Source organism: Lepidothrix coronata, unplaced genomic scaffold (genome assembly GCF_001604755.1).
Source record: "Lepidothrix coronata isolate B3197 unplaced genomic scaffold, Lepidothrix_coronata-1.0 Scaffold6, whole genome shotgun sequence".
Taxonomy (NCBI): Eukaryota; Metazoa; Chordata; class Aves; order Passeriformes; family Pipridae; genus Lepidothrix; species Lepidothrix coronata.
The window spans coordinates 6471244-6543332 of record NW_016690186.1 but is presented as its reverse complement, the minus strand read 5'-3'; positions in this window follow the sequence as shown (position 1 = coordinate 6543332).

Below are 72089 nucleotides of genomic sequence, written 5' to 3'. Positions count from 1 at the left end.
TGCCATTGTGTCTCTCAGTCTGCTGTAAATCAAACTAGGATGAATGGAACTGTTTCACTGGTCCTCAGTTCACAAAATGCAATCGTTAGCCCATATGCAATATCTTGGGCATGCTGGAAATGTTCTGTGGTCCATTGCATCTGCTTTGTACCCCAATACAGAAGTTCCTGAACAGGGTACTGCTGTTAAGAGCAGGTTTCCAGCAGAGAGAAGCCAGTCTGTAGCTGTGAAATAAGGACACAATACAATGTGAAGTTGGGCTACTCGAGTTGAATTAACCCTTTAAGTAGATATGAACTGGTATGAATCCCACAGGAAGTATGTGTATCTCAGGGACTAGCAGTGAAAAGCATAACAGTGCTGCTCACATCCTTCTGGTGTGTATTGAGGGATGCTCTGCAGCCACTGTTAAGTTCAGATTGTCAGTCTGAACAGGAGGTCTGCAAGTGAGGTTTTCAGCTGAAGAGGCTTCCTTCACAAAATTCAGTCAGCTTGAGCCTGCTGGTTTGTCTAGTGAGCTGCCCAGGGGTTTAGGACACACACCACCAGGCATATCCAACCAGCAGGTCTCTTAGACTACTGCATGCTCAGATAATGGAAGAGAAGATTGGAGGGAAGCTGAAAAGACCAGTTGGTTTTAGCTCATCTCCTTGATCCAAAGTTGGATTAACCATCTTCATACTGAATATTAGACATCTGTCCTGACTAACTTTTACTGTCAAATAATGCAAAACTGGGGGTGTTATACTTACCACTGAGTGATCTCTTTCTAACTGCCTAGTCTGCCATCAATCATGCACTGCAGCATCTGCTGCAGTAATTTTGATGGAAGAACTGAAAATGCAGAAACAACGCAACACATACAGTCATGTTTCACTTGTTTTTTTCTTCATTACTGAGAGCAAGGGAGAACTAGCTAATTTGCTAATTGTTAATTTGCCTTTTTCAGATATTGCTCTCTGCGTCTGAAGATAGGAGGGTATATCTTCTGCTAATCCAACCCTCTAGAGGCATTTTAGCAGCTAATCTGGTTGAATCAAATAATTTCTGCTGCATATGATTAATTTTGGGCCAATTTAATTTTTATTAGTCATGGGTTTGAGTCACCTACAGTTGCATGACTATAATTGCCCTTGAGCACATGGAATTCCTTTGTAAATTTGATTTGAAAATACATTGGGGTAGCCCCGCCTCTGCTTCACCTATTTGTGCACTGCTAATCTTACCGTACCTAGATTCGTGTCCTCTTAAATATAGGTTGGCAAAATAAAACCTTTACAGGCAAAATTGGTGAGTCAATTTGCTTTCTAATTCTGGGATTTCTCAAGTGAATTTAGTGCTTTAGAATGTGGTGCCTATGGCACCCATGAAAGGATTAGTTTATGAAGGCCAGCTCTTAGAAACAGCCCAACAATAGTGCCTTATCCTCAGGATCACTTATCAGTCAATGGGAGTTTGTTCTCAGGAGGGCCAGAGCCAATGGGTAAACTCCTGTTTACGCTAGCTGAGGAACTCTGACTTCAATGTTTGGATAAATTATGACTTTGTATCCTGTGGAGGTAGAGTAGTATGGGGAGCTCAGAGGAGCCTTCAGCTTTTCCTCATGCACCTTTGAGTCAGTTTGGTCCTGCATGTGCAACAGAATAAATCTACTTTCACATGGAGACTCATCTTATGCTTCCCCTTTGTTACCGTTAAATCCCCTTCAGTTGCATCCGTGAAGTTAGGGCATTCCCAGGAACTGCATGGGTCTTACAGGTCCTGGACAACCTGGGACTTCACAATGAGGAAGGTAATAATGCCTCTAATGACTGCCAGAAAGGATAATGATTTTTCTGCTGGGGACAGTGGAGAGGAAGCGCCAACTCACCAAATAGCAGCAATAGTGTTGGTTTTGTTGGTTTTGGTCAGCCCCAGCCAGGGCTGATTTGGAACTAATGACATGAAAAGATTCCTGGTACCATTACACTGCTCCCAGGCACCCATCTGACTTTGTAGGGACTGAATTTCTGCATCTTATGGTGAACATTAGGTCCTAGATACCTGTGCTTGATTTGTGTGACTTGAAAAACTGCTTCTTGTTTATCGAGTACAGTGTAAGAACAAATGAAGGGAAAGCCACAGTATCTCTTCTAATAACATTTGCTCTTTACTAAAAACCCATAGAGATGTAGCAGACATCAGTGGTATTAATATTATGTGACTTAGCTGATGCTAAGAAGCATTTGGGAAAACTTTGACTGACTGGCTCGGGCAGTTGCTAATGAGGATATCCCACTTACAGGGATATGGCAGAGTAAAGAGGTTTATTTCTCAGTATGCTATTGCCCTGTCTGGGAGACGAGGGAAATAATAAAGCAAACAGGAGACATGAGGAGTTGTAAACCTCTGGCCTGCCTCAGCCCTGGCAACATGAAGAAGCTAACAATGGCTTCCTCTCTACCTAATCATGGCATATAGACACAGTGATGCTGTGAGCTGTGGAAGGAACCATTTTACATGGAGATTAACACCCAGGAGCAACAGCCCAGAGAAAATACAGCCCAGAGCTGCTATCCTAGGCACAGCTTGATGAGAAATGGCTTGAGGCACCCAGGGGGACCTCTCTGTGCAAAACACTCCCCCTAGGTGAAAAAATAGAAGAGTTGCTCATTTTAGAGACACTGAAAATTTCAGGATGTAGCTCTGCCTACCATTGAGGAAACAACTCATCACCCCTGCTACCCTTGGGACTTCTGGCTGATGTACCCTTCCTCCATTAGCCACCTAAGTTTCTGAGGCTTCTCTGGGAGGAAATCATTCTGCTTTTCTCAAAGGACAGGAAAAAGGATTTATTTATTTGTTTAGATGTATTTCTGAGCTGTGCTTTTCCCTCTAACAATGAAGTCTGGTTGGAATGTGTGAATAGAGACAGTGCGGACAGATTGATCTGTACCAAATGAATCTCGTCACAGTTTCTGTGAGAAACCTATTTAAAATGTCTTTATTATTTTAAAAGAGAAAACGTCATCTCCAAGATTTTACCAAGGCTACAGTGACTTACTGCGTTGTGGACTCCAATAAACTTTGGTTTCCAAAATAGATACGGTCACTATGAAATGATTTGCATGAATATTTCTGATTTATTCCCAACCTTGGAGAGTATTTGCAAGTATACAATTTTTAATAGTATGTTTCACTTAATACAACTAAATTCTCATATTGCGATTGTGAGAAGTAATGTAACACCAGGTTTAGTCCCAGTAAAGCTCTTTGTGGACTACTCAACGTAGTCAAAATTTTTTTCGCCCTAGTGTAATGCTGAATGACAATAATTGTTCAGAATATACTCTTTTCACTGTACACTTTTCATTATACAACTACTTCAGTTGTTTCAAAAGAACAGTAGTAAATATTGTCTTTAGGTATCTACATTTTTCCATCCAGAGAGGAAAAAAAAACAGCTAACAGAAACCCACCTGTAAACTTCAGAGTTAAAACATTTCTGCAGTTCTGGTCATGCCCTTCATGGTATCTTTCAGAAGGAGAGTCAGCATAACTGGAAACATGTAAGTATAGTTTATATGCATTTTAAATGGGCTGAGCTAACATTCAGTTTAATTGGAAAGAGTCCTGAATGCAAAGCAAAGCCTTCCCACGCTGTAGAAATCCATATGTTAAAATGTTTCCTTTTTTTTTTAGAATTTCACAGTGCTATAGCCAAGAGTTGCAAGAACAAAGTCCCTGTGCTGTCCTGTTTTGAAAATAAACAAATTGACAAATCTGTTCTTTGTGCCACAGCCACCATTTCCTTGGTATATTTGCAAATGCAGAAACATGAAGCTGAATAATCTGCCTCTCTCAAGACTGCACATTAGGCAATTAAGGGGATATGTTTGAAGGCAGGCACACTGGGCATTAGGCACACGACTAGTAGTAATAAGAAGAATTGGGCATTTAATTCTTTCATAGGGATGAAAACATATCTCTGCTGTTTAATGCAAGCCAGCGTAGTATTATGTGATAAACACGGATCAATAGGAAAGGATTTTTAAATTTAGAATGCCGTTCCTCTACCACAGAATTGGCAATAGAGACTGTTTCCCAGTAATAGAACCAGTCTACCTTTGCTGAGACAGAAGCAAAGTTATCTGAGGAAGTAGCAACAATGTCATTTATTTTAATGAGGCTTGTTCTCCAACAAATACTGTTTCCGCACTCTCGGGAAGGTTCCAGTAATGCTATAAAAAATGAAAAAGAGCCCTGACAAATGCTCGAGCATGTCTGTGTTTATATAACCTCAGACCATAGCAATAGCAGGGCCCTGTGTTCATGCAGTAGCAGAGTTATTTGAATGAGTATGTCTGCTCTTGTAGGATATTCAGCTTTTTAGTCTAGCTGATAAACTGATTGTCATGTATGCTTAGGTGATTCATCTGTTTGTTGAACACTAAAAACTGTAGGTTCAAACCTCTCCAGATGGATATTAAAAAAACCTGTTGCTTTTAAAACATTAGGGATCCATTATCCTTGTCCCTTTGCATGGTATTGTTATAGAACCTTTTGGCTTGCCAGTCCCATCACAGTTGGGGTGTGCTGGGAGGGGGTGGGGGGGTTGTGGGGAGGAACCCAACAAATTGGCTTTGCTGTGGGGTTTGAGGCCAGGGAGAAAACCAAGCTAAAACTGCCACATAGGCTGCATTTACTTTTGTAAGTTTGAATTTCAGCAGTCTAGCAAACCCAATGGGAAACCTAATTTCTAAACATTAACATTATTGAATTGCAGAAGCTATATTTAGATCAATCTCTTCATGCCAAAATTATTAGACTTCACTAGGAGAAAATTCATTACCGACTAACATCAGCACTACTTTTCTAAAATGTACTAACTGTATTTTAATGAGCTGTTACCTAATTCTGAAGACCCAGTGTCTACTTCTGACATTATGAAAAACCTGAGAAGCTTGTACATGGATGTTTTACAAGTGTTTTCTTTGTCAGGTAATCACTCAATCTGGGTTAGACAGATATTTCTGTTAGGGGAGTGTGCTTGTCCATTTTTTACCTGCCTGTGCTACTTTCTTCATGCTAGTACAAGTGTTATGGTAAAGGAGATCTTGTTCAAGAAACCAATCTGGGAAAAATATGATGTAGAAAAAGATGGGGGAAATTTAGAGAATTTAAACAGAAGAAGAAGCAGAAGAAAAATTGTGCAATGTTATAGAACCAGTATAAGCATGTGGTGAAAATGTAATGTTCTTTTAGCAGGCATGTTTTTTTGAGCATACTAGTTAGAGTTTCATTTACACCAATGAGTTGTCATGCCTTGTCAGATACAAAGCTGTGGGTTTATTATAGATTAACTTGTGACATTTCTAACTTTCCTGAAGCAATTTTGAAATGTAAGTTAGAGCAAAAGCCCAGACAATGTTTGTTTCATGAAGCAGTAATTGATGAAGTGTTTGATGACTAAAAGAAATTATGGACCTCTCACTGGCAATTAAACCCTATTCATGGAGAAACTCCATACTGGGTAATTGGGATTGTCGTGCTTTATGATTCAGAAAGAGTGGGCAATGCTTGTAGCAGTGTGAAATGGAACTTGAGCTCAGCAACAAAATCTTTTCTTCCCATAGACCAGCAACTCCTGATGCCTCTAAGCAAAAAGCAACTTAAACTGGAAAAAAAATCAGAAAGGCACAGACTTTTCCTGCAAAGTATAGCAAATGAAACTTGTTAACACTTGTATTTAAAGTAGCAGTCAGTTTAATGTAGTCCACAGTAAGGTTTATAATCTGCACAGTACTTTTCTATACTTCTCTTTTAGAAGAAAACATCAAAGATAAAGCATCATTGAAAAATTCTGTGGTAAAGATGGCTATCATTTGGCCTTTCACCTTATCACTTCTCTATTCCAGCTTCAGGAGAAGCTGATAAAATGTCTTGCTGGTAAAAAAATGTTACATTATGTGTTCTTTTTCACAATTTAACTCTATTTTATTATGAAAGCCTTGTTACATATTAAGTCCCAATTCCACTTGCTGACATGTGATGAGGTCTTTTTATTCTGTTGTGATAGATGTTTGTAAAAGGTTAAGCTAAAGTGTTCTGAGTTGAGATTCAATGTATATTCTATGAAGAAAGAGGAGAAAAAATATTAATAACATTTTTTTAATAAGAGCATATCTTTATTTGGCAATCTCAGCCTGTAAAATTCTATGAGATACAATGTCATCCGAAGTTAAGCCAAGGTTATCTGCATAGTATTGGCAGTTTTATGCCATGTACCCAGTATGCGATGAGTATGCGATGCATGATTTTAAATATATAGAATAAAATACCAGTCTGTTTGAAGTCAGCAAAAGGTTTCTCAGAGAAAATACCAGGCAGTAAAGATGCTGCAAGGGATAGGCAAAACCCATTTGATTGTTTAGATACCTATTAGGTGTCAATGGCTTAATGCAGAAGCTACTCCTATTTCCCGTAGCAGCACAAGAGAGTTTTTTTCTATCAGAGACATGGCTACCAGGGTGAGGTGTCTGCTCAGGTGTATCAGGAGACACAGAGTGTAAAACATGGATGCGGCTGAAATCAGATACCTGTGGGTCATTACTGGTGATGCATCTGCTGCTATGATATTACTCAGAGAAATTAAGGAGCCGAGGCTATTGTCCTGAGGAACTGTTTGACACTGAGGAACTGATTGGTATAAGCTAGTTAATGCCGCAAAATGAAGGGAATTATCCTTCAAAAATAAAGAAGTGATCAAATTCTTCAAATGCTGTGAGTCTAAAAATGAATCTCTTACCCAATCTTAGAAATAGTCCTGCCTAATATTATAATTCCTCTAAATTAGACTAACCACATGCTTACTGCTAAGCTCAAATCTGTCTGCAGGATCTAACATATGTTCAATCATGTGTCTGATTCTCTGCAACCTATTCTGTAACTCAAAAACACACCAAAAAGCTATCCTGTAATTTCCACTTATCTACCGACAATTGAAAACAAATTGCAACCGTGTTGCTGAAATTTTCATGAGCCAGGAACATTTTGCAGTAAATGTGTTTGCACAAAACCCCACCAAACCCAAAAAGGGGGAGAAATCTGTGTTTTCAGAGAACATCTTATTTTTCTGCAAAAAACAGAAACTGTAATGGAAATCACTTCACTCACCACAGAACTACAGTCACCTCTGAATAACTATTCTTGGTAGTTTCTTGTTATAGTTATAATTGACAGACCGTGAAGAGTTGCTTTTTTTGTACATGTTGAACCTTAGTAATTCCTTTTTTGATTTTGTAAAAATGCAAAATTAAGTGTGATTATTTAAGTGTGGTACTCTGTTTGGAAGAGAAGTAGTTTATAGCACATTGAAACTAAGAAATAAAATTCAGGTCATACTTGTGAAGGACTGTCCTGATTTCTTTACAGATAACAGATTTCAGCATGTAATATTGGGCACTTGGTTAGTTTGCAACTTGAATTTTTACTCATAGCTACTTGACTTAAACAGCTTTGTTTCTCCTGGATACAGTCACATGATGCTTGGTTTCTAACAAATGAGTGGGGGAGGCTCTCTTATAAAGCTGATGCAGAAACCCAAGTGAAATTATATATGAACTATCTAGTGTGGGCAGGCTTACCAGCTACCCCTTTACTATCTGCATCAGGCTAAAATGACTGGTAACTCAGAAAAACCTCAGACTCTGATTAATTTCAAAGTTAGTCATTGTGCAGCCCTTGACTTGATGAGTGTTACTTCCCATGCTGCCCTTTAATTGATCTCAACACTGGACTTGTGGAGTGAGTACTGATAAGGGGTGAATGACAGTTCAGCTGCATGCAAGCTCTGAGCTAGGTGACTGAGTCACCTGGACCTTGTGTATCACCTTCTCTGCTTGGGTGATGCTGCAGGCTCTGACCTTTATGCTGAGGGTGCTGAGCTAAAAGCACCGAGCCTGTCTCTTTCAGTGCTCGGGTTTGCTTCCAAATGTCAGTGCTTTTATAAGAATGGGTAGCAGAATCACTCTTTTGACAGGTTCAACAGGAACAAGAGTAAAAAATACCCACAAAAACCCAATCAACCAACCAAAAAAAAACCTGGGAAAAAAACCTGCTGCTTTTTAAAACAGAGAAAAGTTCCACCGAGTGTACTCCACTTCAGAGTCACTCAGTGTCAATGCTTACCCTCCCATAATCAGTTAGCTATCATGTCCCTACTTTGATAGTTACCTCTCACCTTAATCAAATTGTCATAAATAGGTAAGGAATCCTTGCTACTGGTTTCATTCAGTAACACTTCTTTATCTCTTACTTGTCCTAAGTCCTATCCAATTTTCTCTTACTTTTCCATGTGCTCTGTTCTCATGACAATCACTTCTGTTTGATTACTGCTATAAGGCCCCGATTGCAATTCTTCACTGATGAGAGAGCACCAGGACTCAGGGATTAAGGCTGTATTCCAAATTCTGCCAAAAACATCCAGACCTCAGGCAGTGCATTCTGGATACATGTCCGGTTACACAGAATATTTGTTTACTCCAGAAGGAAAGAATAAACAGGAATCAGGAAAATGAATCCCCAAATGATTTTCTGTGTTTTCTGGCAGAATTCACAGGTTTGGGCCTAAAAGTATTTTTAATCCATTTTACCTATGATAAGATAGTACTTCTCTTGTGGGGCACTGGAGGTATATCTCTGCTAACGATTGTGAGATGGTCCCTAACAAGCTTGCTGAGAATGTGGCTGCTGTCTGACACCAGTCTGATAAGTGCGAATAGACTATTAACAATCTTAGATCGTTAACAATGGACTATGTTGATTTGGCTTCCGTATTTCATCATGGCTTCCTTTTTGCAGATTGTGTGTATTACAATAGGATTTATCTTAGTAAACCTAATGGTTTATAATTGTAGGATTATACACAGTAATTCCCCATTTCCCCATGGGAATTCAGCTGTTTTTCCCCACTGAATAAAAGGGGATGAGTTTTCTACTGGTTAATGCACAAGCCTGGGAACTGGGGAGTCCAGCTTTTATTCCCAGCTGTGTCAGTGATTTACTTGGGGATTTCTCAGTGCTTCAGTTTTACTAGAATAATGGTGTTACTTACATTTGATAGGAGTGCTAGGAAAATCCCTGGATTGTTTGCTGCTTCACTGAACATGAGGTTGCTCCACACTTACTGAGGGCAGATTAGTCATTTAACTAATTCAAGCAATAGCTGGAGACATCGTGATTCTACAGAAGGTTACAGCCTGTGCCTTGGTGTGTAACATTGTGCATAAGCTGAGTATCGCTATTGTCCCAGCTCTTCTGGGTGCTCGCTCAGTGGTTTAAATGGGCATTTTGGAGGCTGCTGTGGCAGTCTGAACAACTGAGTCTTATGGGGCTCTGTGCACCATCTGAACGTCTTGAATATTTCTTAATTAAATTTCCGATCTGTTTAAAATATTCACATTGTTTTTATCTACCCCTCACCCCACTTATATGTGTAAATATCCAAACATACACTCACACACACTCTTAAGAATGTCAACTTCTCTGTCCTCTTTGTCCAGATTGGAAAAAAAACTACCAAAAAAACAAACTCAAAAAAATCTCAACAATTGAGAAACAAGGGGAAATCACTGTTCCCTTCATACATAAATTTTTCTAAAGGATTAGAAATGAAAAAACACATTTGTTTTTATTCAGGAGTGATCTGGTGAAGCTAATTAGTTATTAATTTTTGTTCAACACCCTCCTCTGTATTATCATTATGTCAAGAGTAGGTGTACAAAGCTTCCTACTCTATAGTGAGATCGCTTAGGTATAAAATCATATTAAGATGACTAAGGAGAGAAGAGAGCTTCCAAAAGTGTTTGGAAAATACCTTTAGATTTTTGGAGCTTTTAGCCCTGCATATGAATATACATACATAATAAGCATGCATACATATTTTTTGCATATAAATATATAAGCATGCATATAACTATAGCCCCTTAACCTCTCCACTGTACACCAAAAGACATTCCAGAATGTCCCTTTCACAAGGTATTTTATTTCACAAAACTTTCTCATCTCTAAATGACCAGTCTTAATCATTGTAATCCAGGCCTCTTACAAGGTACAATGAAAGTATCAGAAATCAATTAGTTAATCAAGTCAGTAGCAGGTTCCACTGTGTATATTCACAGTACCAGCAGAGGCTTCTGCTGTTCCATCTTTGTTATTTTATTTTTTGCTTTCTACCCTGCAGCAGCAGCAGCTCTGATTGCAGCAACCAATAGACATGGTTGGCAGGATGAAACGTAAAATAACTAAAACTGCAGTCTGTCTAGCTTTGTGGATATTATGCTGCAACAACCAGCCATTTCCTGCCTGTGGCTGTGTCAGCTGAGCCATCCACAGTCCATTTTTTCATTGGTGTTATTCTTTTCAGTGTCTATGAAATCTGGAATGGGACACAGCATGCTTGGAATGTGGCCAGTATCCTGTTGAGTTAGTAGAATGGAAAGAAAATAAAAAGTACACTGACCCAATTTCTTTGACTGAATATACTGGGCCATAACAGCAAAAGCTAGGAACGTGTTTATTCTTTGAATCATTTTTCAGATGAAGTGTCTTAGGGCAATGCATTACAAATGGAGATGGAGATCGGGGCATGAAGCCTACTCATCAGGCTCTCCATTAGCTTCAAATGTCTCTTTATGTCCCAGGTCTCAAAAATTTAAAAGTAGGCTTTATTTTTTCTTTCTATTGTTTTTCTACCTAATTTAATTTACCTGAAATTTTCTTTCCACTTTTTTTTTTTTTTTTTGGTACCTGTTTTAATTAAAGGAGTTAAACAAAACAAAGCAAACAAACAATCAAAACAACACCACAAATCAATCAGTCAGTGTATTTTTCCTTTATATGACAAGTACCGATATTTGGGATTTGGGGAGACTGCGTCTCTTGCTCTCTGGTGCTAGTAGAAATTAATCTGGCTGCATCTGGAAGTGAGGAGAAACATAATAGCACAATCAGTTAGTTTTTCAAATGCAAAGTGAAGGATGCACTTAAAACGTCTAAATGGAACAGCTTGTACCTACCTTTGGCTCCCCTGTACACCTGTACCATTCACCCTGCTATCCCAGAGAACAGTGCTGTTCCAGTGAGGAGTGTGCCAAGGGGGTGGCTGCTCTGTTCTTGGATCTGTGTCCCAAGAAGGACCAAGCAAACCCTGTGATCTCTCTCTCAGTTTCCTCATTCATAAAATGGGGACAATGATCTGCCTCCATCTTTTCAGAACACCTGGGTATATCTGAATGCAAAGTGGAAGGACACAATGGGAGCCAAACAGAACTGTTCTCCAGTGCCATATGGCCAGCCAGGTTGCCAGCATTCAGAGATAAAGAAGACAGAGTAAATTTTAACTCCTCCCTCAAAAAAGCCCAGAAACAAGAACAACAACAACAAAAACCAAACAAACCTCCCCCCCCCCCGGAAAAAAAATACCAAACCAAAAAACAAGAAACCCCAAGACCAAACAACAAATAAAGGCTTAATTTAGTGCTAATAAACAACATACATTGCAGAAATGCCTGGCCAAATAAATATTCCCTTGCAGCACCCCACCTACTGGTATTGGCAGAATAATAATAATATCTGCAGCATGGTGCACAGCTTCTCTTCCAGTAAGTCCCTGTTTTCATTGTCTTCTTCAGACCTACAACGTAAGGCACCTATCTTACTACCCTCCTGCTTTTCAACTTTTCTTTCTGGTGGTCCTTCCAGAGCACTTAAAAACTGTAGAAAGAATTATGTACTAGGAGGGAATGAGAGAAAAATGTAGCTAACCATGAGAATTGGGATTTGACTTGGTTCTGAGCTTTTGTCTAATTCAGAGATAATTCAAGCTGAACCCCAAGTTTGTTTTTGGCAGCCTCTCTCCTCAACACTGAAACCCTCTGTCAGAGAGGACAAGACCTGAAGAAAGAGAGGGGAAGGATTGAACACTAAAGTGAGGGCAAAAAGGACATTTTGATGAAACTTGTAGATGTTTCTGTTCAGGAGAGTTTTTCTGTCCCTTATGACTGCAGATAAGCATCAGACAAGCTGCTTTAAAGTATCCTGCTTGATTTGGCAGAGAAGTGAGGAAGAGTGGTCTGTCCAAGATGATGACTTGGGGAGTTCTGAGGACAAATGCCCAGGCTGAGCCATGCACTGATATTACTTCAAGCATCCTGAAAGCACCAAAGAAGGAATCCCACCAATTTATGGGTTGGACTCTAGCTGTCTTTCAGGGCAATGGTTGTCCGTTCCACAGTTTCACAGGCAACATCTTCTTTATGGAACATTTCTGTTGGAAGAGATTGGGTGAGCAGAGATAACAGTATGGTGGTACAAGGTCTGGGCACTGATTTCAGGAAAACAGTGATATTTGGTACTTTTTTATTTTAAACAAGAGGTTTCTTTGCATGTGAACTCCCAGCTAAAGTCTATTCATTGTAAGAACTAACAGAAATGAAATGAGGTGAAGGAAAGCAGATGGCTGAAACACGTAGGAAAAAAAATCAATAGCCCCACTTCTGATGCATCGATATTTTGGTGTAGACACATTCAGAATTGATGTTTAAATGTCAGCTGGGCCCAATTTGCAGCATTTCAAAGCTGCCTTTGTGTTTTCAATTCAGCAGGACTGAAGGTCAGAAGTTTTACTAAGTATTTGAATCCAATGGTACATTTTGCAAACATACATTTTTATTTGAAAAGATCTTTTATCTTGTTCAGCTGGTAGTAGCCAAGGTGGAAGAACACAGAGCAGGCATAAGTTCAAAGATTGGTCAAAGGACAACAGTTGTTTATGCTATCTTGACCCTAATGCTCCTGTTGTTGCTCCTGAAAAACCATAGCTTCAAGTTTGCTTTTTTTCCAGCATAGAATTATATTATATCAATAAGTTCTTTTTTGTCCAAATGAGTAAAGATACTGTGGCTAATAAAACTCTTCACTGAGTTTGTTGGTTTTGATGTCTGCATCTTTTGTAGTAGAAAGAAGACTGTGGGGCTATTTAATAGAAAGTGTTGATAGCGGAGAAAAGAAGAACATGAAAGAAATGTATTTCCTTTTTAATGCTATATATTTAAATTACCAGAACTTCAGTTAGTACGGTGTAGCAAAGCCGCTTTAGAACTAACAGAAATATGCATTTAAACCATCCTGAGAGTTAGTTACGAACAATGAAACCCAGTAGAAACAAGAGATACATGAAATTAAATAAAAAATGATCAGTGTTTCAACACTGATACCACTAGGATAGTTTGGTTTTTAAATTGATTTAAATATGTTATTTTGTTGCCGTGACATGGTTACTGAACAATATTTTGGACATGCAGACGTAATAGTTTAGTTGTCTATTTCACAAATGTGAGCAAAATCCTCCCTTCTTTACATGTAGTGGGGACTTTAGGAAATAGTAACTGAATTTTAAGCAAAAAGGACATTATAAGCAGGATTTTGCTAAGTAAATTCAAAGGGACAGTTTTAAACCCACTTTAACTGAAGCAGATGTCACTTGTGCTGTGGTGGCATTCACTATGTGCTTTGCAAAGGAGCAAAAGACTGCATGAACAAGACTAGTCAGGATGGGGAAGTCAGGCTTTAGAGCTGTTAACAGGCTACAATTCCCTTGAAATTAGTAGGGCTGGAGGGTGTTCAGGGTTTTTAAAGAGAATTGCGTTTTTTTTTGTCTCATCTACATTACGTTCTATGAGTGACAGATGTGTGGCAAAATAGAGTACTGAAATTTTACTTTCAGTTCTGAACTGTGAAGATAGAACAATGCTTGTCACATTTCAAAAAGGCTACAAAGGAATATCCTAAATAGTTAACGGAGACACTAGAAAGAAACAAAATAGAAGAGCTTTGTAAAAAAAGAAAAAAGAAAAAACCCCCTATATTTATAGCTGTAAAACAAGGAATCTTCAGATCTTTCTGAGTAATAGAGGACAAGAATTATCTCAAAATCCCAGGCAGAAAAATGAACTTGAAATTGTGCTTTATTTTGAAGAAAATCTTGGATGTACTTCTGTTGAGCAGAAGATTCTGTATGTAAGGAGGAGGCTAGGAAACACATTGGAGGGAAACATTCCCAGCTTGCATGACACAGCATGGGTTGTCTGGAGGATCAGAATAGGATACAATCATGAAATCATCTGGACATGAAGGTCAGCTTGTCCAAAAGTCATGTAAACAGGATTGTGGTTAGGAATCAAGCAGGCAGGCAGTTAAAAAATACCAAACCCAAACCTAAACCCAACCCAAACTTTAAATCCCCTTCTAATAGGAAAAAAAACAACCAAAAAACAACCAAACAAACAAAAAGCCACAAAAAAAGGGCAGAATTTGAAAGTCATTGTAAGGTCTGGTAGCTTGATATTTGAATATTAGAGTAAAAGTTGGAGATTCATCATGCTCTGAATAATATTTAATTAAATCAAAGATTCGGAGATGGAAATATACCATGAGATACCCTCTCTGGAAGAGAACTGGGTCCTTCGAAGAGGTCCTCCCCTTTGGTGTTACTGTGAATCCTTTTGTAGGGAAGATGTACTTTATTTAGGAGTTTTCAAGACTTGAAAGAAATTACATACCATGTTTTCCTTGTCTATTTTACAATTACTTGCCAAATACAAAGAGCTTTCTTGTCCTCATTTAATCTGTGCAAGAGGAAAGAATAATTAAAAGAGCCCTGAAAAAAACAAAACAAAACAGGATCAACTGTATGACCATGTGCCCCATTCAGACCTTAGAGGTATGTTATGTCTTTAATATTGCTAAAGAAAACTTAAGTCACAAAGATCCTTTCGACTTTCTTGGAATGACATTTTACTTGCAGAGAATTTTAGTGTTTGGTTGGCTGGCTTGTTTGTTTGTTTTCATTAGAGGAGTTTGCTAAAGCATATTGACTTAACACAATGTCACCTTGGTATCAATTGCAATAGCCCCCAAAGCAGTGCTTGGATTTGCAGCTCTAACCAGCATTGTGTTCTACTGGTATTTGAAGGCTTTTGAAAGTTAGTCTGTTCTTAACACCACTAACCAGGCACCTGCTTCTTGATCTTAAGTATTTGAAATATAATGTTCTCTTTGATTTCTCTCCCAGTGTTTAAAAAAAAAAAATCTCATTCCCTACCCACATATTCCTGTTAGATTTTGTTATTAACAGTCCCTAGCTTTGAGTTTATGACTGTAGAGGCCCCTTACAGCATGGGAGTCTCAATAATGCCACTTGCTCCATGTGTGCTTGCTGCACTGTGTGTGAAGGGGAGACTACATCCCTCAGGGTTTTCTCAGCAGTATCTTCCACAAACACATCCCTTCTCTAAAGGAGGAAAGAATCTCCCCTTTCAGCCAACTTAACTTTGTCTAGACAACAAATGCAGCCAGGTTTCATGCAGCTGATTCAGCTTCCCCACCTGACTAAGTTAGACTGAGTGTGATTCACAAAGATTTTCTTTCTATCCTGTGTTTGTCGTTCTAACTTCTCTGGCTGCTTGTCTATGCTTGTACCTAGGAAACCTGGGAAACTCTAAGCAGCTATCCCACACTGCAAGCTGCATGCCAATCACCTCAGCAGGGATACACTAGTGGTAAAATGACACTTTGCAGAGTTTTATGGGTAACCTGCAGTGAAGATGATGTAGATTTCTTCATTTTCCATTTCAGAAGTTCTTATTGTTTCTTCATGTGATATGGTTTTATCTGTAGTTTGCCAGTGTCTTATAAAACATAAGTGTCTTTACAGCTCATGATAGGTATTTTTCTGCCTTCTTATTAATTTAAAGAAATAAATATCTTGATGAGAGTGACCTTCATTATACTTCAGACTTGATCATTGCTCCCTGTGGGCTCCATTACCTCAGTGAAAGCCATAGAGAGAGTTCACTCAATAATTAGAGGGACTGGAGTTGTTCTGGTCTGAGAACCTGACACCCCTGCTGTGCTGAATGGCGGTGTACAGATGAGGGATTTGAGAGCTAAAAGACCAAACCAAATTAAGGCTGCCTAAGGTCTGCCTCGTGCATTAACTTGCAAATAAGGTGGGAGCACAACAAAAGATGAGTGATCCTTTTCCTAAGTAGTAGTAAATCATTCCCAGTCAGGATATGTTCAAACAGGTTGATGTGAGCTTTCATGTGTATTCAAACCTACAGTAACATGAGATGAATACATAATAAAAAGTATTGGTTTGTGTCAATTGAGAGGTCTAGTACTTATCCAACAAAACTTGGTGTATTTTTCTGTGCAACCATCTGTTTAGAAAAGACATTATACACAAGAAACTAATGTAATAAAAATATATATATAAATATATATTTGCATACAGATGTGCACATATATATATGTGCACATATCTGAACTAATCAGTGCATAGCAAGAGTACTTATTACAAGGATCAAATCTTTTACTGATAAATTAATGGACAAAATTCATGTGTTCAACAGAACTGCCCTTCTACATTACCACCTATACCTGCCCTGAAGGACTATTTGGAAGATGACCTACAGGCAGCTTGTCCTACAGCTGTCACTATGCACCAGGTCAAGGCCCAGGACAGCTCCCATGACAGGGAGTGGGCATCCACAGGGTTTGTATGAGTACCTTTCAGAAAGACTACATCCAACTTGGATTTTATGAGAAACTTAAAGCCATATATAGATATAACTGAGAACGGGGGGGCAATGAGTGAAGATACTTAAAAGGGGACTTTGGTGAACTTTGTGCAACACTGACATGCTAGTGCTAATGCAGCACATCTCTAGCTGTGATGGGCTGTCCTGGTTTCATTTCAGCTGGGATAGAGTTGATTTTCTTCCTAGTAGCTGGTAAAATGTTATGTTTTGGGTTTCGTATTCGAATAATGCTGATTACACACTGATGTTTCACTTGTTGCTAAGCAGTGCTTACTCTAAGTCAAGGACTTTTTGATTTCCCATGCTCTGCAAGAGAGCAGGTGCACGAGAAGCAGAGAGGGAGCATAGCCAGGACAGCTGACATGAACTGACCAAGGGGATATTCCACACCATAGAACATCATGCTCAGTACATGAATTGGGAGAGTTGGCTGGGACAGACCTATCGCTGTTCAGGAATGAGCTGGGCATCAGTCAGTAGGTGGTGAGCAATTGTATTGTGCATCACTTGTTTCTCTTGGATTTTTTTCTCTCTCTCTCCTTTTCATAGCTATTATTATTAGTCTTGTATTAATTTGTTATTATTATTATTGCTGTTGTTGTTATGTTTTATTTTGTTTCACATATTAAACTGTTCCTATCTCAACCCACAAGGTTTACCTTTTCTTTCTGATTCTCCTCCCCACCAGGAGGTGGGAGTGAGTGAGTGGCTGAGTGGTACTTAGTTGAGAGCTGGGGTTAAACCACGACATGTGCACAGGGTGATAGTGGTGAACTTTGTGGCTTCTGTGGTCTTTCACAACATGTTAGTTCTCTGGAACAACTGTTCACTTTTCGACTTTCAGCATCTGTTGTTGTTAGCATCCAGTTATGGCATCTGGCCCACCCGCAATCTCAAAACCAGGAAGACCTACTGTATTTTATGTGAAAGTGCTCTTGACACACACCAATCTGTATCGGCTGTAGAGGGCACTTTCCAAAATGTGATTCAGGCCATTTCATTTTTAATATGTGTTTTTAACCATCCCACTTTCCCAGAGAGTATATTGACCCCCTTGGTTAAGTCACCCTGGGGAGAGGATCAGGAAGTTGAGGCTGCCTTTCATCTCTGCTTTTGAAGCAGTGTGGCTGTGTAGAGGGGAATGTCAGGCTATTCCATCGACCTTTCTAGCTTGTCCTTTCGAATCAGATTTCTGACTGAGGGGAAGCAACCAGCAGAGTCAGTCTCAGATGCCTAAGTGGTGGGTGTCTGTCTCTCCAGGCTCCCTGAGGAGCCCAACTTGCCCTCATCTGAGGGCACAGGGGTCCCAGGCAGGCGAGAAGGACAAGTCATTTGATTACACCTATTCTTTCAGCTTTGCAAGGGATTAGAGCAGAGCATAGTGGTATGGAAGGAGATGTAACTGTGAAGTCACACGAGACAGAATGGCAAAGTTCACATTCCAATAGTAGTGCTGTTTTGAGCATTCCTCACCTTTTAATTTATTTTCTTCCACAACAGCCCTTCTTTTCACTTTTATTTATGCTGGTTCAGTTTTCAAGTGTGAGCAATTCCTCTGTCCAGGTTGCAAGAAGCAACAGTGCCTGGAGAAGTGAAGGTGTGGTGGGGAAAAAAGAGCAGTAGGAAAAGAAGGTAGGTGAAAACTCCCAAAACCATCCTAAACCCCACTGTTGCTGAATGAATGGCTATTACCAGGGGGTGGCATTATTTTTTGATGCCATGACATCAAATATCTTCTTGATTCTCTACCTATTTTTTCCATCTTTCCTTTTTTTGGATGCTGCTCCTTGGCTTTTTTCCCTTCTTTGTCATTTTTACAGCCTCTTTTTGGATCCTCTGCTCACAGATGTGTTTCATGCTATGGTCACGAAGGCCATGGGATTATTGCTGCTGTTATATGTCTCCTTGGTGTATTATACTAGCTGAAGGAGTTCTCTCCTGCATTTGTTTCTTTCTGGTGGAGGTTACCCCTCTGTTGTGGTCTGTTTGATGTGGTCTCTGACACACTCACTGTTGTTGGGTGTTTAAGGGCCACCTGTTGGTCCTGTCTGGTGACCAAGCTGTCACCAGCCTCCACTTACTCCTGTTTGTGTGACTGTGAATGAGGCAAGAGAAACAGAATGTACAATGTGTTAAGAGGAAATTTATACCGTATTTGACAGCATTACCCTATTGATGACTGCCAAGAATATGACTGGCATAATTTTCTTGGGTCTTTCTCTGATCTCAAATGTAAATTTGATATGTGTTCAGGCAAACACATATTTTAGAAAAAATTTTAAGAAGAATTTATTCTACATATAGCTGTATTACAAGTATTTACTCTGCTGAATTGAATTCTAGCCATCTTCATAATTTCTCTTTGTTTAATGAGAGTAATCATTGTGCCATCTATAACAGTACAACTGTTTATCAGAATTGGAAATTTTAAAATCCTAACTGCAAACATTCAAGAAATTTACTCCCATGTTCCTGTTTAGGAAATTAAAAACAAACCAGATAAGAGACATCTATATAACTGTAGGTGAAAATAACCCCACCTCTGCTATAATCTATGGTTAGTAATAGGGATATTAGAGTGATTTTTTTATTTTTTTTATATTTCTAACAAATGAGACTGAGATCCTACTGCAATGTACAATTTGAACCAAGCATCTCCCCCACAGCCGTCTTTTATAAAGAACCTTGTGCCTTCTAAGTGTTAAACTTTAGAAATGTTGCCTTGTAGGCATGTTACACCCCACGTGCAGCTAATTCCTAAATATAGTGTGTGTTAATACTGCTGTAAAGTGCTTTCAGCTTTACAGGAGGAAATTTTGAAAAGAAGCAAATGTGGCTAGGTAGGTTGATAGACATAACATATCTTTTTGCTTTTATAAACTCGTTACTCTAACATATTGTGGCGTTGATATGCACACATTCTCTATTTGTAGGTTTTCATACTTCATGTATGCTTTGTCTAGGCAAATTTCTATACTCCCTCTTGACGGACAAAGTACTGATTTGGTTTAGGTAAATATGTGTTATATTAATGTCCATCATTGCTCTTACAACTGAAGGAGGTATAAAGTGCCTTGGTTCTGTGTGTTCTGCAGGCAACATAGAAACATTAAAAAAACCCCGAAACTTTAAGAGTAGAGAACAAAAGTCACAAAAATTTTAACTTTGGATTAAAAAAAAGTATATTTTAGAAGTTTTCTTCTTTGCAGAGAATGTGCGACAATAAAAAAAGAGAGCAAAAGAGCAGTGCCAAGGTGAAATGGAGTCCTGAGCCCCTTTGCTACCATGTGTCCAGGTAAAAGACTGCTTTGTTTTCTGAGATGAGGTCAGCTTCGTTATTTGTTTGCTCTGAGTCAGAGATCAGCTGCAGAAATACTAGCCTGCTTCACAGAAAGGAGTCAAAGGAATACAAAGCAGAAGGGTGACAAAGTGGCATACTGGCTCCTGGACTGAGTTAATGTCACATAGGGCTGCATGGCAGCATGTAAAAAGGAAATGCAAGAACTGCAGGGAGAAGGGAACTTTTCACAGGACTAATGGTCCAGTGCCTCTGAGCTTTTCTTAAAAAATAATAAAATGATGAAAAAAAAGGTGCAGTAGCAGCTAGTACTGAAAGTTGAAGGATTGCTTAATTCCAAAGCTATATCATTAGAAAACAAGTTGAGAGAAGGAGGTAACATCAAGGACTGGAAAAGGAAGAATGGGGAAGGGGGAGAGGGAAGACAGACAATTGTGTCTGACATCTTGCAGCCTGAGAAGAAACAAGAAAATTATTGGTGCTTCCCAGTCAGTCGCCAAGACAACAGCAGATTGAATTTGGAGCTGCCTCTAATAATTTATGACTGTTTTGTCTTGGTTGGATTACTGTGTTGCTTTGCCTGCTTATGTTGGATTCATTAGCTTGGCAAAGCTGCAGCCAGAAAGACAAGGTAGAGGGAGAAGAAAGGGGGAATTTGGGGAAGTTCAGATCTACAAAAGTATGATATGAAAATACTAGTGAACTTGAAAAAGCTTATTGCTCTTGTTGTTTTGAACATCTTTTGGGCAATGATTTCTTCCCAGTACTAAGAGAGAGAGAAATACACACAAAGAGAGGTGACAATGAAATCCTTTCTTGCTACACAAGGACCTTCTGGTCCCTGTATCCACTGCTGATCTTAAGCTCCCAAAAAGAAAGTTCAAGAATGTGCTGGGACCTGGCAGAACCCTTGGCCCTGACAACCTGCTACAAGGAGAATCATGGTGTTTGCTCACCTGCAGGGCAGGGTGGCAGGTCCAGAGGCTTGTGGAGGTGGGACGTATTAGTGGAGCTGAAGCGATGGTCCTGCAGAAGTTGTGGCTCAGTAACATGGTACATTTTGAAGGCAGGAATGACAGGGATAATGAGTAGACTGAAAACAGCTGTCTGAAAGGACCAGTTCAAAAAGTAACCCAGCAGTGGCAAAGCAGAGATGGACAAGCATCAGACAACATGTTGTACTTAGCACTTCAGCTATCTGGTGGATGGAGAGATAGAGACTGGTGGTGAGGGAGGGTGCCCTTTCACAGCAGGCAAACAACTGAGCGACAAAAAATCCTGTTAATCCACTCCTGCTGTGATACCCACACCTGTTAGGGGCAAAGATGCTAAATTGCACACACAGGCAAATTGCTTACCATATGGTCTAATTTCCTTTGGAACCAGTGTGTAGCAAAATGCAGAAGAAACCATCCAACAGCATGCAAATAACATACAGTGTTATGGCTGTGGACCTTTTAGGCTTGCTTTTTCAAAAGCCAAAGGTTTTATTGCGCATTGGCTTTCCTGCAGACTTACATTTCTGGGATGCTACAGAGGCATATTAAAACATCCAAGCAACAGTAGTAAGACAGTATTAACAATGTCTGGGAAAACTCTTTTGTACCTCTGAATTGGATGCTAACATTCAACTCCTTAGCACCCAAAAAGGATGGGGATTTGTCTGTTCTGCTCCACCTTCATGCCAAAATAACCACACTACCACCCTAGTATTTAAAAAAAAAAAAAAAACACCACTGATTCCTCCATCTCTGCTGCATACCCAAGTTTTATGGCTTCAGTAAAGTGACAAATGTGAGGAAGGAGCAGTTTGGTATATGTCACGCTTCACACGTTACACTGATTTTGTTACCTCTAACATTTAAAGATGTCAAGGTAGAAAAGACCCAGTCCCTCTGCATACAAAGGACCAGTTCAATTATGGGGGTGTCTAAACAGTTGAAATTAATGCATAACCTGCACAAATGTATTTGTGTAAATAATTTAGTGTTGTAACCTGTTTGGGTTGAAACATCTGTTTATATGCCTGTATTTTTCTTGACTTGAAGCTTTCCCTTCCAAAGATATTATGGCAGACTTCCCTTTCCCCCCTGCCCCTGAGGCTAGAGTCAGCTTAGAATGCTGCATTAGGATTACAGTAAATAAACTTACAAAAAACGTAAACAAGAAAAAGAAATGGCAATTCTGAGCTATTCATCATTTTTCCTTCACTTCCTTCTCCCTACAGCTATTGCTGTAGCCCTTTACGAACCCTGAGTGCTCCTTGCTCTTCTGTGGCAAACACTTTGTGAATTGTTTATTAGCTTGGAAAACTGTTTCTGTCTTTCAGGACAGGTGTCAGTAGAAGATATTTGGGATAAGTACCTGTGAAGAAAGTACCTTTATGTCTTAGGAACCGATAAACTATTCCAAATGATCCAGTGCTGTGAACCACGCTGAACTGAAGACCAGCAAATGTTACCTTCCATCTCTTCCAGTGACTTTAGCGTTGTCTTCATTATCATCTTCTGTTCTCCCTTGCCAATTCACTCAGCAGTTTGCCTCCTGTGCTACATACCAGCTGACAGATGTATCCTTTTCATTTCACATACTCTTAAAGCCTTGGGCACTGCTTTCTGGAGATATTTATACAGCTCTGGGACCCAGTTACTGGAAAAGTGGTTTGTACTGAATATTTCTTACATGTTCTACAAGATCCCACACACTTTTACTTTGCATAGAATAAAACAAACCAAAACAAATGGTGTTGATGCTTTGTATGTATTTTGTATGAAACTTAAACAGTACACCTTGCTGACAGTACACCTCAGTCTGACTGTCTTTCAAAGTTATCCTCCATAACAGCGTGAATTACATGACTAATAATTTTTATATATGACGCTGCCTTCAAAACCTACCTACCACCAAGTTTCTTCATTTCTCACAGGTGAGTGTGGAAATGGGAGAATGTCTTCCTCCTGCTCATCACAAGATGTTTCTGTGTCCTCAACTCAAACACTGGAAGAGGAAGTACATCTGCAGCAAAACACACCACTGAGTCTGTCCCCCCATGTTAGTCAGCAAGAACAATCAGTCATGTGCTAATTCTTCTGGTGTAATTTCTTCCTCTTATTTAGTCAACATGGGATAAAGTATGGAACTGATATAAAAATCGCTCAGTTTTATTTTGAAAAAATGTGTATTTCTGACACGTCTATGTGTATTTCACTTTTAGCATACCTTATAGATATGTTAGATATCTATTGAATAACCATCTCCTGGCTCTGCCAGAGGAAAGTGTCAGAATCTGAAGGCTTTTTTGCCAAGTGTTTTACTACTTTTTTCTCATTTAGATGATCTGCTAGAGAAAGTGATAAACGCAGAGTATTTGAAAAATGCCATAGCAGAACCCTTAAGGTAAACCAGCTGGCCTTTACTTCAGTTTCTAGGGCAGCATTTTAATAAACATTAGTCATGGTGATTATGGAACATTTTTATCAAGGATACATCATTTCCAACATTATCACATTTTTGAGTCCCTATTACCATAATAGCTTGCATTATTAGTATAATGTGAGACATTTTAAGAACATGGCTGGAGAATAAGAAGCTCAGGCTGGAGCTGATTGCCAGGGCTTGTCTTGCTTGCCAGGGCCAATTAACATATCTCTTCCATTTTCGCCTTTGTTTGACTTATCAAAATACAAATGTGCTGCAGACTTTCAGAATCAGTTAGGCTTGTTGTTCAGGCTTTAGAAGCACATAGCAACACGAAGCACATTCATGCAGATTAAGTGCTCTTTGGAGTATTAGAAACCACTTAATCTGTATAAATATGCTTCAGATTGCTCAGTTTTCACACCACCTTGAGAAGGAACTACAGTGGTTCTGAAAAATGTGTGATGCATTACTTAAAAGAAGATATATAATCCATGATAAGTTTATCTTCCAAGTGACTATTGTCAAAATCCTAGTTTATATTTTTATATTTTGTACTTCATTGCACTGCATTAATGCAAGTGACAAAGAGAATTTCCAATTATATACTCTATTAATTTCAAAATTCTGGTTTTATCACTGTTGATTTAGAAGATAAGCATGAGAGATGTATAAGTACTGAGCAATTTTACTTTACAAATTCACGCAGCAGGAAGAATTTACACTTTTAAGCAGAAAATGTAAACAGTTTTTATTTTCTCACTGAGCTAAATATGTTAGTCCATGCATAAAAATACCTTTTTAGTTTACATCAACTCTAATTTTCATTTACAGTAGAGCTGAAAAGAATGAGGTATGAGGCAGGACTAAGAACATCATATTGGGACGTTAGATACTTTGCTTTTGTGGTTTACAGTGTCATTAAGTCTAATAACTCTTCATAGTACAGTTTAATTATTGCCAAAAATAGAAAGCATTGTTGCATTGTGCAGCTTTCCCAGAGGATATCTTACATATCCTGAGATAAATTTAAGCTGTATATTTAATATATGTGCAGCTGTAACAGTGTCGTATTCTGAAATCCCTTGGTAGTCAAATGCTTACAGCAGCCATTAATAATTGGATGGTGATATGGACAAGATAGTGTTCATCATAAAATGCTGACCCAAAGAAGTAAATAAGACTTTCAGAGACTGGATGGCCTCATGAAGAACTGATTTCAATATATTGAATTCTATTTTTTGTGAAAACACTGGAGTTTTAATATCAGTAAATACCTATTATGGGAAAAAGCCTACACTCTATGATTGATCTCAAAGGATGATTGGCCCCTTGAGTGGATGTGCAACATCCTTTCCAGGTGTGGTAAGTCAATGCCAGCTGCTGGAGGCAAGTGCCATGTCCTCTACCCTTCCCCAGAGAGATCCTTTTTTTTCTGGGGATGCAACACTGTGAGCGAACACATCAAGGTCCGTCAGTCCTGGCAATTATCCTAGGTAGGCCATAATGTCCACAGTGGTTTATATTCAGGTCCTAAAGGAGGACTTCCCTTGCCACTATGTTCATAACCTCACTGTAGTTGTAGTAGTCGCTGCCAGGGCTGACATGTTTCCAGAGACGGCAGGAGCAGGGCAACACTTACTTGCATATTTGAGCAGGCTGAATACTACTTTGAAAGCCGTTTAGTAACACAAATAGGACTTGCAAAGGGCAGAATGAGGTCTGTTTGCTGGATAGAGAGTTGAATTTTAGCCTTCCTTTTCTCCTTTCACATAAAATAACCAAGGACGTGACTTTAGCTGTGAAAGAAACTGTTGTGTGTCTACTCTGCATCATGTAATTGTCCCTGTAACAAAGTTCTTTGTTTTACAGAGATTTACAAATTAATTTTTTTTTTTGGTGAGAATTCCAAATGTTCTCTTTTGTAAAAATAAATGTAAAGAAATTGAAAAGAAGCTTTGGAAGAGATATTTTGCTGTGATAGTTGTATGCAACTACAGTAAACTAAATTGGGTGAATAAAGCTTCTCAGATAAATTCAAAATGGATTTAAAAAATTCAATTAATTAATTAAAGAGATTTTTTAAAAAGTGTTAGGTAATTAAGAAAAATTTCCTAATTTTCATCCAATTTAAGGTGCAGGTTGCATTGTTTATGAAGCACACAAAAAATGTCAATAATTTTTCCACTGTAGGCTTGGAATGAGTTCCCTGAGTTATATCCAGTGGAAACATTGAAATGTTATATGACCTCTATTGCACAGAGGTCCTTTGCCAGAAGCTCATTGCAGTAATGGGCTTTAATATTTTTTGCATTGGATTTTACTCTACTGTTGGCTTTATCATTCTTGATCTCTGCAAATGTGCTTTATTGTCTGGATCATTTAATTTTGTTAGGCATACGTGCTTCATTTTTTAATGATAAAATGTTAGCGTGCTCTTCAATAATAACTGTTTTTCCTTTCAGAGTAACTGATGCATAAAGTCTAATCTTTTGTAGTTGAAGGAAGATGTTCTTTAAGAATTGATTTACGGTCTGCCTTTGTCTTACTAATTTTTAATTACATGCAGTCAGACCTGATTAATCTGAATTAGCATGCAAAGCCCCTTTTTAGAACTAAACAAAATCAGATTAACAAGTAAAGGATACATACAAGGATGTGTTCTAAGGTTGGTTAAAAGTTAAATCCTTCTTATTCTTAAACATACAGACATTTCTGTCTGAATAGTTTATGTCTTCCGATTTGTTACATAGTTTTGCTGTGTTACACAGCTTTAATTCCTTTCTACTTTTGAGCAAAGCATCTAGGCGTCATAATAATATAACACAATAAAATGCCTTTGTAGGGTTTTATAACTGAAATGGGACTCAACAAGATAAGTTCAGCCAATGACCTTATGAATGCAAGTGTGTTTAAAGAGGTGGCACTATGTTGCAATTTCAGAAAATACTTTGCTTTTTAAAAAGTGGCTAATGCAACCTGATGGAACTAAGAACAGCTGCACTGAGGGTGAAGACCTCATCTTCCCTCCAAGCTCTGCTCCCCTCCTGCTCCTGACCACCCACTAATTTTTTACTGGCTTCAGTGATTGTTGGAGCACAACACAGCACCTCAACTACATAAAATGGCACAATATAACCTAGGAAAAAAGTCAATATGGACTTTTTCTGTTGGTAAAGCAAACTGATGAAGTTGACCTAGGGGCCAGCCAAGCACTGAAGTTGATGAGATGAAGTGGAGAGGGTAAATATCTAGTGAAGGGGCAGGAAGGGCAGTTGAAGGAAGGAAATAAAAGAGAGGGAAAAATCTCTTTCTTTCAGACACTGTGGATCATTTGTCAGTTTAGTCATAGCGAGGGACTGTGCTCCAAGGAGGCCAAAGTCAAGTCTGTAGCTCAGCTGTGCTTGAACATCCTGTTTACTTCACAGGAGCAGTCTCAGTAAAGTCAACTGGATTTAAGTATATGCTTTGAGCAGAGGTAGGTTTGACAACCCACTATGGGCATACAATTAAAATGTCTTCTGACTGTGCTCCACTCACATGCCCCTACCTTGATGGGAGCATGCAACTGTCCTGGTGTTTGGCTAATATGAGCTCTTCTCTGGGCAGAGGCCACAGGTATGCAGAAACATCCTTGGAGACAATTGCCTTTTTAAAGTGATTGCAGCCTATTATACTACTACTACACAATTATATCTAGTCGTAAGAGCTACACAGTGTAGTAACTCTGCATCTCATCTCTATGTCTCATCTGTGTTTCTAAAACAAAACATGGCTCATTGCACTGTTAGCATTATGATGGAAAAAATAATTAAAAAGCTTTTCAAATACAATGGGAAAGGTTGCTCTAGCAGGATGTTGGGTTTTTTAACTTGAAATTATAAATACACATGAAGTAGATGACAAAAAAGGCTTTGTATTTGACTAACCCATGCCCTATTTATACTACATTTTGCTGTGATGTATTTCCGTATTGTGTACAATAAAACAGAAATGACTCAAATTCATCAGGAAGGGATTAATTGGCATATAATAGGGGATCTGGCTACTGTACTGGCAACCTGCCAAAATGAAAGATGAAAAAAGCTTGTGGGGAAGGGGACATAAAAATACATGTGAGTGCAAAAAGCCAGCAACTATAGGAATAAGTTTATGTGCAAGCTAAGTGCAGCTATGTGACCTGGTTTATATCAAACAACAGTAGTGACATTATGAGATTCTCAACATGGAATTATTTCTATGAGTCATTCATATATTTAATTTTATTTAGGCTTAAACAGAATTGCTTGAGCAGACAAGTGGAGTTTTGATATGGCTGTTTGGAAGCTGTAGGAACCCAGACGAGCAGAAACTGCTAGCATGCTGATCACATCTCTTCAAGCTGAGAGGCCAAACACTGCAAATTCTTAGCTCTCTGATTAGACACTTTTCTTAGCTGGGGCCTAAGTCAGAAAAACTCATTACTATTTTCTTCTTTTTTTTTTACTTTTTTATTCCTTTTTCTTAAGACTATATTCGCCATTCATTTCTTGTACTGCTGTAGATTTTCAACAATGATCACATTATTGGTCAAACCCAGACCCTCTTTCCCATCCCCCATCAAAAATGAACAAACAGAAAGTCTGTACAGTTTCTTAAAAATCTGCTGCTGCACTTATGAACTTTAGCTGCCAGGCACTTGGATGCAATGTTTTTCAGGAGGGAATACAAATCTGTCCATTTCAGTGCTATTCCACTTACCCTTAATTCTCTTCCTTCATTCTGGATAAATAAAAAGATTAATTCCCACACATTCTTGAAGCTCTGTTTGGCTTTAAATTAGATCAAGTTGTGAGTTTTGCTCATTACAGCTCTTCTTCCCTGCTGGCAGAAAGGCTCTTGTATTTGTCACTTGTATTCTTCCTGTCCTTCTGTCCTTACAATTCAATTGTAAATTCCACATGACCATCATTCAACCAAAGTACAGACTATCAGTTCTTTTTAACATGTTTCTGTCCACAAAAAGTGTACAGATAAATGCACATTACTTCTAGACAAACCCTTATACTGCTAATAAATTTTTAGATGCATAGAAAATAATGCCGTTGAAAATACAGTGGAGCACAAATTTTAAATGGCTTCTTATCTCATTAGAATGGCATTTCAGCATTTCCGTGTGCCAGAGTGTTGCTTCAGTTTTGTGGGTCCTCCTCTTCAAGCAGAATTACTGCCTCTCTCTATGCAGGCACATTCTGCGGCAACAGTTCCCACCATGTTTTTAATACATATGTATATAGATCTCAGACGCATAAAAAGCTATACATAGGATGAATCATCTGTTTCATAAACTCGACTATGCTTTTGTCAGAACCCATAAAAGTAATGTGACAGGCAGGCCTCGGCAGAGTGTCTATCCACCAGCTGTTGGGAAGACAATCAACCACCTTCAATCTTCATCACCTTGGCTGGAAACCTGCCCTTGGTAGCCTGGGGGAATACAGACAAGCAGGAAGCCAAAGGTTTGAGAGATCTGATTTTTCAATAGCCAGGAATATATGTGTCATAGCAGAGGTTTTTGAAAATACCTTGTCAGTCTCACCTTCCTGTTTATACTGAAGGAGCTCCAGGCTGAGCAATTTTGTTGATTACAGCACCAGTGAGACTGACCAATATGATCCCATCTAGAAGCATCTCTGCTTCATAAATGCTGCAACTTTTTTAATAGCTTGCTGAAAGTTTATGCAGACTCCTGAGGTACGCTATGCTGCTATACATGACCACATGCAGGGGAAGTCTCTTTCCTGCTTGTCATTCTGGATGGCCACAGACAAACATCACCAAAAAGATTCTTCAACAGCTGAATATGTTCGTATTAGTGAAGCCGGGTTGACATTACTAATGTTGGTTTTGTTTTTTTTTTTTTTTGCAAAGCCAAGTGACAAAGTGGAGTGGCAGATGATGGCAGTAGTTCTAGCTTTCTTCCATCAGAAAAAAAACCACAACAGCCTCCAGGGGATTGCCCTAATGCACGGTTTTTTTAGAAAGGTGCTAAAATACCAGGACTGGTCAACACAAAGTGGCCAAACTACACAACAAATTGGCTCACAAAACTAAGCAATTAATCCTGTGAACAAGAAGCCAAGGAAATTATCTTAGCACTTTTCCATGTCTTTTATCTCCCTGTAAAAGCACTAAGATTACTTGAGTGGACAGTGTGGACACAGGGATTTTGGTTATCCCTAGATCAGTCAGACCATATTAATTTTATCATCCTCCCAAAGAGTAGGAACAATAAAAATGTAATCCCACAAACACCTTTGGGAATTCATACAAAGCCTTTTTTAAAATTACAAAAAAGTAAAAATAATGTTGAGTTCATGTTCCAGAAAGTAAGATTTTTGTCTACTATGAAATTACATGAAATTTTTTGTGATTTTGTGTGATAAAGTTTATGATTATGTGCTTCTTAATAAATCCTTTGATATTTGCACAGCTGAGCTGAATTCCATGGAAGAAATTTGGATTTATGTGAAATTAGTAGGTTTTTATACTGAAAAACATTTATGAATGAGAACAAGAAACTGTACATATCTTGCTATTTTTCTTGAACTATCAAGTTCATTAAAGAAATTTAAAAACAGGTTAATACATGCTTGACCTCGAGCCCTTATTTGGGCTTGACTTTAATGATACGCAGTTTCTCATTTGATTTAGAGGACAGGATGAAACCTCTTCAAAAGTGGAAATAAATTTTCATAATGCAGATTTGTCTGAAATTCAGATAAGACACAGACAGGTGAAATGTTACATCACGTTGATGTATGTTTTTTTCTTCAGAATTTTTAGCTGTCAACCCCTACATCCCGCTCACCATATTCAGAGACATGGAAAAATTCAGAAAGGAATAATTTTCTTTTCAGTAACCTCAATTCTGCCTGAATAGAGACACAAAATCTGTCTGAAAGAGAAGAAATAATTTAAATTAAGATGGAATAGTAATAAACCTTTGGTTAGTACAAAGGCATTTCTTAAAGTGAAAATTTCTGTTTAATTATAACACTTGTAAAGGTAGAGAAGGTATAAGGGGCAACTGTCTGGTGTGATCTACTCAACCATGTTTCTGTTTTCCGAGTTCAGCACTGGAAGTCCCCTTGCATCTACTGAAAAACAGCTTGAACAAAACACTAATGAATATACATAGATGATACAACAAATCCTGTGCTGGCAGAGGAACAGATTTTATGACCTAATAGGTCTTTTCTCTCTCCAAAGGCTATAATTCTCTGAAAAATGAATCCCTGTCCATGGAGATGTGAGTATCTACTGCACTGAACAATACTATTTTACAGAGTTGGTTGAACTATGTGGAACTCACCTGCACTTTGATAAAGGTAAAAAATAAAGAGATAACCAAACTGTTAACAATAAAGGCCCCAGAAGCATAAATGACTTTTTTTTAAACTACATTAAATGATTACCCCATTTCTAGGCAACCCAGCCTGCTGCCTGAATAGTTTTGTGTTTTCCATAATCCCACTAAAGTCTTACAGAGCCTAGCTGAATTTAATTTCTTCAGTTTCCTATTTGTATCCCTGTACTTTCTCAAATTAACCATTATTCTAGTGATGTTGAATTATACAGAAGCTTTTGATTATAGTGCTACCAAACACAAGGAACCTTCAATATAACTGAGGTTTCTACAGCAATCAAACCATCCTCATCTGCTTCTTTATGCAGAATTACAGAAACCATGTGACGTGGCACACATTCCTCACGACTTTGGCAATCCAGAACATTGTTTAAACAAGAAGGTACTTTGGCACTGCATATAATTCCCAGAAACACAAAGAAGAGAATTTCAGAGCAGTATGACTCAACAAAGAGCCTTAAAAGAAAGACTGCTTTCACTTCTTGATGGAATCAGTAACAAAATAAATTCCCCCCTTTTTTTTTTTTGACCATCATCAAAATTTGTTCTTTCCAAAGGGAGCCAAACTCAACTTCTGTTCATTAGATACTGCTTTCGTTTGTGCTTTAGGCTAGACTATGCAATTAATTTTTACCAAGGTCTGTTGAGTGATTTTACTGAAGCTCGCTAATTTTTACCAAAGTCCTCTGGATAATTTTATTCAGGATCTGCTCAGCAGGAAGCTGTTCTGGCTTCTGCTCTGATGGTCTAGCCAAATGCTGGATGCTGTCCTCATATCTGGAACAGCAGCAGTGCACTGCAAGGGCTTTTGAAGACAGCAGAGCATGTTATGGATACAGTGTCAGGAATGTTCCTGCAATCTGGGTGAGGTCTGTTCAAAAATGCTTTTATTCCTAATCCATCTGGAATCTCTTGTTTGAGCTGATGCAGTGTGCATTTTATTAATCTGATTTTTTCTTATCCCATATTGGTGTCATTCCATGAACTTTCAGAATTATTTTTATTTATGGTATTGTTAAGGAGGGAAGAAACAGGTCCTTTATTCAGGAGTTTTTTCTTAAACTTAGCCTCACTATCTTTTAATTTATGACAGTTTATCTGACAACCTTTTTTTGATGGGATGATTGTAATATTTGTGAATGCATTTTGTCCTCCTTTTCCATAACAGGTTAAACTGTAGATATTTCAGTGGCTTGACTTAATGAGGTCTTTCCTAACCTAGTAAGCACAGTTTGCTAATTCCTAGGTATGAAATGAGGTGAACACAGAAAATAGGAGGTTTTTTTCTTCCTTTTCACGTGAATAACATTTTAATAAAGTTGTTGAAGAGTTGTATATATCTGTGGAGAATAAAGGCAACTCAATCATATATCTAAAAGACATTCTGAAATCCACAGGAGCTGGAGGTACTTCAGGGAGAGAAGATCAATCCTTTCTAAAGTGTGAAAACTTCAAAAAAGATTTCAATTGTCCAGAACATCTACTTTCACCTCAAACCACTGCTTCACATAATGTGTATATTTTCTATATGCTCCCTTGAACGACCTGAGGAATCAGCTGATGAAGGCTTTGCTGCTGAAAGCACACAGTCCTTTTTGAATATCAGAATAAATTGTTTCAAAAACCCCACTACGTTACTTAGGAGATATTATACTCCTACTGCTGTGGATATCGGAAATCTCTGTATGGGAAGGTTTTCTTCTTGCCCCCGGCCTCAAATTGAGAGGTCTGGAGACACACCATCTATAACTCTGCTGTTTCCTTTGAGAACGCACGCAGGATCACTCTTGAGGAGAAAAGACAACGCAGAAAGAATCGTGTCTTGCAGAATATATCACCTAAGGAGTTTTTCTGTTGTGCCTTTTGCAATTGGACATGTCTATCTCATATTGGCCTTATTAGCCACCAGTGTGCTTGTAACAAATGTGGATAGAGCCTTCCCAAATCTTCGTTCGCGAAGCCTAGCCATGATGATGATGATGGGAAGGTTTTCTTCTTGCCCCCTTGATATTTTACAGATTCTGAAATCAGTGTTGTCCTCCACCAGTAATAAGGAGTACAGAAGAGGTAGAGACTTCTGTCATTTACACACCAGCTGAATCCACAAAGCCAGTTAAACACAAATCTCCCATTGATTTTTATGGAGCACTGGCTCCCAAAGGCTTTTGTGGATCTAGCAAGTCGTATATTCTTCTCTTTATTGATATGAAGGAAATTATATGGCCAAATTCCTTCAAAATCCAAGAACAGTCTTGTCACTCTAATGCATGCTTTTTGATTAGTATTTGAAAACTTGTCAGTGTATTTTACTGCAGTGCTCAGAAAGTTAATTACATGCTTTATAAAGTATAATCAATATTAGCAGACTAAGGTATAGAACAATCTAGATCTCTTAATTTGCCTGTTTTCCATATTGTTACATTTTTCAGTATGGTTGGAAACATTAGCAATTAAATACTATCATGACTTAGAGAGGCAATTAGGAATAGCCTGGGCTGGGTTTTCCAGCTCCTCTTGTGCTTCCTTAGAAATATAAACCAACCTTAAATGGTGTTTGTCTGACCCATCAGACCAGTTTTACATCTTCTTTCTATATCTGGGGCAGTGCAGAACAGCCAGAGCATGCTGACGACTTTGGGTCATTAATTTTAACTAGACATTGGGTCTGGGGTTGTTAAATACCTCTGGACTGAAGGTTTCTTCTCTGCCTCTTCAGAAGTGTGATGAATGTGGTTGGCAGTGCCATGTCTAGAGCACCAGTCTCCTGACTCACACTTCCCATATCCACATTGAAACACAGCAATGAAAGCAGCTGTCTAACAATCAAAAAATTCATCCCATCACCACTTTATCTCCTTGCTGCACTTTATGGCCAGTTTTGTTGCTCCATTTTTAGGAGGGGATTTCCACAGGGGAAATCATACCCTGTGGGCAATGGTGGCGGAGCAAGTCTGCTCTGCTCTGCCAACTTGCAGTAGTCCCATGGGGCAGTTACCACACCTATGAATCACTGTAGGAAGTTGCTGCATTAGCCTCACTCTTACTATAAAAGAGTAGTGCATGAAAGAACTTGCACGGAAATCCTCATCTGCTTTTACAAGGCTTTTTTAAGTATCGTGCAATGTCAAGAATCAATCTGACCCTAGTATACCTTAACTTCATAATTAAGATCAATGGGGCAACCCTAACATAAAAATGAGGAAAGTATAACACTATTAATCCAAAAAAGTACTACATTTAATGACACATTACCTAAAATATATTGTCTACTGGTTTCAAAGTTAACACAAAAATACAGCGTGCAGGTGGCTCAGTCTGTGAAATAAGGGTTATGTCTAAAGGTTGTCCTGATTGTTACTGGAACACCATCAAACTCTCTTCTACCCATAAATATCTGACTTTGGAATGTTCCAGAGCAGGGCCAGCTATAAAAAATGCTATCCAAACAAGATTATGGAACTCTAGGAGTTCACCATGAATACACAATTATATGATCTAAACAATTCTATGATTTTATGATTTCAACAGAAATAGTATATGTTCTAATATTAAGAAGGCACCATGGGATTTAGGAACCTATCCTTCTTGAAAAGAAATCAGATTTCAAATATATTAGACTTAGGGTAAACTAAAGTCAGTTTGTCTCACTAATCATTAATCTGCATTACTGACATATAAGTCAAACTCATAGATTTGTCAGTCCAAGGAAAATCTTGAGTTATTGAAAATATAATGCAAAAAAAAAACCCAAACAAAAAACTAAATCAAAGCACTTTTGCCAGTATTGGACACTCAAGGAATGCCATAGGATGTATGATCTCTGACCCTGCACCAGGCCTAGCCATTTCAAAATCATACAAATATGTGATTACTCAAATCCTCCCTTGTGACTAAAATGTCACATTTACTTTTCAAAATGGATCTTTTGTGTTCCTTCCCCATTAGCTGAAAATTATCAGAAGTGCCAACCAGTCCACAGAGAGGATAAGGCAAAACTCTTAACACTTCCAGGTTCAAGTACCTGTAAGATAGCAACAGCCCTCACCACCCTCACCAGCCTCCCAGAGAGCCCATGGGAGACATCCCCATCAGTCAATAGAGCACTGTCTGTCAGTGCCATTCCTCCCAACCTCACCCTTCCTTCATGGGAGCTAATGAGGGAGATCATTGCAGAGAGGGAGAGATGCTATGCCCAGAGGCAACTGCTCTGAATAATGTCCATTTACATTGGTATTCTAGTCTTGCTTTCTTTTAAAGCTAAAAATGTAGGGACTTACAGCAGTTAACTGTCTTTATGCATCCTTATGAGGATGAGAAGAAGTTGAGCCTATAGGGTTTCTCTTTATGGGTACTCTTCAAGGAAAGAAAAGGGGAAAATTGATGACTACAGAAACTAGCATAAAATTAAACCTTGTGAAACACACAGTCTTACATTTATTTATGCTCATTTAACTTGTTAAATGGGCTATTAGCAGGCCACTGCTTTTCCAAGTGTCTCTGCATAGGCCAGGTCTCACATTGCTACCTCCTTAACACTTCTAGAAAAAGTAAGACAGCAAAGAGATTTAAAGTTCATTTGTAACTGATTTCTGTGAGTAGCAGTGTGCTGCATGTTTATCAATGTGCCTTCCAGTGTTGGAACTAGAAAAATAGGTGTTTTCCTTTTACCACTTGCCCCCTATTAGCAGAGGAGCATACAGTTGTCAGGTCCTCTGAACTGTTTCAACAGCTACAGGCTGAAAATTGCACAGAAAAGGAAAACACAATCCAAACAAAATTGACAACTGTGAAGCAGCACAAATCTGCCTGTTCCTTTGGAGCCCCTGCACCTTGTTACTTTTCTGTGGTGATAGGCCATCAGGAAGACAACTGGAAGAACACTTAAAAATGCACAGGAAAGAAAAGTAAACAACCTATCAGCAGAGAAAATAGCTTAGTAAGCAGTTACATCTTGAAGGGACTCTCCGTGCATTCCAGACAGCTTTGCTTAGTGTTTGTACAAACTTGCATTGCCTTCTTGAGCAATAGTCCCATTTCTCTCTCTAGATGTTTGCAACTCTGTTGTCCTTATATACCCTAGCTTATCAGTTTTGCCTAGTTTTCTTAGGAAAAAACTAAAATAAAAACTTAAAGCAAAGAAAGAAGAGAAGAACATCTATCAGTACATAAAATGCTTCAGGGAGGTTTTCATCTGGAAAAATATTAAAGAATGAAAGGGAATGTATAAGTGAGTTTCTGTGAACAACAATAAAAATGTAGTAATACAAAATACGTGTAAAATAGGACTGAGCACATAGGTTGCTCCTGCAGAACACAAATGTCTGGCCTGACATGCCCAAGGATGTCTGTATTCTTTGCTTCCTCAACGCACTGTGGGCAGCATTCTCTAACAGTTACCCTAATAAATGGTTTGAGGAAAACGCCCCCGTATTTTCCATTGATATGCAAAATGCTTCCTTAGAGAAAATAAAAAAAAAAACAAGCATGAATAAATTTAGGCTCTTAAATTGTGACATTCCCTACAAATGAAAATCCCGGCCAAGAGTCAGCTAAATGCAACAAATATGTCTGCTGAAAAAAACAGCCCAATCAAAACCTAAGAACTCTGAAATAAAAAGTATGATACGGAAAACAGTTACATAAATTATTCTTACTGTTATTTCATTGTATAACTGGCTCCATAAGGGACCCATCAACATCAGAGCTGAACACCTTCACTGTACCAATCCATTAATGGCTTCTCAAAATATCCCTCCAGGTTGGTTCCACAAATGAAGTTTGAGGTTATAAGGGAACATAAGGAGGCCCATTTCCCCTCTGTATTGCTTGTCTGCATCAACAATCCTTTCAAAGTATGAGCAAGGAGAGAAAAAAAAGAAAGAGCAGGCTATGTCTAAAACCTCTAAACCTTATCTGTCAAAGGTGAGAAACAGGTCATGAGGCAACAGTGTCCAGGGTAGAAAAGAAAGCCTTGCTGTGATTACTTTCTTCACTGAGATAAAAAGGATCAGTCTGGGGCACTTGAGCCTCTTCATTGCTCTGGGCAAGCAACTTTCTCAGCAGTTATGTTAAGTTACAGGGTTAAGCCAGCTCTAGTCCTCTTGGCCACGGTTTTCTGCCTGTGGCAAAGCTGCAAGCAAGCTTGTGTTTATCTGCTTTGAACTTGGTAGCCTACGCATGAGGGTTCATTGGAACTGAAGGCTATCTGTAGTTGTTGCTGATGTGGCCTTTCATTCCCTCCGTCTGTGGACCTTCTTTTGTGGAGGGATTTGGGCAGGACAGCCCTCACTTGGCAGTAACTGCTGCCAATCCATCCTGTGCATTTGACACACCTTCTGCTCCAATGAAAGGGCTGTACTGCAGAACAATAACGTTTCCTTCTGTGGTACCAGCTTCAGTTTGCTAAATCCTTGCTTTCCCGTGCTGTGGAGTTGGGAGCCCTTCTGTGGGGTTGTGGGGTTTGGTCTCTGGTTTCTTGGGGACCAAGTGTCTGCTACAGAGCAGCCAGTGTGGAGGACTGGACTCAGTAATGCCAATGTACTCCTTCATGCTACCCTTGAAGAAATGTGGAAAATCATAACCTTTACATATCAAGGTTAATGGCAAATCTACAGTTTATTTAAGTGGAAACAAGATCAGGTCCCGAGTGGCTGGAATTAGAGCTTGGAGCAGGAAAAGACATTGAAAATTAAAAAGGTGGTTGTGGTTACGTGGATATTTTTCCATTGTTGTGTTGACTGAAACAGCCCTGCAGTCACTTGTTCTTGCCCTATTTGTTATACTGACCCCAGCGTTTGTACACAGAGCTAAATAACTTTTCTGAGTGGAAAACAAGCAGTTTTGGTAGTGTTAATTTTCATGAGATCCCTCATGTAGTCCATTCTGTGCTGCCACTTACGCTTTGCAGACACAACAGGGGGTGACAGGTAGCAGGGATAAGTGGCCAGAGAAGTTGGAAGCTGCTTAAACTACTTTTAACACCATCTCACTTTCCTTATTTCCTACTCTTTCCTGTTCATATTTCCAGACATGAAACATAAAAAGGAAATGATATTTCATGTCTTCTCATCATTATTATTGCTGGCTGCTCAGCTCTGTCATCTTCTGTCTTTCAGAGACAGTGGCTGGCTGGTAGTGTCAGGGGCAAATTCACGTAGGTGAGGTGGCAAAACTCTTACCCAGCTAGAAGTCAGGAAGGTGTCTAACACCCTCATGAGCATTCAGACTTTGTGTGCACTGGATACTGGTGTGGATTAATAAGGCACTGCTTATCAGCTAAAGTACAATAGCTAAAAACGTGCATGTCCTCAGGCAAATACAGAGTGAGCTGGCTTACTTAAGTCTCTCTTCTAGAAAGCTGAACTAGGGCAAATTGCCTCAAATTTCCTGGGGCAGACCAGTGTGCTGATGTATGGTGACCTGACTACATCTGAGTCCTTAGTCCACAAGGAAGCACATGAATATTTTAAAGGATCTACTCCTAAATATTAAGGCATTACTCTATATGTCATCAAGCCACTATAGTATGATATTCCCTTCTGGGAAATAATAAATTGTAACTTACCCTTCCTTACAGTTTATTTGCCTTCCAGTTTTGCTACTTTTGCCCAGAAACATTCATGTTTCTTAACCTTCCTTTAAAAGTACCATTAATGTTATGGGCCTGTTGCCAGCCCCCGTTGCTGTTGTTGATCCCTCCTCCCAGCTCCTCTGACTCAGCGTTTTGTGAAACCACACTTGGCAGGAAACACACTTTTAGAGGAACCAACTGTAATTTAGACAAAAAGACCATTAGCTGCACTCAGCAGCAATGGCAAGGCTGTTTTTCTGCTGTTGTGTTAAAGCAGACTGAGGGCAGGAAGAAATACATTATTTATGTTCCCTATGTTTTGGATAGATGGCTCTTCAAAACTTACCCTGCTTCTTTTGCAGTATTTTATTCAAATAGATGACAGGATCTGATGAGAGATCCTGCTCTGTGGCATTAAGCAGTTAACATTTAACAAGGAACAACCCACAAACCCACAGCTGTTTCTGTGGGCACTTCAAAGGAATGTGGAGTTTTCTGAAATGGAAAGACTATAGCATGTGACAACCAACATCAGCATGGTCTTTGAATCTTATTCCTGCTCCCAGTACACTGGATTCCCTACAGAATTGTCTGCTTTTCTCATTAGTACAGAATTACTGTTTTCTCCATGGCCAACCAGCCACATACTCTATTTGGATCTCCTCTTTTGGATGTCAAACAGAGAAGAAGAGCAGAGGTAGTTATGGGTGATATATTTACTTCTAGTTGGCAGGGGGGGAGGTGGGGGTATTTCTATTAAAAGAGCAGAACTCTTTGCTGATACAGTCAAGGTCTCTTGAGATTGTCAAAGTAGATACTTTTGAAAAATATATGGCTTCTGACAGGACAAACAACAGCTTTCTGTGGGAACAGGGCAGTCAAAAAGTCTATTAAGCCTTTATTTTAGGCAGAATGTACAGCACTGAGGACAGGTCAAGGATAATGAGCTGTGATTGTAAAAGTCATGTACAAGAGAAAGATGTAGCAATGTGTCATTTCAATCAAGGGAGGGTGAGTGGGAAAGGTATTTGTCTTCTACCTTCTCAGGGAGAAATCTGTTTCCTCCTGCAGCACCGGCATCGGCCCGCAGACAACATTGGTCTGAACTGGCAGGTTCTGCTTTCTGGGCCTCTAGAGAAGGGTAAGAGCCCACTGTAGCTTTTGGTCTGTTGCAAAGCCTGGCTGCAAGACAGCTCACTGGGCATTGCAATGCAGTGAAATAAAAGCCATCAACAATTAAACAGAATATTCACGACAGTGATTGAAGATGGCTTCATTTCTTGCTGCCTTTGTTTAAAGAATGTCCTTTCCATATACTCATAATGTACATGACAAATGCCTACATAGCTGTGGGAAAAATACATAATGCTCTCTTGTCTCCGATCCAAGGTTGATCACCAAAATGACTACAGCAGTGTCGTTTAAGGTTATTCCCAACAAGGACTTGATAACTTCTTTGTTATTGACGTTTATTTGGGCAATTATGCCGAAATAAGTTATGTATCCAAAGAGAAAAACTTTTAACGTCATGCATATATGGATATGTAAACATATCTAAGTATTATTTTAAATGTCTGTCTGACAAAGAACTGAGTATGGAAATAAGCATGAGGAAATGTAAATGAACAAACATTTGTTTTTTCATAAACAATACATTCTCTCTCATTTGAAAATTTGAACCTAGCCACTAAATAAATTCTGAGAAAGATTAGTCGTTTGGGTTTTTTTGATTATTTTGGTTTTTATGGGAAGGAAGGAAGCACCAGCAGGTGTGATCTGGCAGCACAAGTGAAAAACAAACAAACAAACAAAAGCAAACAAAAAAAGCTCAACCAAAAAAACCCCCAATGCAACAAGCTGGAACACCTTGATCTCAGTAGAAAAGATATGCTCACTTGTTGAAGTATATCTCATGACTGTTCCTCAATAGACTTTTTAATCAATTAATTTGAATAGAAATTTGTAAGAAATTATCTGACAATTTGAGAATTCAGCTATTTCAAACAGCTTTTCAGGGCTGCTAGGCTGTTTGAGTTATATGCTCTCTTTTATAAGTAAAATCCCAGTTATTTTAAAACAAAGCAGAACTAAAAGCACTACAGACAATCAACAGATCTGATTATAAATTTAATGGCCTGATTCACCCCTGCTCTCCTTCAATTTTGGAGCAGTGTGAATCCAGTGCTTTTTATCTCCTCACCGCAGACACAATCTGGACTAGCACAGCAAGGAACAACTTTCTGGGAGCTTTAGCTTGTTCCACTTTATTTGTTTTTTCTGGGTTTTTTTGAGAGCAGCTGTCTTTGAGATTTGTGATCTTTTCTAAAAGCATGACCATAGTGATCATAAGGGCTTCGTGAATTTATTAACTCTACTTGATTAAATCCTCCTTTGACTCCATTTTGAAAGTATTAGTTCCGGAACACAGATTTAGATCTCTTCTACCGTGTATTTACCAGATGTAGGATGAATTTATAAGCATTTTTACTGTTTTGGACTCAAACAAGTAATATCAAAATACGTAGTGTAAACCACTAAACTCAGAAGTTAAAACATCATTAAGATTTCTTTTTCCGGGTCCTGAACTCTAAAATGGATTATACAGTTGTACCCAGCTTCCCTTGCTGTCCAGGAATAAATGTCTTGACAGTTAAGTGATATTTTGGGGGAGCCAAAAGTGGTTATGTGTTAACCGTGAACAAAGTTTTCCTGACCAAAAATCTTGTGAGAAAGGAGATTGTATTTTAGTCATAGCATCAGATATTTCAGGAAAAGAGATGAAGCTTATTAGATCTCAATGTAAAGACATGTAAAGGCTGAACATTTTGCTCAGAACAAACTCAACCTGAACTGAACCTGTAAGCTGTGGAAATTATAATTTCTTCACATCTGCTTAACCATCAGCAATGATTTCTTGTGTTTAAATATGACCAAAACTCTTCTCTCCTTTTCTCTTTCTCTTTTTTCCCTTTCAGCTTTTTCTTTTGCACAGAAATCATTACACTAATCCTTGATAATCCAAGGAAAAAAAAGAGGCAGTAGTTCAAGCCCTTTTGTGTGTGTTTAAAAAAATAAGATGCAATTTCACCATTAAAACTCTTAGTTTTCTATCCAAATTCTAACAAATATTATATGATGTATAAACTCATAAATGTTCACAGCACACAAATGGGCTGCCTCTGGAAATTACATAGCTTGAGTGCATCATGATTAGATGCAAAGAAAAGGGAAGAATTTGTTATGACATTTCAAAGCTTCTTATAGCACAGTACCTTCACCTACACTTGCCTGCCTGCTGCCACATGGCCATGGATTGTTATTTTAACTGCTTATAAAGGCTTTTCTTTCCTAAAAATAATGATGAATTTAAACATTGTGATATTAAAATCTTTTTTAAAACAGGGTTATTATCTTCTCCCATTCAGTAGCAGTGCCTGGCTTAAGGAAGTGAATAGGATGTGCATGATTAGCTAATGTCAGATGATACCCTAAATGACACCGTGTAGTGATTAAGACACTTGGATTTTTCTAAATGTGTATTTAAATGTTCTTTAGAGGTGGTAAAATGACAGCTCTGGAGGCTGAAGTCTCCTCTTTACCCAACAGTGGACAGATCATCCTGTCTTTGCTTCATTCAAGCTATTTTGCATCTGTCTCCTATAGTTGCCATCCAGATTCCAATCACCCAAAGTTTGCCAAACACTTTAAAAATTAGATTAAAAGTGGAAGACCACTGATATCTTACCCATTTTCAGTAGCTTTTACTTGAATCCATGGGCTAGTAATCTAGAGACAGAGACTAATTTTCTGACAATCAACTATATCTTTTAAATTAACTTCATTGTTTAACTATTTTCTAGCTGAAAATGTACCTTACAACATGCAAAGCCTTGCAGACTGATTTTGGTGTGAAAGTGTATTTGAGAAGAGACTGGAAACAATTTCCAGAAGTGAAGAAGCTGATTTACACTTAAACCGATTCTTTTTTTTTCAGAAAGGAAGTTTACCTAGAGTAAACTGGGTGAGAATGTCTTTGAAAAGATGTTAATTGTCCCTTGGTTCAAAGAACTCATTGCAATTCTTGTAATGCAATTATGCTAAGTTAGAGGAAGTTAAAGGATTGTGTATTGGCAAAAAACCACAGTTAGAATCCCAGTTGAAGTCAGGTGTCAGAAGTGCTATTGATGATAACATTGACACCTGCCTCTGATAACTTCAAAGCCTGTGCTCTCTGTATGAACCTAAGTTCACTGAGCTCAGCTTGTGAAAGGACAAACCCAGATGGAGACACTGGTCCAGACCTCCAAGAAGTGCAAATGGAGCTATGCCACTTAACAACAGCACATCAAAACTTAGCTCACCACCTTTTAACGTAGAGGATACAATGGCTGTGCTCTACCAAATGAAAACCAACATCTGTAGACCTATAGCTGTTCATCACAGACAGAAAGGGATCTCTGTGACTGTCTGCTTTCCATGCTGGAGGAAAAAAATGAAATTGCTCTGTGTGAGTTTCTGAGGAAAGACTGAATGTAAAAGACAACTTCCATGTTGGTTTCTGAAAGCACCGAGGTTCTAAGGTTTCTGAAGTCTTCTGGGCGTGAGTTCCACCTCCGTGGGGGGCCATGTTCAGACAGAGTGATGGCAGGCTTTTAGTCTGTTCCACAAAGTTCTTCAGAAATAATGAAGTCTGAACTGATGCATGCACCCAGAACTTAACCTTTGACAATGAAACACATTACTCTATATATCAACCACGGTTTTGTGAACTGCTGTTTAACAAAAATGTTTATGCATTTTCAGTCTGCCTTGATAGTTTGATTCCTTTCAAATATAAATCTGATATTTTATTTAAATGCTGCTCTGTCCTGCCTAGTTCTGTGAAATGAATAGCTAGAGTTGAAGAAGCCCATATATCTCAAGATCACATACCCTGGCTTAGCAGAACTCCAAACAATGGAAATATTAATAAATGTATTATTAAACTTTGTAGGGGATTCCAGATTTTAAAAATAAGGTGAGAAAGGGCTCGATTTTTCTGCTCAAAGCACTTCTAATTATTTAGTTCAAGTTTGCCCTGTCACAGAGGCTCTGCTTTTGGGTTCTGGTCTTCTCTGAACACAACCTGAAACATGCAGTGGTGCTCACCTCAGTCACATGCATATTTCCTTTTTTTTTTTTTTTGTTTTGAGAAAATCGAGGAATGGGAAAGTTTCAGAAGAGTCTGAGTCTTCCCCAGTTTGTAGCTCCCCTGCAGGTGAGGCACACAAGATTTAGGACTACAGAGTTCTTCTGGCCTCCTTAGCAGAGGTGCATCCAGCACAAGCCCTCAAATGTTAGGGGAGCCAAGTCCTCACTCTCTAGTTTCAGTTTCTTATTGCTATTCTCCTCAGCACTGAATTGTGTCCATAGCACAACTTAAAGATTAAGAGCCATGGACTTCACGTGAGGAAATAATGGAGGATTTCAGAATTTAGAATTTTACAAGGGAAAACGCTCTCTCTGGTCATATGGTTTTGATGTGTACACACTCCAGAGGTGCTTTTGATCTGTTATTCAAATGAATTCTCAGTGAAAAATCTTATATGTGTGGTGAAGAGGAGAAAAAAATATCCCAAATGCTGTTATAGTGGAACTGAAAAATATGGAGTCATAGAATCCTGATGACAAAAATAGATTAATTTTTCATGTAATGCACTGCGGTTAATCCTTGTGCTCGCAGTATACTTTATTTAGAATCACTGCAGAATTCCTCCTCTGATTTTTCTCTCTGAAATTAGCCTGTAGTGATATGCTTCAGACTTCACAGGTAGGTGAAATTAAATCAAATACCTAAAGGTATTTGATTTAATTTATATCTATGAGTTTTGGTTTTTGTTCATTTATTTTAAACTTTGTTGGTTTTCTCTCGCTTTGACTATCCTAGATTTTTGTTCTGATACGTCACTGGTTATTCTGATCTAAAATGCTCTCCACTGAGTTCAGGTTCCCCAAAATTTCAAGTACAGCAATTTCATTGAGAAATTCATTCATTAAATGAAACTGCTGGATTAAACTATTTCAGAAACAGAATGTGCAGTTATAATTTTTGTAATGTTTATAATGACAATTCCAATCATCATGCTAACACCCGAGAATTTAATGAGAATGTTGAATTTAATATTTTTAGATATAATTAGTATCTTAAAGAATAGGTAAAGGTTTTGTAAATGTTATAATGTGTTAGGTTGCTGGATTTTTTTTTGGTAAACATTAGAAATGCATTATTTCATAATGTGTTCAAAGTTAAACCAAAATATTTCACTGGAATATGTAAAAATATTTGGATATTGAATCTTAAAAAATAAAATGATTGATGTCTACTGCAAGAAAAAACAAAATGGCATATTCCACAAGTTGAAACTGAAATTAATTTGTATTTACTTACATCGTTATCACTTTTCAGCATGCAATTACGTTAATATTTTTAGATGTTTGTTGATTTGACATTTTGTTCCAACTCTAGACAGCCAACTATGCCTTCAGATGGGTCTCTGCCAGCTAAAAATATGGTCCTAGATAAGTACATAAAACCTCCACATTAGTATTAGTGACACCCAGAAATAGATTGCTGTGCTGAAATAATTAACTCCAAAGAACTCTGTGGCTCATCCATTATTACGCTATACTCAAGCTTGAATATATGCAATAGTATAAAGCTGAACAGCCTACATACCTGAGGGGTTAATGGCTGCTTTCATTAGAGAACTGTGGTCTGGAACAACACTGCAGCTCCTAACAATTTAAGAGCATACAATACAGGGGAAAAGGAGTCTCTGGCTCTCACACCATGGCGCTTTCCATGGACAGTGACATAAATACCTTTAGTTCCAGTTTAAAGTTGATTATCTGCTTGATGATTACACTATCGGAAGGCTGCTCCAGACTATGGCTCTTCCAAAGATAGAAAACTTTTTATTTTAAAATTATCATCCGTGAGTCACAGCTTTGTCTTAAATTCTATGCTGGCGTGTCTAGCATGGCAATGTAAGTTGGTTCACCTCTTCCCAAAGAAACACAGTGGAGGCTTCCCTAGCAGATGGATGAAAACCTCCTCATTCTTACCAGAACAGAGTGAATACAAAACCTTCTGGTCATTGCCAGATAATCTCTATAATCCAAGTTTTGGATCTCACTCTGCATGAGATGAATCAGATATTTGATGGCAAATAAAAGCCTTGTCTGCATTGGTGGGACTGATGATTTCCTTTTCAAAAAGCAGAGGGATGTTTAATTCTTTTGCATACCAAACTGAATATGAGACAGTATTCTAGATGCCTTACTCTCTGAAAGCTCAAAGACTGTAGACAATATGACTGCCTGGCAGAAAGGAGATATAGAAGAAGGAAGGTTAAGATTTTAATTATTTTTCCTCCCTGTTTTACTTCATATATTACATTTGCAAATTCCACTCACATAAGTCATAAAATTACAGGAACACATTTGAGCCACAATGGATTGCTTGTTGTAGGCTTTTTCATCTCCCTCTACCTCTACTTAAACTATTAATGCTGAGATAGGTGAACCTGTATTTGTTGCATCAATATTAGTGAACCAGTGTTCCCAATATTTTTTACTCTACACACAGAGAGTAATGTCCTGTGAACAGAAGATGCTCTTGAGAATACTTCAGCCCTGACAGTCAAAGGTTTCACCAACATTGCTTCACTGAGGATAGAAAATTCAACAGTAACTGACTTGCAGGGTTCCCAAAAGACCAATTTTATTCCAAATCTAGGGTGTGAGAACTTTTGCTTTTAAACTACTATGCCAGATAGTTGGAGCAAAAGATGCTATAAAAGCAGCATTTACTTGTCTGGATTCCTTGAATTTCTCTGCCGCTGTTTATAATGGAATAATCTGGTGCTCAAAAAAATGTGAAAAAGCCTTTTTCAAAAAGCAGTAGAAAGACATTTTATGTTCCTTTTTACTGATTACTTTCCTTGATGCTAGGAAACAATTATTTTAAGTGGATTACTTCCAAAGAATAACTTAATTTGATAATAAAACAAATACTACTTTCACATTTATTGATGAATCAAGCAAAGTAATTGGATTTTTACTTCTGAATCTATGAGTAATCCTGTTTCCAGATCACATATGTGTTTCCTCCTCTGCTTTTATGTTTGTCAGGAGATGACACTTATTTATTCTTTCTCTTTCTGGTAGAAATCTATTTATTTATTTATTTATCTGTCTATTTATTTATTTATTTTTAATCAGGACAGTAACAGTCTTATGCAGAGCTTCTGAGCTGAAAATAGAGCTCATTTATACTTAACAAAATATAGGTCCTAACTGAAAAAAAAGCGAGCTTCAGTTACTCTCAGTAGCTAAAAATTATACTTAATTAAAACAGATCTTGCATTAACATCTACAATGCGCACAGTAACCATGGAATAGATATAGCAAGGTTATGCTGCTGTTTTGTACTACTTCATCGCAGGGACCTGGAAGCTGAGAGGCCCTTGGGACATATATCCCAGGCTGATATGTAAGAGATGCCTTTGATAAGCATATACAGCTAATCTGGGGAGCGGCTGTGCCAAGTGTTATTGACATTTCTCCTCCCTCTGCTTTCCAGCTTGATACTACAAATCCACCATGCTGAGTCTTTAGAAGATTATAGATGATTTTTAGATTTAATAAAATCATGAAAGATTTTTCAGCTAACTGAATTAGTCAGATATTCTTTTTTTAGCAGTGATTAATCTTGCAGCATTTAAGAACTTCTTTCATTTGGAGATCTCACATAAGTTTACAAACATTCAGTAAACTTCTTAGACTCTGTACTTAAGTACTTAATTTGTTTTACTGGGATTGTCTACCTCTACAGTGGTGTACCAATATATCAATATCCACTCCTACCAACATGTTTCTGAAGTGTAAATGCAGCTTCCATTAGAAAACTATTCCTCTTTTGGTACAGAATAAAATCTGTTCTTTGAGGAACTATGTCTGCATATTCTGTTTTAAAGTGTGATTTCTTTTCATACCTCTGTTCTGTTCAGTAATGCTAACTAAACTTTTAAAAGTAGACCAAATCATGAACTGAAGGTGCTAAAGAAGCTCATTCAGACTCGGATTATTTTCTTCTGTAAAGGGCAAATGACCCTTGTGCTCAAAATACATTATTGTGTTGATGGGATAGAGTCATCAGCATAGGCTTTTGGTCCCACTGATAAAGATGGAAATCTGTTACATTCCCCAGCTTCACCACCTTTACTCTCTGTGCCAGTGTTGTCCTCCTGCCTGATAAAGTGTTACATAAAAAAACAGATTTCCAGAGATGAACAAACACACCTGTAGAGTTTGAATGGATGAGGCAGCTTCTGTCATTTGGAACCATAAAAAAAATTGCATCTGCTGAAATTCACACGGTTCTGTTAGCTATCGTGATTTTGCTATGCATCTGATAATATTTAGACATTTTTCTTGGTCTACCAATGTCAGATATGTTCTGTAATGGTGATCAGCAGTGAATGATAATGATTCACTTGGAATTTCCAGGGTTTCCAGGCTACCAAGCCCCATTGTGGTTTACAGTAGAAACATTTCAATCCAGCTTTTCCATTTGCAGATGTCATTTGAATCCAGTGCTGCACTTTCTTTTTTTTTTTTTTTCAGATGAGAATAGAATGTGGTGTTTGAACTGAAATTACATTCTGAGGTGGAATAGAAGAACGGAAAAGGAAAGATGTTATTTGCTAGCAAAAGCATACTATGGGCTTTGTGGTACTGTGGCAACGTTTGCTCCTGCTGAGTCTGCTAAGAGATCCAAATTTCATACCCATGTTGTCCTGATTCCTACCATACTTTTCTCTGTGCCTCCTTCCATGAAGTGGCAGAAAAAGCCATATCTTTTGGACTAATGTAATGTACTCTTTCCTCCTAAGTCTATTCTGTCTCCCCCCATTGCTCCCAGAAAGGGAGGGACGATTACTGACCATTTCAGGGCATTGTAGGGCTTTCTCACATCACTTCCAACGCATTCCTTGCCTCCAGTCACCCAGGAAGAATCTCCTGTGTTCAGTTTCTGTCTCAGGTCACTCATCTCACAGTTCTGTGCCAGGTCAGTGCCAGTGAGTTGTCTTGCATGGCAGAGTTTTGTTATCCAGGCTGGTGGGTCAAGTTTCGCATGCTCAAAAGGAGTTGGTGTAAAGACAAAGAGAAACAGCATATGTTTCAGTGCCAGTGATGAATAAACTACCACATCAACTACATAGCATGAACATCTTTATCCAGCTGTGTTTATATATTATTTTCATTAATTATGGTTGTTCCTATCACTTGACACAAACAAGGACTTTTTTTTTTGTTTAGTTGCCTTTTTATTAATCCATTATTCTTTCAAAGGATAATATCTGCTGTTGTTCCCCCCTCCATCCCCCTTAACTGACCAGTGATACATCACTTTCAAAAATAAATCCCAAAAGGGAGCCCTGAAAACTACTACTTTTTGGATCATCATTTATGAAAGAAGATACCCTTTTCTTCTGTCCACTATGAACTAAAATAAAATTGCTTATAATCCACCCTTGTGGTCAAATTTATGCCTGGCATCACAGTGCAGGAAACAACATAATTGTGCTATGGATGAACTTAATCTCAAGAGTTTAGTTGTGCTTTCAAAGCTTTTTGATGTATTGTTATATTTTGCTTATATTTTTTTTAATTTTGTTTTGCTCTTTTAATACCAAGGCTGTTTGGGACCTGTGTTAGTAACATGAACTTTCTAACATTGACTGCAACTGGAGCAGAACCCTGATAGAGGTAATGGCATTTTAGCCTTTGTCAAAGATTACATGCAGTGTATAACCAGTAAAAAAATATTTTTCAGAGACACATATTTTGAAAGATTGGAAGTATTTGTATGCTTATTGACTGCAGGGAAGCTTTTTGAATTCAGACAAATGCATTTCACACAATTCATTTCAGGGCTGATTCATTTTATCTGCATGTCTCCTGTGCCAAGTGGGAACATTAGGCCTCTTTAAAAAATGATGGGGGATAATAAATGCTCCAGGCATTTGTTTTGCTAAAATGAAGTAATGGCAGAGAAGCATATGGTGAAATATATTTTTAATTACTTTTCAACAATGTTAAATGTTTTTTCCTTATTTTCATATTTAATGTTCTTGATCAAGCTTGCTAAATAGGCAGCTCTTATGGAACACACCACTTTGTGCAATAACACATGACTAATTTTATGGGCAATATTGTATATCCCTGCGTATCAGCACTATATTAGCTGTAGAACTTTGTTTACGATCCTTTGTGCCATCCAGGGAAGCTGGGATTGTGAAGGGGTTGTGTTGTCCCTATTTCACTTTTTTCCTCTAAGCCCACAGCTTTCAACATATTTGTTGAAAGGTTTCATTTTCTTATATTTTTGTTTGTGCATACAAAGCAGGAAATATGATTCTCTTCTGTTAGACTAAACAAAAGGAAATCCACCTGGGGCAGAGAGGAGACGCTGGTCTCCTTTTTAACAACTTCACTTCTAAATCACCCTTCGATCCTCTGCCTTCATCTTCCTCCCTGTAGTACAGGCTCCACACTAAAGCAAAGTGAACACAAACAAAGGACACCCGTTCCCAGCCCTGCAAAAGAGAAAAAAGCTGCTACTGCCTAAAGGCTAAAGCTGAGCTGAACATATTATGGCTACAGGTGGTGTCTAGGCTGCAGATATACCTGTGCAAGGGAAATATGAGCCTATTGCAAAATGCCAGCAAATAACAACTAAAAAGTAAGTTACATCACAGGAGGATGGCAGGGCAAAACCAGGGTACGATTGCCACTACTTGTCTACACACATATGTCATCTTTTTGGGAGGTACATAAGAGTTCTTTCAATACAAAATATTAAAAACAAAGTAAAAAATCTGGTAATTTGCTGTCAACACTTACATCAGGCAACCACATTCTCCCTTCACTTGTTACAGAGCTGGCACAAATTATTTTTCTGAAGATGTCATGGTCATCACTGGTATGAATGTAGGGTTGCTTCTTGTAGCATGCCCTGGAGATCAACAGTCCCAGTCTATTTCAGACCAGTGAGTCCTTTCCAGAGCTGAGAACTCCTCACAGAGACTGCTCTGTAACTGTCACCTTCTTTTTCAGCTTGAGTGGCTTTTCTTCTCTCGCTGTGGCAGTGTGGCAGAAAGGAGATGGGATAGCTCTCTCACATGTCCAGCACTTCCTTTCTCACTGCTAGTGATTCAGAGGATTAAAGCAGCAGGATATAAAGCAACAGATGGGGATTTCATTCATTCCCTGTGCTTTGAAAACAGAGTCATGAGAAATATATCCATTGTTATTATTGTGACCTTCAGTATAGTGAATACAGATTTCAGTGTGAGATGGGAGGGGGATGTCTCTGGGTCTGGAGCAGTGGCGTCCACTTTGGAGGGAAGCACTGTGCTGATGTTTTATCCACATTATTCAAGCAAAAAGCTGGTTTGTAACAAAGGTCAGTGCACTGAAGACATACAAGGTACTCTTGTTTTTTCCATCTATTCCCCTTCTCACTGGGATCCAGTGCAGAGAACAGAAGCTGAGGGGGTGGCAGCAGGAGAGGTGAACCCCAAGTATGGCTCCTTTGCTGAGTTGCTGACATCTTAGGCCTGCCCCGGTACTGGGAAAAACCTGACAGAGAAAGAGAAAAGACAAGCCTGTGGGAGAAGTAAGGCCATGGTAGTCAGTGACCTGGCTCCCATGCTGCCTGAAGCTGTGGAGTTTCAACTGGCCAATTCTTAGACAAATTGTGTGATTTTTGGGATGCACTTTCGTGGCAGAAGAGGGAACCACAGCCTTCTAACCCCTGATCAGTGGGGCAACCTTGTGTGGGTGGTTTCCAAGAGGGAGGAGAGGATTTCTCACGATTTCTTTTGTTCTCAGGTTGCTTGCCAGAGGGTTCCTTGGGCAAACCCAGGGCTTCAGCTTTGGGGTAAGGAATGAAGGAGACAGACTCCAGAAGTGGTCTCATTCTTGTTTTAGCAGATACCAAAGGGAAAGACTCTTTCCAGGGAAGAGGTTTTTTTCTTCTGGGATTCAGAACCTGGTAGTGCTGTGAAGCTTTTGGAACCCTGATGTGAAAAAGGATGTTAGATTTTTCAGAGTCTTCGCTTTTAATCTCTACATGTGAAGAACTGGGTCAGTTGTGCATGGCCAGAGACAGCAGTTCCCCTTGCACTGTAGCTTGCATACTGGAGATAACACTTCCTATAAATCAAGACAGGCTGTAAAAAATTACAAAAAAACTGTGAACTTCAGCTTGCCAGGAAACTGTTATCTTGTATGTGTATTTTTTTTTTTTAAAAACCCATTAATATCCACATCCCGTTTTGTCAATCTTTTAAAACCCGTGACAGGGATGTGAATGTTGCTCAAGAACTATTACATGTCATGATTATAATTTGTTCTTTTTGAAGAGGATGATGTCTTAACTCGTTTTTGATGATTACATTTCCTTGGTCTATATTTATTTGAAAGACACTTTTTAAACCTGAGAATTGTTTCCAAACAATATGCATAAATGATTAGTACTGTTTTCAGTCATGCAGTTTGATACCTATTCCCTTTAGATGTTAGTCTAGATGTGAAGACAATGCCCTACCTGGTGCATATAGAACAGATCTGAACTGCTGGAACAGCTGAAATATTAGGAATGATTTAAAAATAAAACCAGTCACTTCCCATAGAGTCATAAAAAAAATAGAATGGTTTGAGTTGGAAAGGGCCTTAAAGATTATCTAGTTCCAGCCCCCCTGCCATGGGCAAGGACACCTTCCACTAGATGAGGTTACTCAGAGTCCCATCCAACCTGGCCTTAAACACTTCCAGGGATAGAGCATCCACAACTTTTCTATAAAGTCTCCCTGTAATCTTCTCTTTTCTAGGCTGAATAGTCCCAGCTCTCTTAGCCTGTTTTCAGAGGAGAGATGATCTAGTCCTGTGATCATCTCCACTGGACTCTTTTAGACAGGTCCACATCCTTCTTATTTTAGGGACCCCAGAGCTGGATGCAGCACTCCAAGTGGGGTGTCAAAGGAACAGAGTAAAGGGACAGAATGCCCTCCCTTGACCTACTGGTCACACTATGTTCCTTCAGGTTCCTTGAAGAATCTTCCTGTTCTTGAACCTGATCTCCTCCTACATCAGGCAGTTCTTCATTATCACAGTCCCTGCTTTTGTCTTCTCAGCTTGGGCAGTGTGACTGGAGCAGTTGCCAGTGAAGACTGAGACAAAAGGATCGTCAAGTATCTCAGACTTCTGCATGTTCCAGGTAACCAGGTCTCCTATTTCCTTCTGGAGAGGGACAACGTTTCCTCTAATCTTTTATCACGGACATATCTGTAGAAGCTTTTCTTGTGGCCCTTTATGTCCCTGGCAAGATTTAATTTTGTCAGAGCTTTAGCATTCCTAACAAGATCTCTGGCTGCTCAGATAATTTCTCTGTATTCCTTTTAGGATAGCTGTCCTTGCTTCCACGCTCTATAGGCTTTCTTTTTGTGTTTGAGTTTGTCCACAAGCTCCTTGTTCATCCATGAAGTCCTTCTGGTGTTTTTGCCTTACTTCTTCTTCATTGGGATGCATTTCTCCTGAGCTTGGAGGAGGTGATCCTTGAATATTAAGCAGCTTTCTGGGGCCTCTCTTCGCTCCAGGGATTTATGCCCTAGTACCCTACCAAGAAGATCCCTGAAGCGGCCAAAGTCTACTCTCCTGAAGTCCAGGGTAATGAGCTTGCTGTGCACCCTCCTCACTGCATTAAGGATCTTGAACTCCACCATTTCATGGATACTGCAGCCAGGACTGCACCAGAGCTTCACATTCCCCACCAGCCCCTCCTTGTGGGGAGAACAAGGCCCAGCCTAGCACCTCTCCTTGTTGGTAGCTCTGTCGCTTGGAAATGAAAGTTACCATCAATGCATACCAGAAACCTCCTGGATTGCCTGTGACCTGCTATGTTGTCCCTCCAACAGATGTCAGGGTGGTTGAAGTCTCCCATGAAGACCAGGGCTTGTAAATGTGAGGCTGCTCTTATATGACTATAGAGGGCCTCAGGCACTCAGTTTTTCTGGTCGACAGCCTCTAGCAGACCTCCACTATAATGTCACTTGTACCTGCCCTCCCTTCAATCCTGACCGAGAAGCTTGTCTTCTCATCCATCCCTTTAATCCCGACCCATAAACTCTCAGTTGTCTTCTCATCCATTCCCAGGCAGAATTCCATGGACTCCAGCTGGTTGATGTTCCCTCTGCCTGTCCTTCCTAAAGAGCCTGCATCCTTACTCTCCAACATTCCTGCCATAGGAGCCATCCCACTACTTTTCTGTGATGCCAATAAGATCATAGCCCTGCAGGCGTGAAGAATAAAGTCAGGCAGAGATCTGGGTTATGAAATCCTCCATATACTTTGCCTGAGCTAAGGAGGTTACCGTTGACTAGCAAAATGCTGTGTAAGCCACTAATAAATGCCATGGCTTCAAACACCCAGATTTCCTGTTTTGAGCTTCATTCTATCGCCTACACGTGACATAGTCCTACTTTGCAGCTGCTATGCTACAAACCCTAAATTATCTTCTTATTTTTCAAATTCAGAAGAAATTCAGTCTATTTAATTGTTTAATGCTTCTCTGAAGAAACAGGGCATTTTAAACTAGGTTCACCAGAATGAATACTTATCCCAATCATGTGCCTTTGAAAAGAAAGTTCTTCATCACGCCAACAAGGAAAATATTTTGTGAGTACTGCAATTTGTTTTCCAGCTAAGTGACAAGCAACATTTGAGTTTGTATGAAATAGGTGTATATATTTTCATTGTTGTCAATTTTTCTTGTTTTAATACTCCATTATTAGTGTTCTTTACCATTTGAATACTAGGAAGGAACAACTTTTCTTGAGAAAAGACTTTTAGATTACCTTTATCTACTTCCAATAATAGTTAAACACCTAGTGAATTGTCAAAACTAAAGAATCGTTGTGTTCTGATAGAACATATTATGTACTGAAGTTTTTATAGCTCCCATACATTCTGATGCATTTTAGACTTACATTTATTTGGAAAAAAACACAGAAAAGAGTGCTGCACGAATTATCGTGTTTTGAAAGAGATTTATATGAGTAGAGGGACGGATTTTTAAGTGTGCAACAACAATAAGATGCATGTGAAAGGGATATCAACTCTTTTATCTTTGTCAGATAAGCAGCAGTGTATCCGATAGCTTTTATAGTCTTTGCTGTTTTTTTTAACCAGAGTTTTCCCCCTGCAGGTCCTATTCCTGCACCTATTCTTTCTCCTTCGCTATCTGATTTGACACCTGTTTCCAAATGAAATATGCCTTCTATCCTTTGGTTCTTGAATGACTTCTTTTTTCCTTTTACCTCTTTTATTATTTAAGGCTGCAAAGTATATTAAAACTCACAAGACAGACTTAATGCAGGCCAAACCCCAAACTGTTTTATATAATGTGGGCATGGGTGATTGGGAACAAGGGGACAGAGTTTCTTCACTTGTTGCTGGGACATTCAGATAAGGGGAAATGTCATTTAAACAGACGTTCTGAAATGCAGAAAAAGAGTTGTATTGTGTCTGTTCTGTTGGTGACAATGTGTCTTGAAATTACCTGATTCCTCAGTTCTTTTGCATGTCAACTTACGGCTGCAAAGCTGGAGGGAGGAAGCACATCCTGCAATTTTACCAGAGAGTAGAAAGGAACAAGTGTCTCAAATCAGAGAAGTACTGAGAGGCCACGCAGCACCATTATCCCCGGAGGTGGGAATGGCACAGCTGGATTAATGTGTACGGTTTCAGACTGTACTAAAGTGTTAGGGTTGGTGTGAGGGTGGAGGAAAGTGTTTATGTGACTTCTTTATTACTCTGGTAAATCCATTCCTAGTCCTTTAGCCTTCTCCTTCCTTTAAAGAAACTAAATATGTCCTTCAGAGGTCCACTGTTCCTCTATTTAAAACGAATTGTAAATCCTTTCCTGAATTTGGGCTTGCATCAGAAGTGGGCAAAGAGAAGAAATGAACCAACTTTGTGAGACATAGCAGGTACAGCCTGTATAACATGTACCCCCTTAAAAATAGTTAGTCTTCTTTTAAAAGCAGTAAAAGAATATGAGTTGTCATCTTGATGTTCTTAGACTGTCAGTTTGGCTCCAAGTTACCATTTAAGGCCAGTTTGTACAGGGTGTAGGAGTCTTAAAAAAGTAATCAACACTAGCTGCTTCTGTCTATCCTTTGCCAGTGAATGATTTTCTATTTAATCCTTGATAATGTTTGTCTGCAATTTTCTAGTGGATCTTTTTGAATATTTCTTTTTTTTAAAATCTTTCTTTGTTCTGGCAAATTTGCTTGCTAAAGACACTGTTTAATTTCATGGGCCGTGCTGGAAGAATGTCTGTTGCTACACAGGTGAGAACTCACTCTGAGTCAGAAATGCTTTTATAGTCAGCTAAAAAGGAACAAATACACACCCTCAGAACTGCGAATTTTAATACCTCTTTTGACAATGCATGCAAGGCAGTATAATTTTCGAAAGCATAATAGTATTTCTAAAATCCAATTAAAGATCTTACTTTCACGATATCTTGTTTTCTGTTCCAAATAATCTTCAATCTACAGTATAACTTTGTCATCCAGAAGAAAGCCTGAAATTAAGAGCAATATTATATGATCCTAGCATCTATTATGCATCTTTTTATTTGTTGAAAGCTTACTGTAGAATCTGCTTGTTTCCAAGGAATGAAAATTGCTTATTATCCCGGATAATGAAAGAGAATGTCGTCATCTATAATTGTTAGTTTAGGATACTTACTGTACCCTTCTATTATAAATGGGCCGGCATAAAAATGGTTCGGTAAAAGAAGCAGTTTTTAAAAATTTCTTAAGTAAAAGAAGGATTTGTTTGCAAGTACAATTTATGTGTCTTTGCAACATGTATTAGAACAAGCTTCTTAATTGACAGCTTGTTACTTGAATATCACTGCTGTTTACTGAATGCAATCCATGAATATTACAGTTATTTTTTTAAATGATCATAGAAGTGTGGTTCTATATATACTTAGGTATATAAATATACTCACCTGTCTATGTGTGTTTGAGAGTGTAGGTGTATTGTATATGCACTTATTGCTTTTTTTTACCACAGAGCTTTTCGATATCTAGACATTTTTCAAGTCTATTCCTGTTTTATTTCCCTGATTAATCTCTTACAAGATAATATCTATAGGGTAAGAGGGTTTGCATTGGCACCCTCTGCCTAAATATGACAGTTCTGTAAACAGCAGCTGTATGTGGTCACTCATGACATCTAGAAATCAAAACTATGTGGGCCGTAGTCACAGTTACAGCTTACGAGAAAAACACGATGTGCTGGAAATTGACTGCCAGACAGCCTGGATTTGATAAGTTGCACTAGACTGTATGTCACACTTTCTACAGCAGTAGTATTTGACAAACACATAAAAGTGTTTATACAATTAAAAAAAAAAAAAGAAAAGAGGAAGAAGAATTAAAAAGGGAAATCTACTCCAAACTCTATGATTAAAATCATTCAACTAGAAGGACATTCTTATTAGCAAATGTTTGTGCCTAAAGGGCTAAAAAATCAGTTTAGACCTAACCTCCCCGTGAACATCAGGTGTTCAGAACTGTTAGCTCTTTCTGCAGTTGCAGAAGCAAGCTTTAAAGATGTGACTGCAGTCAGCCAGCAACAATTTATGCCCACATAGAAGAAAAAAGCTCAGCACTGGAATAGTGAACCCGAAAAACTACAAGATGAAGAAAATAAGAATTTCTCTAATAAGGAAAATAATAGAGAAAAAGGGTATTAAAATTGGTATCAGCAATCAGTGTAAGAGTTCATAAAAAAGTTTCCTTCTGCTATCAGTCATGGATTTTTCATCTAAACCAAGATAGCCTCCATCCATCTCACTGACATGTCCTGCCAGGCTCAGGGTAACTTAACCTCTGTTTTGGACATCATTGCAGGGATATCAGACTTGAGAAAGAAAGCTGCAAAATTTTTACAGATCACTTATAAGCATACACACGTGGAAGTCCCTCGCAGTTAGCAGGTATAGCAGGTCCCTGTGAGCGCACAGGCACAGCTGGGAGACAGCTTTTGACTCCAGTCTGTCCCTAATTAAACAGACAAATTTAACAGTAAGATTGTGACTTTTCAAAACTAAACAAATAAATGTGTTTACCACAATGCTATTTTATTCATCTATCACTTCTCTTCACCTTCTGATGAACAATAGGAAAGGTCAACAGAGAAACTGTCCATGGCGGTTCTTCAAACATTTATGTGGGGGTTTCAATTTAAAAAGCTTGAAAAAACACCCGTGCTTTTCTGGGATAGTCACATGCTATCTTTTCTCAAATTCCAGCCTATGGAAGGGAAAATCCCAAACCCCTCAACCACATTGTTGCTGCTGCTGTACTCATTATCTTTGCATGCAATAACGAGCCTTCAAAATCGTTTTTGCCATTCTTCCCACACTTTATGGAGATCCCAATTCATTGCTTTAACGGTGTGCAGGAATTCTGTTGCTTTGCAAAGAGCTAGAAAGAAGTTCCCCTGGTACAGGAGTTGACAAGAACTTCTGGGTTTCCATCTAATTAGGTTGTACATTGCTAGGAAGTAAGCGCCATGCTGTGCTTGCTTGTTTGCATCAAGTCAGACACGCTCCAGCACAGCTCAGGTGTTTTATAAAATGCAAATATAAACTTTTTTTTCCTGAGATGTTGGTTGTTGGGGAGGGAAGGGTGGGGAGGAGCAATGGGAGAAATGTTTCGGTCCCATAATTCACCAGTCTTAGAGAAAAGCAGGAAGATTTGTATTTCGGCATTTAAATTGTCATAAGTTGTAAAGCTTGGATACCTTTTATTTATAGTGTCTCTATTGTTTTATTAGGGAAGCAGACAGGAGGGATCTTCTTCACAGTGCGACCATGGCTATGAAATCGATCTTCAGCGGGAAGTAATCTTCACAGAATTTGCAGCAACAGAATGTATATTCCCTTTCTGGAGCCATTTGATGTTATGAAAACTGGATGCTGTACCTATGATGATAGAAAAAGCCATAATTTTGCGATAGTCTCAGCTCAGCCATTGTGTTTGCTAGTGTTTCAACCTGCAAGCTGTGCTCAGAACTGGAGTCCACAAACAAATGGAAGGTGGACTGTAAAACAACTAGAAATTCTGGCATAAAAACCTTAACTTCATCCTTCTCCATATATTTGACTGTTTTGTAGTATTACCTGCTCACAGCTGCTGTCAGCTCTTTTACTGGAATGTATGTTCAAGAACACCCTTTTTCCATTCCTTTTTTTCCCCCCAAAATGATAATGTGGTGCTGGGATTGAGAAAGGCCAAGAAATACAATCCATAGTAGTTTGTGCAGACACACACAAAATTATCCTACATCCACACACAGACTGCAAGCAGAATATGTCTATATTTGAATCTGAATTTGAATTCTTGTATGCAAAAGCTGTTACTGTGCAGTCAGCTCGCCTCCATGGTTTCCTACACGGTATGGTTAGCGACTCTCACAGGTGACTCAAGTTTGGCAGGACCACTTTATGAGCACTGCTGTGGCTCCATGGCTGCAGAGAGCACCTGGAAGTCCCTGGTTTGGCTGAGAGCTGCAAAGCAGATGATCCTCTGGCTTTTTTCCTCATGGTGACTGGCAGTTCTTCCTGCTGTTTGGGTGCTGACATCTCGGAAATACCCACAGAGTTGATCTTTGGGCTTCATGGATCGTATGAATCCCTTCTCACATCACTCCCACATCCAGGGGATTTTCACCATGCTCTGGGACAGAGGAGGATTTATTATGATTAGGGATGCTCTGCTACAGTTTATGACATTTAGTTGCCTTTAACCAAGCACAGAAGGGAGGGTAATGAATCCTAATGCCGTGACCTGGAGGAGTTATTTCAGAAGGAGAGGGTGGAAGTTTGGTTAAGTTATAATTTTTGAGACTGGGAAGAAAATGGTCCTAACAGTATCAACTGTCCCAACCTGCTTGATCTGAGCTGTTGGGGTCCAGGTCAGTAGGTCACCATTGACTACAAAAGAGGATCATTTCTACTTTAATGAGGCAAAGATGGCTTATTTCCGTCTAACAGATGGCAGTGGATATGAGTCATACATCTGTCTAGGATGTATTTTCCTGAACAAAGTAATTTGACCGGCAGTTCCCAGCATCCCCATGCTCTTCCCTATGATTCCAAAGTTTGCATGTACTTTAGAAAATTGGTCATTTACTGTTATATCACATTCAGGAGGAAGGAAAGAAAACATATAGTGCTAAATATGTTTATTTACATTTGGGAGGACCACATTGTTTCAAATCACAGAAGCACAAGTGTGGAACTTGCTTGAAGTCTTTATGATGGTTTTTTGCTCTTTGTCTCTTTTTTTTATTTTCTGGCAATACTCCAACCAGCAATGGGAAAGGAAGCAGAGAATGTGCAGACTCTTTGTATATTTGTGGAGCTACTTAACAAGTTATTCTGAGAGTGCTGGATGGTTTGCTAAAGATTTTGTATCTTCTAGTTATTCAAGAGCTCTGATTGGGATCTTTGCTACAGTGATCGTGCAGAGTGAATTACTTGCAGTCTGATAAAGTGAGCTTTCATGATGCAAATGGTCCCTCAGATCCGTCAGAGCATGCAGAGGGTTTCTCTTTGCTGCCTGTTTATGAGAAACTTGCAGAAAATTATGTTTGAGGTTTCTACCTTTCTTCACAGCTGATGTGAGCCACAGGATTCAAATGTGTGTATGCACACTTGTACACAGTGGAACTGCTCAAGCCTTGCTTCCAGAGGGATTCAGACTAGAGTGATATGATGACTCTAATACTGCAAGGATTTTCAGTTCCAAGATATTGCAAGCTGACAGACTCAGAAGCAGAGTCTGTCTCCAATTTGATTTTAGAAGCTGATTTTAATTTTGATTTTTAGAGATGCTTTCTGAAGGAAGTAATGGATTTTTAAGAGAAAAACCAACTTGCTGAAAGTATTAAGTTTTTTTTCCTTTAACATCTCTGAATATCACCAAACAGAAGGTTTTCCTGAGAATGAAGGATTAGTCTGGGATATGGCATTAACTATTTCTTCCCTAAGTAATTTTGAGCACTATCAAGGATAGTGAAACACCTGCTGTTTTTCAACCTCTGTCATAAGGGGATTGAGTTTTCCTTGAGCTTAGTAGGTTAAGTAAAATAAAAACTAAAGCGAGGAAGAAAACAGCAACCTTTACCATACCTCAGATTATTTTGATAATACAGGTCTAACTGAAGAAAGAACATGAAGCAGAATTCTATGTACATCCTTGAGAAGGTAACTTTGAGGTATTTGTATCCAGATTTCTAAGGAAATGCAGGTTACATGGCCACAGTGTGTACTAGTGTTCTCTCCAGTAACAGTAAAACTTGCCGGTTTGATTGTAAAGTAAAAATCTGAAGGATAATAGAGCAAGTAGCAGCAATTATTCCATTTCACAAAGGTGCTTGTGCGTAAAACTTTCCTCCACCTCCCTTTTCAGTCTTAGACTGGCATGGTTGATGAGTGAGGTGCTTTTAAAGAGCACCTTCCCTCCCATTTTGGAGTCTCTCTCTCTGCAGGCATTAAAAACCCACCTGGATGAGTTTCTGTGTAACCTCCTTTAGGTCACCTTGCCTTGGCAAGGGGGTTGGACCGGATGATCTCCAGAGGTCCCTTCCAACACTAATGATTCTGTGATTCTGTGATTTTCCCGTTGTTCCTGGAGCTGTGAACTGTGCCAGACCTCTTCTCACAGAGGGTTGAGTCTAAGCACTTGAGTTGACAGCAGTTTCACACCAGCTGGAATAATGTTGCAGATGTAACAAAACCAAGAAAAGTTTTTGAAATTAGTTTGATGCATTTTGCATTTAAAAGAAGACCAAACCCCAGATTACTTGTGGAGAAAATGCTATGGAAGAAGGGAAATGGATTTTTGTCTACGTGGATTCACCTGTTTTCTTGACAGTCTTTACTGCACAAGGAAACATGGTCTAGAAACAGTTCTGTTACACTAGATCCTATACGAAGGCAAAGCGCAAGCTCGGTTGTTTAAAGGCATGTATATGTATAAATAGTCCATGTGTCTTAGATCTGACTAAGCTCCCTGGCTAGACATTGACCAGACACTAAAATATGTGTACCTTAAGCCTTGAAGTCTGAACAAAATCTGTATAGTCCTAGGATTACCTTCAGTCCTTGAGATTTGTCCTTGCTTCAGATTACCCTTTCCCAATTTTTATCTAGTGTGAGCATGCTGAGCTGCAACTGGTTTCTCAGGTGCATGTGGTGCTGTAAACAAATTATCTTTATTCTCTGCTAAATAGAGCAAGAAAATCTTCAACCTGACAAAAATAACAGCTCCTCTTTATATTCTCAGTGTGAGTTTCTTTTCATTCTGTGACAACCTAAGCTTCTTCTGTAGCTCATGAGTTAACTCCTGTTTGGTTTTTCCCCAGGGCTCTTCTTTCTTTGCTTCCTTCAGTTACTCTCTACATTTTTTTTTTTTTTTGTATCCCTGCCTTCCACATCTTTTTTTTGCCTGTGGTAACTCTTCCTGGCTCCAAACCCTCTCTGTGGAGCAGTGAGCCTCTTAAACTTCAGTTTCTTGCTGTCCCGAGTGCTTTCATATCAGCAGATAATTATTGAAATTTAAATACTAACTGCTGCACGGGTTCTGGATAGGTTGTAATGTAGACCTTGGTCAACAGTACATGTACATGGGGATATCCCAAAATGCACTGATTTCTTTGGAACAGCTTCATAATATCAGAGCTAATAGATTGTGCACAGATTTTCTTCTGCTTAGAATGTAAACCACCACTTTCTTGATGCCCTATGATGCAGCTATACAAAGGTACAGATATTCTTCTTCCTCTAGCTCATTTGCTCAGCACTCAATCAGCAATTCATATTGACTTATCTGGTTTTAATCCAGATGGCTTGATGTAGTGGTTTCTCTCCCTTTCACTAACTCCCTTCCTCCTCTCCTTACTCAAAAATTTGTCTGCATTGTTTGGTTGTGTTTTACAACCTTTGGCAGGAGAGGTATTTTGCCTTCTCCTCTGCTGGGCATCTGACATTTGTGCTGCCATTGTCTGCCTACTCTTTCAAGTCACTCCCAGAGATGCAGTCTTTAAAGGCAGCTCCACTGGGAATAGCATTAGAGAGGCAGGCACTCCTAGAGGTAGCAGGTATTTTTCTGGCAGTTTGCCTTAAGCTTAGAGTGGAATAGCATAACTGATAAGGGGTAAAGATATCTCCAATATTTTGGTGGAGCTCTGTGAAGGAACTTTTTGTAAGGCTGCAGTTCTGCCCCATATTGTAATCATGATATTGGTAATCTACTGGGCACTTCTGAGAATTAGGGGAAAAAAAATACAGCAAAACTGCTCATACTCTCAAGATGTATGTGTGAAGAAAATGAATATTATTATCCTCTCTTTAAAGACCGAGAGGCTGTGCATAAATGATTTACCATGGGCCCCAAAGGGGCCTGTGTTTGACTGGGGAGCTGAACTTTAATTGTACCCGACTTTAATCCTATGTTCTGACTGTACCTCCCTCATTACCTACCTGTCCATTTTCATTAGTGCTCATATCCATCAGCCTCATTAATAAATATGTGAGGGTGTTTTATCATGGCTACTACATAAGAAACTTAATCGAGACCTGGACTGGAAATGTTTAGTTGCCTCAAACACCCATTGCCTAAAATTGCTGTCATTTTCACTGAATACCAGCTACATTATGGCATTAACTGTGACTCAGTGAATGTCAGCCATTAACCTCACGTTATGGTCACAGAATCACAAGTGACTGAACTACAGTTTTTTTAAGAAACTAGTGCGTACAGCTGGAAATTACTGTCCCCAGAGGGGACAATCCTGTGATAGTTTCAGTCAGTCTAAGTCAGCATGTCCATGGTTTTGTCTTTATTGGCAACTCCTGTAAGATATATCCATTCCTTTTCTTTCACTGGTACCAGCATCTATATGTCTTTTAAAATGGTTCAGAGAGACAAAATCCCTCCAAACATTGTGGGTTTCTTTTTCTTTTTTTTTTTTTTTGTGTGCGTGTGTGTGTTTGTGGTTTTTTTAAAATATTTTTTTTATTTAAAGGGTTAGTTTTGCTCTCTGAACTGGCTTACTCTTCAGTCATTCAGGAAACAGTGCTAGCACGTCAGAAAGTGCAAGGTCATTGTCTGCTCTGGTTTATGCTGTTCAACAACCTCAGCTGAAAGTCTGGTGGTTTGCCACAAGGGCTGGGAAAGTTCCAAGTCTTTGCCATGCAAAATAAAAATGACTAACTTGAGCACTACTGAAAACTAGCTAGGAGTAGACAAGTTATCAGTATCTGCCTCAAATGAAGATGATTAAGTTCTTATAACTAGCTTACTTGATGATGTGAAATTGTCCTACCCTTCCTACAGAAGATTTGTTGGACTTGGGAACAGTGACTGGAAAGATTACAAACCCAGTTACCTGCTCCTGTGGAAGTTACTGCCTGAGTTCATCAAGGGATGTTTGGTTGGTGATTGAAGTTTAAAACAAATATATGATAGATCCATGGTTATGGATACATCAAGAGTAGACCTACTACCTACTCTGTTGCCTCTGTAATATAGACAATTTTTCACAGGGGAGGCAGGGGAGAGAGGCTAGGGAAATAAATTTCTTGGCTTGCTTCAGAAAGAATCACATACTAGAGTACTTGCCAATGGTTTAACACAGCTTCCACATGCAGCTACTGTTGGTGAAGAAGGCCTCACTTAAGAAGGATGCATCTGTGAAAGATTTTTTCAGCAGGACTGAAATCCTGAAAATACAGAGGAAAAAATTAATGATTTTGTATTTGCTGCACAATATCATTTCAAGTTTGACTGGAATAGTTTATGAGCTTGGATCAAGTTTAGTCAGAGTTTTGGCTGAAAAAAAAGGAAAATAATGTTTACTTTTAATTTAAAAGAGTTTGCTTTCTCTTCAGAAGCATTTATTAATCCAACCTTCTTTGTTTATGTATTACTGCCCTAACCTTCTACCTAGGGGTATTACAAGGCTAGTTTAGGAGCTCTTGTTGCAGCTGCTCTATTTTGAATAACTAATGAAATACTAATTTGAACAGAAGTTCCTTAGTCATCAGATGATACAGTTAGTCAGTCTGTCTTCCTTCAGTTCGTCTTTATGACTAAGGACTAAGCTTTCATACCTGCATAGGAGCTTTCATTCAGCCTCAAATGTAGCTTCTCATTACAGCGAAGGGGATCTAAGAAGTGACCCACTGACCTTAAGAGCTCCTTCTGCTCATCTTGTCCCTTACACCAAAATCAAGACATATCTGCTCCCAAACTGAGACTGTTCATGAAGCTGAACAACTGATTCTACCAAACCAAAACAAACCCTAACTAAAATCAAACCAATCCTATAAAAACTGTGATTTATAGGAATCGCTTTAGTACTTGGACGAGAGGCTGTATAAGAGTCAGAAAAGTAGCACAGCTTGTGGCTAAAGGAGAGGACTACGCAGAGAACAGGCCTTCAGCAAGCATAACTTAGATCTGTTGGATCTGTTGAAGCTACTGTGAAACTGGGTGTCAGGGAACAGCAGATCCAGCTATGCCAGAAGCTGTAGAGGGCCATGCATGTGGGTGACAGCATGGCGAGCACGGCAGCGCCCTCACATACACAGGGTGCTGGCCCCGTAGTACCCCAGCAGGAAGAGAAGAGCAGGTCCAGTGATAGTACCAGGGTCAACCACAGCCCAGATCACCATGTGGGTCCATGGGGATGGGGCAAATCCAGGGATAACTTGGAAATCAAATCAAGGTCAGGATCAGAAACGTGCATGACCAGCACAAATACACCAAGTAGCTCAGGCAAGGACCTGAATGCAAATGTATCTTTGGAGCAAAAGGGAGGGAGGGGGACCTGCAAGGTTTCTCCCAGATCATCTTGCAGAGCCTTCTCACAGTGTCCCGGTCCCAGGGTGGCTGTGTCATGCCAGCACTGGCTCTGAGGACAGGCAGAGAGGAGAGGTGAGAGGAGCTTGCAGAGAGGAGTGAGAGGAGCTTACAGAGTCTCTGGGTGAGAGGAGCTTGCAGAGTCTGATGGCACCCTCAGGGCAAATCTGGATGCCAAAAATGGGCCCATAAACTCCTGGTGTAACTACATGGTGATGTTATTCAGCTAAGCTCCCTCCTTTCCCTGACCATTTCTGTCCACTTCCACCTCTCTGTTCAACTTTTGCCACTCTCAGCCTTGCTATTGCTAGCTGGGATATCAAGCTTTCAACAAGGTCCCTAAAGTCTTGCAAGTTAAAAAAAAAAAAACCACATCCCAGAACAATAATAAAGAATCTTCTCAAACCTTATAAATCTCCTCAAGCAGATATACCTAAGTGGTGGGAGGATTGTTGGGATCATGGGAACTTAAGTTGCCTTCACTGCCAAAGAAAACACAATCAAGGCTAAACATCAGGCTAAACAAAGGTCCTTTGGGGATTTTAGCCTCCTAATAAGGATAGTTCTCTTCCTGTTGCACTCACTACATGTGTGTTTAATTTGAGAATACATAACCTGTTTGTGTTCTTCATCAATAGTATTGCCAACATGCCTTCATCTGCTTAGAAGAAAACTGTGTTAAAACCAAACCAATAAAGAGAAGAAAACGAAATGAAAATAAAAAAGCATAGGTGGGCATTTTCAATGTATTGCTTCCTTTCTCTGCCTTCAGTGGTGTTTTCAAGTTCCTGAAGTGTATTGCAGTACTTCAGGTCACTTTGCTTAAGCCACCTTCCATAATGTTACACAGTAAATGCAGAAGACTAATAATAACATAGACTGATGATTCACAGAGGGATGTACTTTGAGGGTACATAGAAACAAAGGTGCTTTCCTGGGATTGTGCTGAGGAAAAGATTAATTTGACATATAAATCTATTACATAACTTAAATGCGCTGCTTTATCACTGCTAACAGTAAAAGCAACAACAACTTTACTGCCTGAAGTTTTCTCTGGCACTGCACAGTAATTATCTGACCTATCTCTGAGGTCACTGTATACTGTGGTTGTATTTCAAGTTGATAGAGACTACTGTAATTATTAAATGTCTTATGGTTGTATAGACTTTTTTAGTAGGAACTCCCAAAAAATCAAAATCCAAGTGCTTTTATGGCCTTAATATCTATAAAACTAACAAGGTACCTTGGAGTTATGCTATTTTAAGCCCAAAAACCTGCCAGTGGATAGAGAGAAAACTCTAGTTTTAGCTATGTCTTGCAGTCCTGAAAAGTTTTCTTCTTCCTCTTATCAAGGCTGCAGAATGCACACAGCAGTAGATATGCTTGACGTTATCTGTAGGAGGATAAAAGCCCACACAGCAGCTACTTTGTGCTGGACAATTTTGAAGCTGTTGGGAACAGTTTCTGTCCTTTCAAAGTATTACCACATGCACATCAGGGGCTGTGGTACTTTCTGGTCTAATTTAATCACTGTAATATGGAAGATAATCTTTCAGACTACCACACAGCGTGGGATTTGGGTCTGGCACCCTTCAGTTTTGAACATCAGTGCTCCAAGACAGCATCACTTGCAAAAATAGAATTCAAATATAAAGAAAGAGTAAAATATAAAGAGCTGATTATCAGAAATTTAATAACTAAAAATGTGCGGAAGAGAAAGAAGAAAAAAAAGAAAGAATGACATGGCTCAACATTGAACTGAATACTGTTCAAGATTTTTCTATTTCTAAGGCCACATAACATGAAAAATATTGTAAAATAGTTTCATGAGGAAGCATTAAGGTATCGTATGGATTGTCATTATTTCCTCATCTCCCTCAAACTGCAGAAATCTGTAGTTACAAAGAATAAGGCATTCACTCAAGAAACAAGTAAAACTTTAGAAGGTAACAAGTGCTGAATAATATATGTTGAAATCCAGTGTAGAAATATGTGTTTTATTTTAATGTTCATAAAGCTTTTAACTTGTGGAGTGCCATTCAAAAACCCCATATTAATAAACAAGGTTCCTGTCACGGAAGGAGTATAATCACAGTCTAACATTTTTTATGTAGCTCACTGAACTGTGGCTAGCATTCAGATGCCTGTTTGATGGATGACTTAGAAATGATGTAGATGTTTCTTCTAGGCAATAAGCTGCATTAAGGGTCTTTTTAAGCTTCTTTGTTAACAGAAACATAGAGGTTTTCGTCGACTCACTGCCACGGTAGTTAATTAGATAACATTCATTCAAAATGCTCAAGTTGTCAATACAATGCCTAATTTGGATAAAAACTTTAAGAAAGCACATAAGAGACTTTATGTTCTCCAAGGCCTTCCTGTGATGTCAATTAGTCAAAAAAAAGCTTCACATCTTCTGTCTTACCAGTTGACCATCACAACTGCAATAAAGCTACCACAGTGGATAAGGACAGTGAACTGTATGAAATCACCAAATCATAGAACCATAGAGGTTTGAGTTGAAAGGGACTTTTAAGATCCATCTAGTTCCAACCCCACAGACAAGGGCAGGTAACCTATCATTAGACCAGGTTGATTTGAACACTACCAGAGATGGGGCATCCACAATTTCTCTGGACAAGCTGGGCTATTGTCTCACAGTACAGAATTTCTTCCTAACATCTAATCCAAACATACTCTCTTTTACTTCAAAGCCATTACCCCCTGTCCTGTCTCTACATGTCCTTGTAAAAAGTCCCTCTCCACATCTCTTGTAGGCCCCTTTAGGTATCGGAGGGCTGCTCTAAGGTCTCCCTGGAGCCTTCTCTTCTCCAGACTGAACAACTCCAACTTTCAGCCTGTCTTCATAGGAGAGGTGTTCCTGCCCTCTGATCATCAGTGATTAGGAAATATTCATATTATAAACATTGGTACATAGAAGATGTTTAATATCTGTAGACATAAAGCAGAAAACTAAACATCGCTTTTTGCATTTCAAACATTTGGAACAACGGTCTCTGAGTCTAATGTTAACATCTATTTATGTTGCCACTCACATGTTTCAGGGTGGGACAACTCCCACATGTTGCAGAAAAACGGGACTGTGCGTTTTAAAAACAGAGACACACCTTCTAATTAGAAGTATTCAGGTGAACGTACTGCTGTGAACAAGCTAGATTTTCTTGAGGAAAAAATAGAGCCATTATGCATATATAGGGTATGATACAGAGTAATGTTTAAGATCGAGGCTGGGGATTATTTCACTGAAAACTGCATTTAAACAAGATGTTTCAACAGCTGAATTTGTCACAAAGAGACCAATTTTCCTCCAACATCATCTTTTCATGTACCATTTCTTATCAGGCTAATTTCTGATGATTTTGCCAGAAAATGCATTTTCCTTTAGGCAACATCTCCCAGCAGTGGTCAACACATATATCAGAGCTTGAAAATACAGACAGTTTATCACAAGATCAGAGCTGTAGTATAACAGGTATTATGTATGTATTATAGCAAGGCTGGGATTGTAACAGACACCATATTAAAATGTATAATTATTTTATTGCTAGATCTCCATTATAAGAAGAAAAATGGAAGACAAATTAATTTAATTTATTCTAAATATTCAACATTTTTTCCTCTTGATAAACTGTGCCCACAAAACTAATGGAGATTCAACTCACTCTAAAGTTCTCCTTTTAATTTTGGAATTATATATGTTGCCACAAAATCTAAACCAAAGTAAGAAACTGAGGGTGTTTTGACTAAAAAAAAAATAAAATTTTAATCAGAACTACGTAAAAGTTTAAGCAATAAAATTATAAATAGAATATTATAAATTATTATGCAATTAAAAAATATCATTCTTATTACACCTCGATATAACATTATTCCCATTATGCACTGTAATGGTTGTGTTACAAAATGATGTGAAAACAATTAAGAACTTACATAGATTAAAGTTAAAATGTTCAAAGCCCAATTTAATATTTCCCCAAAAGAATCTGGATTGGCTTGACAACAAGGCATTCGGAGTTTTTTAAAATCAGCATTATCTTTTTGGTGCAAAATCCCTTTTGGCAAATCCCTTACCCAGAATATATCTACTGATGCAACACACATGTTTGGGAAAGGCAGTAAAGGAGAAATTCAATTCACCATTCATCCTGTCCCCAGAATTTCAGCTGATGATCAGCAGAGCTAGCTAGCAGGCACACACTGGAAGAGATTTAACCTGTGACACCACTGCTATTTCAGACCTCAGCCTTCCCTACAAAACTTGAACAAGCAAATTTATGTCAATTTTACTGTCAAAAAGAAGACTTGGGTTTTTTAACATATGCTAACAGGAGCATAATATTAAATACAGCTGAGTTTTCAAAATAGCAAGGATATTTTGAGTACAGCTCATGGAATTATAGCTGGCACAGTATAATGTTCAAACTGGGCTGGTTTGCTCATATATGCAATGCGTATATATATCTGTCTCCAAATTATAGCAATGTATTTGCATTCCAGCAGTATAACCTGTGTTATTCAAGGTGAAGGAGAATATCCTATAGCCCATATTGAAATATATAGTTGTAGGATGCATCTCTCCCTCCTTATCCTTTTTGAACTTCACATTTACAGTGGGACAAAAGCATGCACATGGCGACTTACTGCAAATGTACTGTAAATCAAAACCATGATTTACTGTATCTGTGGGGAAGGAACTGTTTCTAGTTCTATGTTTAAATAAATGAAGGGGTCATGGCATAACCTATGAATGTTACTTTTATATTAATAAATGCCCTTTTGTTCTTGCTCTGCCTCATGAGAGTTTCTGAAATTAATCAGAGTTCAGACCCAAACCCTGTCATCTCGTGATACAGAACACTAAGCAGATATTTACAGCCAGCAGAGAGTACCTGCCACTGGTGTCTGGTGTGGCTGGCACACAGCACTAAGTCATTTATATTGGCATTTACTAGTTACCCAGAAATTTGGTTGCTGTGTTTTGATACTGAAATTCACACATTTCCTGCTGTCTGCATTGTGTAAATCCTTTTTGTTTGTTTGTTTTTGACTTCCCGTGGTAGATTCAATCTCCTGCACAGGGAACTATCTCTGCCTTTGGTATAGAAGACATGTCAGAGGCATGGCCAGGAGAAGGATAAAAGGAAGATATTTGTGTTGATTTCAGCTCTTTGGGTCAGTGGTGGATGAAAAGGATGCTCCAAACTATCACAGCAACTGAAGGAATTGTAAATATTTTCACACCAATCCCTCTTTCATCTGCAAAGAAAGAGCTGGTTTGGCTTAAAAAAGAATCAAAATAGAAGTATGCTTAAGGAGTTTCGGCAAATCTTACTTGAAGTAAAACTGCAAAAGTAGGACAGAAAGCTGTAGTGGTATTATCAAAAAGTGACTCTGTCATTGGTGCACACTGATTTCTTTTGCTGAAGTAAAAACTTGGTTAATTCTAATGGCTGCAAAATATTCAAATTATCAGACTTGGTGTAAAAACAAATGGAAATATCCTGTTTGCAATAGAAGCAACTACACGAGTTCTGATTTGAAGCTAAATACATGTGGACATTTTCATACAGTGTACATGCTGGCTGCTGTTAGCAGTTGTGGTGACTCAGTACTGGGCCCGTGGAAAGGCCATTGCATAGTTTTTTTAGGGGAGAAAACACAGGTCATATCTATGTTTGTGACAATTTCCAGCTGGCTTCCCTACTAGTGACATAAATAATTAGCATAAATGGATTTTTAGCTCTTTAATGCCTCCAACAGTATATTGCACTGAGAACACATTTCCAGAAAATCATACAGCTTGTTATAACTTTTTTATGCTTCATATGTGACTTATTGCTACTTATTATTTATTATGAATTTTTCTATTGTGAATGTATTTGCACAGAACTACTCTTTAGGGAAGGGTTGCCTCAAAGTGGAAAATGAAGTAACTATGAAGTGACTGCTCCCAGTACAGAATATACCTATTATGTAGTCAGAATACATCTATTGCAATTCAATGTGTAGCTCTGTGATTTGACTTACTTCCTAACCATTTTCTAACTGTGGAATTGACATGTTCAATGGCAGGGCTGTCTGCCAGCTGTGATGTACAATAAGGTAAAGGGCTGTTCAGATTAAAAGTTTTCACCTGCAATCTTTATGTGTGCACTGAACACACTTGTCAAATCAGGCCTCCCTGTGTGAGCAGAATAAATAGGAATAGTTAAATGGTTGCAAGTGAATAATGGAGAGATGGTCAAGCAAGTGCAAAATGAATTATTTCTCAAAATGTGACTCCATATATATAGCCCATATATGTGTGTATGAACACCCTTTATAGTGGGAAGGACATTAAGTGTGGTTTACTAAACCTTCAGCTGTGTGACAGACCTGGTTTGTCATCTCCATCGCAGAATGCTTTGGGACACCTTCACACAGCCAACTTTTCTGGTGCTGGAAAAATACAGAGTATTACTCTTCATGTGCTTTTTGACTGGTGATAAGAATAGCGTTTATTGTGCTATCTATTCATAATAAGCACTTAAAGGTGAAGTCATTTATATATTGGCACTGCTTTGCAACCAGAAGCTCAAGACAGGTAGCCCTGCTTAAATAAAGGAAAAAGAAATTCTTGCTTGAAAAGTCAAGAGTTCAGCAGTGGAAAGGCCAAGAAAACAGAGGAATCTGC